The sequence below is a fragment of the Mauremys mutica genome, chromosome 1 (assembly GCF_020497125.1).
Source record: "Mauremys mutica isolate MM-2020 ecotype Southern chromosome 1, ASM2049712v1, whole genome shotgun sequence".
Taxonomy (NCBI): Eukaryota; Metazoa; Chordata; order Testudines; family Geoemydidae; genus Mauremys; species Mauremys mutica.
This window is the reverse complement of record NC_059072.1, coordinates 56,632,418-56,703,780: the sequence shown is the minus strand read 5'-3', so window position 1 is coordinate 56,703,780 and position 71,363 is coordinate 56,632,418. Positions and strand designations below refer to the sequence as shown.

The 71,363-nt window shown below is 42.5% G+C and overlaps 2 protein-coding genes across 12 annotated transcripts; one reads left to right on the top strand and one right to left on the bottom strand.

The window, feature by feature from the left end:
* Positions 1–12,008: 12,008 nt before the first annotated feature.
* On the bottom strand, positions 12,009–35,418 carry IRAK4 (interleukin 1 receptor associated kinase 4). Of its 3 annotated transcripts, none has more exons than XM_045032301.1 (12): positions 35,069–35,418; positions 34,534–34,698; positions 32,444–32,589; positions 31,904–32,098; positions 30,722–30,882; positions 27,318–27,382; positions 26,295–26,409; positions 21,853–21,962; positions 18,080–18,263; positions 16,912–16,974; positions 13,828–13,986; positions 12,009–13,734 (listed from the first exon to the last, which is right to left on the bottom strand). In XM_045032301.1, exons 2-12 carry the CDS (start codon positions 34,692–34,694, stop codon positions 13,702–13,704), a joined length of 1,392 nt encoding a protein of 463 aa, XP_044888236.1. In that variant the 5' UTR covers positions 34,695–34,698; positions 35,069–35,418; the 3' UTR covers positions 12,009–13,701. The 3 variants fall into 3 exon arrangements, with proteins under 3 accessions (XP_044888236.1, XP_044888241.1, XP_044888250.1); XM_045032306.1 differs by having other exon boundaries at positions 35,132–35,418; XM_045032315.1 differs by lacking the exon at positions 35,069–35,418 and adding an exon at positions 34,803–34,943.
* PUS7L (pseudouridine synthase 7 like) lies at positions 34,974–54,226 on the top strand. 9 transcript variants are annotated; one of them, XM_045032249.1, is made up of 11 exons: positions 34,974–35,142; positions 35,795–35,874; positions 37,688–37,732; positions 39,470–40,381; positions 41,226–41,385; positions 45,192–45,387; positions 46,282–46,380; positions 48,199–48,280; positions 50,836–51,116; positions 52,159–52,212; positions 52,899–54,226. In XM_045032249.1, exons 4-11 carry the CDS (start codon positions 39,499–39,501, stop codon positions 53,226–53,228), a joined length of 2,085 nt encoding a protein of 694 aa, XP_044888184.1. In that variant the 5' UTR covers positions 34,974–35,142; positions 35,795–35,874; positions 37,688–37,732; positions 39,470–39,498; the 3' UTR covers positions 53,229–54,226. The 9 variants fall into 9 exon arrangements, with proteins under 9 accessions (XP_044888184.1, XP_044888174.1, XP_044888145.1 ...); XM_045032239.1 differs by having other exon boundaries at positions 35,795–35,892; XM_045032210.1 differs by having other exon boundaries at positions 35,795–35,996.
* Positions 54,227–71,363: the final 17,137 nt, after the last annotated feature.

Genomic DNA, 71,363 nt, shown 5'->3' with positions numbered 1-71,363 from the left:
GAGAAATCTTGTTGGGGAGTTTGAAGGTGGCACATAAGAATAGAGGAAAGTGTCCAGAAAGAAGGCTGAGGTAAAGGTCAATGATAAGCGAGTTTAAAGTGAGGTTGGAGGAACAAGTGGTATAATGAATCCTTACCGCATGCAGTCCTATAACAACTCCCTTATCTGGTAGTTTGATAGGAGGCTGCCTTTGAAGGGATTTTCTAGCAGGTCTGAGAAGGGCCTGTCCCTTGGCTTCTTCCACTCCACCACTTCCCCTTAGGAATTTGTGTACCAGTGGATGAGAAGCATGATGGGTCCTGCCATTGTTCGTTTGAGACTCATGCCTTGGATGAGTAAATGGTGATGATCTATAGGTCTCCATGACATTGATATACAAAAAGGTTTGGAACTTCCATTAAGAACTGATCCTTTTGCCACCATCCTCCTCTTTTTTTTTTTTTCCTTTCTCCTCCTGGTCAGAGCCTTTTGTTTCAACATACAAAGTACAGCGATCTCAGGTCACTGGTTTGGTAGGGGCAGAACTGGCTGAGAAAGGAGCCTAGTGGTTACATTGCTAACACAGTCATCATGCAGTCATCACCCTCTCTGCGATAGCAGCATTCACTCGGGAGCCCTGGGGCTCTGTAGGGTAATGCCAGCTCCCCCACAACGTATCATTCCCAGTCTGAAGTGTGGGGGAGCCTCGGGCTTTCGAGCGGGACCTTCCAATGACCTCCCTCTGCCTTACTCAAACTCCACTAGGTGGCCCAGGCACAGATTGGAGTCCAGCTGGGGGTAGCTGAAGAACCCAGGCTGAGCTGGCTGGGTGTACACACAGGGAGGGAGGCTGCCCAAAGCCCCCTGCCACACTCCAGGGGGCAGCTCCTACACTGGGGCTGACCTTGAAGTTCAGTGCCCACTGACCCAGCACTTTCCCCCCTCCCGCCAATTAGAGTAACTGGTGGTGTTGACTTGCTGCTCTGAGAAGTATGATTGGCGTTCCAGACCTGAGCCACCAGCTCCCTGCTCAGCCCCCGTCTGGCAGACATTGGGAACAGAATTTAGTTCAGTGACAACTGTGGCTCCAGCAGTGACACAAACTGAGGCTCCTAGATCATGTGCCCTCCTAGGCTAGTTCAGCCACCCCAGCTGAGACGAACAGGTTCTGGGTCAGCGGCAGCAGCTTTCTTCTTTGCCGCCTCCTTGAGCTTTTTCTTCTTCAGCTTGAGCTCCTTGCACTGTTTCTTCTCCATCTCCTGGAATTTGGCACTGTGGCAGTCCACCTTGTGGCCAAAATGCTCCTGGGTCTCGGCCAGCAGATGCTCCCACGGGGCTTTGTCCTCCCGCTCCTTCTCTGCGTGCTGCCTTCTCCCGCTGCCAGTCCTCGACCATCTGCGGCATCTTGGCCTCCTTTCCAAGGCAGGAACAACAGCAATTGTGTTTATAGTACAATCTGGAGTTGGACTTCATTCTTTAACTGCCTCTGGCCCAGAGTGGTCCTGCATTGCTGATACCAGTACCAGGTCATCTGAGCTCAGAGTCCCCAGACCTAGCTTAGCTATGTGGTGTTGATAGTGACATGCTACATTACTGCTGACGGCAGGGATTCTCCCACCAGTGTAGTAATCCACCTCCCTGGGAGGGGTTAGCTAGGTCAATGGAAGAATTTTTCCATCAACTGAGCATGGTCCATAGCTGGGGTTTGGTTTGTTTAACTGTCGCCCCCCACATAGACACAGCTAGTCGACAAAAGACTGCTTCTGTCGACATAGCTAATATTGTCCAGGAAGGGAGTGTTCCTACATAGACAGAAAAAGCCCTTTTTCAGTGTAGGCTGCACCTACACTATGGGGCTATCCTAAGGTATGTCTACAGTGCAATAAAACTTCTGCATCTGGCCTGTGTCAGCTGACTTGGGCTCATGGGGCTATCAAATTGCACTGCAGGTGTATGGGCTCAGGCTGGAGCCTAGGCTCTGGGGCCACACAATGGGGAGGGTCCCAGAGCCTGGGCTCCAACCCAGACATCTACACTGCAAATTTAGAGTCCCATAGCCAGAGTCCCACAAGTCCGAGTCAGCCAACATTGGCCAGCTGTGGGAGTTCATTGCACTGTAAGCATACCCATAGTGTAGATGTATACTAAGAGCTACACTAAGGGTATGTCTATCCTACAAGACTATTTCGAATCAACTTAAGTTGAATTTGTGGAATCGACCTTACGAAGTTGAATTTGTGTATCCACACTAAGGACACTAATTCGACTTTGAGAGTCCACATTAACGGGGCCAGCGTCGACTTTGGAAGCGGTGCACTGTGGGAAGCTATCCCACAGTCCCCGCACTCCCTGCTGCCCATTGGAATTCTGGGTATAGCCCCCAATGCCTGCTGGGGGGAAAACTGTGTCGAGGGTGGTCCTTGGTAACTGTCAGCATTAAACCGTCAGTCCCGCCGGCAGGAAATCAGTTCGCGCACTTTTCCTGTTATAAGTGACAGCGCGGACGCCACAGCACTCCACTGCGATCATGGAGCCCGCTGCGATCATCGCTGCACTTATGGCCGTTGTCAACTCCTCGCACCTTATCGTACACCTCTTCAACAGTCAGATGCTGAGAAATCGGGCGAGGAGGCAACGGCAGCGCGGTGAAGACATGAAGTCTCAGACTGGCACAGACCTCTCAGAAAGCACGGTACGCCGCGCCGTGGAGATCATGGTGGCACGTGGTCATGTTCATGCTATGGGACGGCGATTCTGGGCCCGGGAAACAAGCACGGACTGGTGGGACCGCATAGTGCTGCAGGTCTGGGATGAATCACAGTGGCTGCTAAACTTCAGGATGCGTAAGGGCACTTTCCTTGAACTGTGTGACTTGCTGTCCCCTGCCTTGAAGTGCAAGGACACCCGGATGCAAGCAGCCCTGACTGTGCAGAAGCGAGTGGCCATAGCCCTCTGGAAACTTGCCACGCCAGACAGCTACTGGTCAGTAGCGAACCACTTTGGCGTGGGCAAATCTACCGTGGGGGTTGCTGTGATGCAAGTAGCCAATGCAATCGTTGAACTCTGTCGCAATCCGATGCACAGTTATGGCTATGTATGGCCTCTTGTCGGTCCATGGCCATCTTGTCCTGTTAAAAGGACAAGGCAGCCTCCATCTTGGACCAGGTTCTTGTTGTATAGGAGAGGGCAGAGACTCAATCCTGCCCAGCAACACTGGCTGTGTATGCTCTCCTGTGTTTTTGTTTTTTTCTCTCTCCTGCTGGGCCATCTAAAGGTCAGGCTAGTTCTGTGTGTGGAGGCCTGATTCTGCCCAGCAACCTGTTTTTTTTGGGTCGGTCGTCTGGAGGTCAGGTTAATTCTGCCCAGAGACTCACTTTCCTGCTCTTTTTGAACCCAGTCATCTAAGGGTCAAGTTTGTTTACTTGTCAACTCCAGTGTGCCGTGTGCAAATCCTTCCGACGTGTGGTGGCAACAGCTCGAAACCTGAAGGGAGGAGGGACCAGGGAGCCAATCAGATGCTGACACGAGGGAGTGACACCTTTCTATAAAACTAGATTTCCCCCCAAAATTTGTGTGGAGCATCCGCGTGTTAGCTGAAGGACCTGATCACTCTTTCGGCCAGGGTCTCCTCCCGGTAAAGCGCGCTCGTGTCGTATCGTTTGGATTCGTTGTCGTTTGGACCCGATCCCTGTCAGCTCGTCATGCTTCTGGTGTCTGTTCTGCTGGTCAGCTGCGCCTGGAGTGCGGTATTTGCTTTTTGATATCTGACAGTTAGCTTATTTAGCCTCTTACTTTTCCCCTCCCTAACTTGGTACCAAATATCTACTCAGGATATCAGGATTGTATTAGTGAGCTCAGAATTGCACAATTGTTTAGCTAGCTTGTATTATTGTTCTATTAGTTATTGAATTGTTAATTGCAAACTGCTTTATGTGTTTGAATCACTGCTCTGTCTGTGTCCAGTGTGTGTGTGTTTAACTGGGGAGCTGCCTCTACTTAGAGGGTAGCTGACCAAGGGGGTCCAGTCCCCGCGGTCTGAGTGAGTGGAATCTGCCCAGCTGCAGCCGCACCACACTCTGGGTTTACCCTCTGTGTGAAAGCAAGGGTGGCTGAGGCAGTGGCCCGTGGGTCTCTTTTCTGTGTTTGCACCGGGCACCGCCCTGACGAACCCGATTCCTATCTGTGTGATTGGTGTGTCTGCCTATTTGGTGTGGTGTAGTGAGCAGTATAAAGTGTATTATTACTGTGTTTTGGGGTGTGTTTGTACTTTTGATACCATCCCAGCCAAAGTTGCCTACTCCCCAGCCCACGTTGTAATTATCCCCTAAATAAACGCAGCCACTTGACTTTTCAGTGTTACCCTGGTCCTGCCTGTCTTTTCCTCACTCAATACCAAGCTTGAACAAACCCCCAGCTAATTCAGACAAACTCCTGCTCTCGAAGGTAGTGACCCTGGGAAACGTCCAGGTCGTCATAGCTGGCTTCGCCGTGATGGGATTCCCAAACTGCGGTGGGGCTATAGATGGGACTCACATCCCTATCCTGGGACCGGACCACCAGGCCAGCCAGTACATTAACCGAAAGGGCTACTTTTCAATGGTGCTGCAAGCACTGGTGGACCATAGGGGACGCTTTACCAACATCAACGTCGGGTGGCCGGGCAAGGTTCATGACGCGCGTGTGTTCAGGAACTCTGGTCTGTTTAAACGCCTCCAGGCAGGTATTTTCTTCCCGGACCACAAAATAACTGTTGGGGATGTGCAGATGCCTACAGTGATCCTCGGGGACCCAGCCTACCCGCTAATGCCCTGGCTCATGAAGCCCTATACAGGCGCCTTGGACAGTGAGAAGGAACTCTTCAACTACCGGCTGAGCAAGTGCAGAATGGTGGTGGAGTGTGCTTTCGGAAGTCTTAAGGGGAGGTGGCGGAGCTTACTGACTCGCTCGGACATCAGCGAAAAGAATATCCCCGTAGTTATTGCTGTTTGCTGTGTGCTCCACAATGTCTGTGAGAGCAAGGGCGAGACCTTTTTGGCCGGATGGGAGGTTGAGGCAAATCGCCTGGCTGCTGTTTACGCTCAGCCAGACACCCGTGCCGAAAGAATATCCCAGCGGGAAGCGCTGTGTATCCGGGAGGCTTTGAAAGCAAGTTTCCTCGGAGAGCAGGGTAACCTATGACTCTCCACTTGATTTTAAGAGAAGCTGATCCTGGGTCTGTGTCTCTATGTGTTGAGTGAGATCTGCGGTTACATACCCCGTTCTCCAAGTTTCCCCCACTTCCAAAACACGTTTTAAAACAAATTAAACGGAACAGTTATTGTTAATAAATCTTTCTTTTACTTTGCATTTCTGTTCAGGGTTTGAAACATGGACGCATACTGTGCTGGGTACGGTGTGCACTGATGTACAGACCGCTTGTACAATACAGGACGGACAGCCTCCTGCTCCTACATAGGTCTCTGGGGTGGGGGACGGTTTCAAGTGGTTGTGCATGTAGGGGTGGGTTTGCAGGAAGGGGCGAGTGGTGCCGTCTTTGGATAGGGATTTGGATGCAGGCTCTGGGCTGTGGGTTTGGGCGTAGGAAGGGGTGAGGGGTGTGGGGGAAGGGTGAGTATCTGTCCGTGGATGAGGGCTCTTGTTGGGGCTCAGGGCAGCGGAGAGGATCGCGCCTACGGTGGAAGTGCATAGTAAGGGCAGCATGCCTTAACATTAGGGGGTGGCAGGCGCTAGGACCAAGCGTACACATCACAGAATGACCCGGGGCAGCATACACCACACAGAGTGACCCTGGTGAATACTGACTGCAGTCTGTGTGTGCCCTGCAGTTGATCCTGCCCCCGATAGTCTGTACCCTGCTAATGTAGGCTATCCCGTGCAATTATAAATCCCCTGCCCCCCCCCTACATACACAGTCTTCTGACACGAAAGACGTGACGGAAAGAGTGAACAACAGCAAACAGCTTTTATTAATCTACTACATAGTGGGGTGATGAAACTTGGATTTGGGACTGGGTGATCCTGTAAGGGAAGCGCTTCTACACAGTTATAGCGTCAGAGGTGTGTGGTACATTAGCGCTCAGCTGTGGTGCAGTGGGAGATGGCGGAGCTTACTGACTCGCTTTGATCTCAGCGAAAACAATATCCCCATTGTTATTGCAGCTTGCTGTGTGCTCCACAATCTCTGTGAGAGCAAGGGGGAGACCTTTATGGCGGGATGGGAGGTTGAGGCAAATCGCCTAGCTGCTGATTACGCTCAGCCAGACACCCGTGCCATTAGAAGATCCCAGCGGGAAGCGCTGTGCATCCAGGAGGCTTTGAAAGCTAGGTTCCTCAGAGAGCAGGGTAACCTATGACTCTCCAGTTGCTTTACAGAGAAGCTGAACCTGCCCCTGTTTCTTTACCCAGTTACTGTTGACTCTCCTCTGCAGTTTCATACCCCGTTCACCCCGTTTGCCCCCTTCCAACACACGTGTAAAAATAAAGTTAATGGAGCATGGTTATTTAAAAACCTTTTCTTTAATAATGATTTCGCATTAAAGGGTTGAAACAGGGACGCGGACTGTGGTGGGTAGGGTGTGCAGTGATGTAGAGACCGCTTCTAGACTCTAGGAATGATAGGCTACTGCTCCTACAGCGGTCTCTAGGGGGAGGACGGTTACAGGTGGGTGTGCATTAAGGGGTGAGGGGTGTAGGCTTTGGGACGGAGTTTGGATGCAGCCTCTGGGCTGGGGGTGGGGGCGTAGGAAGGGGTTAGGGGTGTGTGGGAAGGGGGAGGAGGCGTAGGGGGTTGCGTGCTGGGGCTGGGGCTGAGGGTTTGGGGCATTGTAGAGGCTCAGGGCTACGGTAGAAGGGCAGGGTGAGGGCAACCTGCCTTGCCATTTGTGGATGGCAGGCGCTAGGACCCTGGGGTAGCAGACAGCATTTCTGCTGGTAGCCGCTCTACTGTCATGTAGGGACGTAGCACGGGGAGGGGGGGGGGGATGACACGCCGGGGGAGGGGTGGCAGGTGGGCGCTGGGACCTGCTCCAGGCAGGGAATTGACGGGGCGGGGGGAGACCCGCGTGGGCCAGGGCCCGATCCAGGCAGGGCTGGGGGAGAGACCCACCTCAAAGTATACCTGGAGCAGGGCACCTGCCGCCTATGAACAGAACATTAAAAACACCTCACAGACTGACCAGGGTGCCTAGTGACTGCACTCAGTGAGTAACCTGCTGTTGATCCTGCCCCCACGTCTGTACCCTGTTCATGGTGAATGTCCTATGCAATTACCAAACCCCTCTCCCCTCTTCACAGAAAGTCTTCAGCAAACAAACATGACAAACAGTAATTAACAGCAAACTACTTTTAATACTCGACAACACAGTAAAGGTAAGAACTTTTCAAAATCTAGGGACTGTTAACTTTTGGGTAATTTAGCAGTCCGCTGTGGTGCAGTGACAGTTTTCACAGCCCTTGGTGCCCCTCCTTCTTGTTATTCTGGGTGAGGTGGGTATTGGAGTGTGTGGCGGGGGAGGGCGGTTGCAGACACAGTGCAGGGGGGCTCTGTCCTCCTGCCTGCGGTCCTGCAGAACATCGACAAGGCGCCTGAGCGTGTCTGTTTGCTCCCTCAGTAGTCCAAGCAGCATTTGAGTCGCCTGCTGGTCCTCCTGACACCATCTGTCCTCCCGTTCGCTGTGTGAGTGCTGCTGCTGTGTGAGGTTCTCCCTCCACTGGCTCTGCTGGTCCGCCTCTGCTCTGGAGCAGCCCATAAGTTCAGCAAACATCTCGTCCCGTGTCCTTTTCTTACGCCGCCTAATCTGCGCCAGCCTCTGTGAGGGGCATGGTGGAGCAGGTCGGGATACTGTTGCAGCTGTGTGATGGGGAAAAGGGAGTGAATTGCTTACAAAGATACATTTTCTCAAAAATGAAACAGTCTACTCATTGTCTGTGAACCAGACCATGGACGGCACCTATCTCATGCGCACTCACTCAGGGAAAGTTCGATTTCTCTGCATTCGCTTTCATTGCCTGGGGTATTGCACTGCAGACCAGACAAGCGGGGCAGGAAAGCTGAATCAGTGGAGCAGCCAGGCATGGTAAGCCAAAGGCTTTTGGCTGCTTAAAAGTCAATGTCCAGCTCTGTCCTCTTGCTGCAGGCAATCCTGAAAGCATAAACTCTGACCCTGTTCCACCCCCTCGCGGTTTTCCCTTGGAAAAGATCCCTGTATGCTGCCACTCTGTAGCCTCCAGCACGTGGCTCTAAAGTGACGCTTCTTGTTGTTCTAAGGAACAGTGAAGCACTACCAATACTAATAGTACACAAATTACTCTACTTACATGCAGGAGTCTGCACGCGAGATCACCCTGAGGAGGGTGTCACACAGAGAGAGAGAGAGAGAGAGAGAGAGAACGAACGCATGCTGAATGAAAGCCAGCACAAGCCAGGGCCCTATGCTGCGATGCTCATCAAGGCACTGGTCCCGGAATACCAGCTGAGAGCGTGGCGCAGAAAAGTGTGCTACCTCGGAGCACCCAATAAGCCAGCTCTCCCCAGGAACCTCCTCCATAGGCTTTTCGACTACCTCCAGGAGAGCTTCCTGGAGATCTCCGCGGAAGATGCCTGTTCCATTCCCCTGCATATAGACCTTCTGTTCGCCTAGTCTATTTTCCTGTTCTTTTAAGAAATAAATGTTAACATGTTTAAAGCACTTACCCACTGATCCTTCTCCTGATTCAGGGTCCGTGGTAACGGCTGCGGAGGGTTGGTAGGGGATCTCAGTGAGGGTGATGAAGAGATCCTGGCTGTCGGGGAAATCAGCGTTGGAAGCGCTGTCGACTGCCTCCCCCTCCTCATCTCCTTCCTCATCTTCCCCATCTGCGAACATCGACGAGGAACTGGCCGTCGACACTATCCCTTCGTCAGAGTCCACGCACGCTGGCAGACCCACCGAGAATGGCATACAGTGACTCGTAGAAGCGGCATGTCTGGGGCTGGGCTCCAGAGCGTCCGTTTGCCGCTTTGATTTTATGGTAGCCTTGTCTCAGCTCCTTGACTTTCACGCAGCACTGCATTGCATCCCGGCTGTATCCTCTGTCTGTCATGGCTTTGGAGACCTTCTCGTAGGTCTTTGCATTCCGTTTGTTGGAGCGCAGCTCCGAAAGCACAGACTCATCGCCCCACACACCGATCAGATCCAAGACTTCCCGGTCAGTCCATGCTGGGGACCTCTTTCTATTCTGGGATTGCCTGGACTGCTCTGCTGGAGAGCTCTGCATCGTTGCCGGTGCTGTTGAGCTCGCCCCGATGTCCAACCAGGACATGAGATTCAAAGTGCCCAGACAGGAAAAGGAATTCAAATTTTCCCGGGTCGTTTCCTGTGTGGCTGGTCAGAGCATCCAAGCTCGGACTGCTGTCCAGGACGTCAACAGAGTGGTGCACTGTGGGATAGCTCCCGGAGCTACTAAGTTCGATTTGCATCCACACCTAGCCTAATTCGACATAGCCATGTCGAATTTAGTGCTACTCCCCTCGTCGGGTAGGAGTACAGAATTCGAACTAAAGAGCCCTTTATGTCAAATTAAATGGCTTCATGGTATGGACGGGTGTGCGGTTAATTCGAATTAACGCTGCTAAATTCGATTTAAAGTCCTAGTGTAGAGCAGACCTTAGTCTCTACTTTGAGAGGCAGGCAGAGGCAGTGAAATTTCACTTTAAATCAGTGACATATTTTCTGCAAAATGTGGTCTTCTAGCACCTGAAGTACCATGATCTGAAGTGCCTCAGATGCATGGGCTCAAACACTGAAAAATAAATCTTTAAGCATACATGTTTGGGTACAGTAAGCACTAAAGCAGAGATTGGCAGCCTTTGGCACACAGCCCTCCAGGGTAAGCACCCTGGCAGGCCGGGCCGGTTTGTTTTAGCCTGTCTATTCCATTTTCAGCACTCTTACATTTTGTATGTAGAAAACCATAGTAGATTATCCATCTCTTGAGCCTCATTAGAATGTGACACGCAATACAGCATTCCCACTCCCCCCAAAAAGAGAGGGCCTTGCCTCCTGCTCCTCTGGCAGAGAATAGGAAGTGGTACCAAGCCCAGAATGTTCATAGCCAAATGTTCAAAAGTGGGTTGTGTTTGTCGAGCTGGAAACATTTGACCCATTTTCCAGAAGTGCAGAGAACCCACAGTTCCTATTCATCCCGTTTAAGATCATCTAGTCTGACTTCCTATATTTCACGGGGCATTAAATTGCACCCAGTTAGCCCTGTATTGAGCCAAATAACTTGGTTTGCTTAAAGCATAACATCCAGTATGGAATGATTTGAAGACACCATGAGATTGAGACTCCACCACTTCCCAATGGTAGTTTGTTCCAACGGCTACTCACCCTGTTAAAACAAACAAAAAACTATACAATTGTGCCTAATTTGAATATCTGTCATCAGCTTCCAGCCACTGGTTCTGACTCTCTCTGCTAAAGAGCCCTTTAGTACCTGGTATTCTCTCCCCACAAAAAGGTACTTAAACATTGATCAAATCACCTCTCAATCTTTTTGATAAAGAGCTCAGTCAGTTTAGTTTAAGTCACTCACTGTAAGGCATTTTCTCTAGCCCTCAAATAATTTGTGGGGCTATTTTTGGCAAGCTCAATTTTTCAACATAACATTTTGAAAAGTAACACCAGAACTGGATGCAGAATTCCATTATCAGTCTCACCCATGCTGTGTGCAGAGGTAAAGTAGCCTCACTACTCCCCTGCATATAAAAAAAGCCAACAAAGTCCACAAGTGTCTGAGGAGGAGGGGAAACAGTTGTGGGTCAACCTTTATTCCAAAGCTGCTTTAGTTAAGGACTCTTTTGTAAGAAAACCCTAGTATCTTCAGTTTGAAAATGGAGAAGCTCTACCATAAACGGGCCTAAGTGACACATTCCTGCCATGTTAGTACTTAGAAGCTGTTTCATTTTCTTTTGAAAATGGTTTCTTTGACTTCTAAGTAACATTTTGCACTGGACAATGAAGAACTCAGTCAGGTGCACACAGGAGATACAGACTCCACTCCGCTGATGAAGTGGAACAGTAGAAATCACCCATCGTTTGCAATAACGGAGTGAAAAAGCGTACTGTCGTCACTGAAGTACTGACATAAAACAGAGGTCCAGGTGGGAGCTAAAGAGCCTACCAAAGTTGAAAAACAAATCCTGAGCTAGAAACATGTAAAAACCTTGGCTGCTCACATACAAATGAGTGATCACCTATTCTATAGCATTAGTGGAACAAATGCACATTTGACAGGTAAGTCAAATTGTTCTACTGCATTGTTGGTAAGTAGTGATATGTCTTCACTTCTCTACCCACCAAAGCAAAAATGCTTGAGAGCTGATATTTCATACATTAGAGGGCAGTAAGGCTGCACACAAGCTCCCGGGGATATGGAAGATTAAGTATGTTCTAGGAAGGTATCCTCAAGAAGTGCCCAAAGAGACTTTTTCTGCCTTCTTTTAGCCATCTTTACTTTCTGTCTTCACAATCTGCTATTCTTCATTTTTGTAAAGTTCAGTTCTTAACAGGAATCTCTTCCCAATCAGCCTGAGTTACATTCAGGGTCCTCAGACACCTCCAGTTCTAGCACCAGAGTTACAAAGTGACTGTTTCCCAAAGCTGCCTAACATTCTAGGAGTAAGAATGTATATTAACAATTATGGCTCATTCTAACTCATGTTAAAACCCTTTAACCTATGCTCAATTTAAGTCACCCACCATAACAATGTTAAAGTTAATTTGTATTTAAATGTATGTGTTAGTCCATTTATTTAAAAAGAGGCACTTTAGGACTTATTAGCTGTATGGGAGGATTTGTTTACTAATATAATTACCAATTTGAAAATGACACATACCACACCTGTAATGGAGACAGGTCAAATCTACTCTACTCCGATTTAAAGTGCCCTAAATCCTACTGTTCTTGTTCCATCACAAGCATGGATTTCATTTTGTTCAATTGTTTTCCCACCCACAATAAGTTGTCAAGAAAAAGCTGAATGAATGGTAAGTGCAAAAAGGAAAGTTTATTTGAAATTCATATCTTCTATTTACAAACAGTAGCATTTTTATACAAGATCAATGTAGGTTATTCGTTCACTGTGGAGTGATCAATTTTTAGCCTGTGGTTTGGTCCATCAACATTTATATATTCTTTTATTATAAAACCTTTCAAGTACAGAAGTCATTTTAGTCTATATAAGCTCTTATATTAAACTCAGCTATTGGATGTGAAGACAATGCAAATTGGTCGTAAAATGGCACTATAGTGATAACTTACAAAATGACTGTATTAATGATACTTTACATTTATATAGCATTTTCTCCAAGGATCTCAGAGTACAACAAAAACAGGTCAAACAGCTTTTTCCTAAATGGGAAATTGAGGAATAGAGATTAAATGGCGTGTCATTCAGTCATATGAGTCAGTAAACCCAGTGAACCCACATCTATCAATTCATAGTTCTCTACTCTCAGTTTGCATTGAGCAAAGTAGCTCAGTTTATTTTAAATGGGATTTTAAAATCATGTAGTTTTAAGAAAAAGCTGGACAAATTAACAAGTGTGACTGTATGACAAGGTTGCTTATGGTGGTGGGGGGCTGAGATCAGCAGCCTTGGGGCTCACTTCCAGTTTATATCATACATTATTCAAAGCTCATGCTTCAGGGTTTCAGCTGGCTACCTGCAGGGGTCAGGAAGGGATTTTTTTTTTAAATGATGTCTTTCCTAAAGCATCAGGGATGCCCACAGCTGGAGATGAAACACTGGACAGGGAGGACCAGGGCTCTGAGTTGACACTGAGTAGTCTCTCTCTCGGGTGCTTGGCTAGCTGGTTCTGGCTCACATGTAACTTGTGTAACAGATCACCATATGTGGGGCTCGGAAGGAATTTCAGATTGGCAGTGACTGGGGGAGGGGGATGGGAAATGACCTTCTGCTGCAGCATGTGGGTGCGGGTCACTTGCCAGGATTATCTGGCTATATCTCACTTAAATCATTTCCCTGCCATTGCAAGGGCTTAGGCATTGGCCTGTGGCACTTAATAGTTTAGTCTCCTGTGGGCTGTACTATTTTAGTTTAATTTAGGTTGTTGGGTTTTGTGTGCGGGTGCTGGACTGTGATATAGAGCCGGTCTGATTAGATGATCTGGTGGTCCCTTCTGGTCTTGAACTCTGACTCTATGACCACACAGAACAACAGATTAATGCAAGTTACCTGAACTCTGGCTGAGAGCAATATAGACTGACCTCTTCAGTTTGAAATGTTTTTGCTTAAAGTAGAAACCAAAAAGAGCTAGTCTTTCTGCTTAGAAGCAATTTACCAGTCAGTCAATTTGTTTATCATTGTCTCCTTGTAACAGGTATATGTTACCCAGGGAGCTACAGAAGCCTGGATTCTAGTCAGGAAATATAATTAGAAAACGAAGTGGCAATGGTTTGGCAGAAGCACAATGTGTTGCCATAAAAAGAACCTCTGTGTTCTTGTTCTCTAAGGCCACTGAAGAAAGTCTTATGGAAGTGATTTAAGATACCCTTTGTTTTAATCAGACATCAACTCCCTTAAATGACTAAAGCATAAAGTCTTTGAGAAAGTTCCTTGCCTGGTGGCACAGTGGTGAAAGGCCAACAACAGATTGCACATATAGGCCACAAAAGCCTCGAATGCAGAAATAGCACCAAACTGGTAAGAAACAGATATCAGGCTATTATCTCTTGTAGATGCTGCTGGACCTGCAAAAGTAGAACAGATGTGGATTAGTTACATTACCACCAGCACACAATATATATTTGGCTAAACAAACCTTAAAGTGAAAATCTATGTACCATCTTAATGTCTGGCCTCCTGTTCTTTTTTTCATTCAGACACTGACTAGCAACTGAATACATTTTCTCAATGGAAATGGTGTCCCAATCACTCATTTTTTCATCAACATAATCTTCAATTGTCTTTTCCTCATCTTCAATTTCTTCTTTGATACTTAACTGTAAGAGAATTTGGTAGTGTTAAAACTGTTTTGAGTAGAACAACTTTTTAAAAGGAGCAGTGAGGTTTAAACTTGAGTACTTTACATTTTTCTGAGAGATAGGGTGGGTGAGGTGATATCTTTTATTGGATCAATCTCTGTTGGTAAAAGACACAAGCTTTAAACACGTGCATGCATGCGTGCATACATGTAGAGGACAAAAAAACCAAACCAAAACAAAAAAGCCACCATGGCTAAACAGCAGAGTAGGAAAGGCAGTTACAGGCAAAAAGGCATCCTTTAAAAATTGGAAATCAACTCCTAATGAGGACAATAGAAAGGAGCATAATCTCTGGCAAGCGTAAAAATATAACTAGGCAGCCAAAAAAGAATCTGAAGAGCAACTAGCAAAAAGACATAAAAACTAACAGCAATTTTTTTAAGTACATCAGAAGCAGGAAGCCTGCCAAACGACCAGTGGGACCATTGGACAATCAAGGTGAGAAAGGAGCACTCAAGGAAGACAAGGCCATTGTAGAGAAGCTAAATTAATTCTTTGCATTGGTCTTCACTGCAGAAGATGTGAGGGAGATACTCATGCCCGAGCCATCCTTTTTAGGTGACAAATCTGAAGAACTGTCCCAGATTGAGGGGTCAATAGAAGAGGTTTTGGAACAAATTGATAAACTAAACAGTAATAAGTCACCAGGTCTCTTCACTCAAGAGTTACAAAGGAAATCAAATATTAAATTGCACAACTATTAACTGTGATGTGTAACCTATTACTTAAATCAGCCTCCATACTAGATGACTGGAGGGTAGCTAATGTAAAGCCAATTTTTATAAAGGGCTACAGAGGTGATCTTGGCAATTACAGGCCAGTAAGCCTTATTTTGGTACCCGGCAAATTGGTTGAAACTATATTAAAGAAGAAAATTATCAGACATAGATTAACACAATATGTCGGGGAAAAGACACCACTGCTCTTGTAAAAGGAATTAATTCCTCACCAATTTATTACAATTATTTGAGGGGTCAACAAGCATGTGGACAAAGGGTGATCCAGTTGATACAGTGTACTTGGACTTTCAGAAAGCCTTTGACAAGGTCCCACACCGACCGCTCTTAAGCAAAGTAGGCAGTCATGGGATAATAGGGACGGTCCTCTCATGGATCAGTAACTGATTAAAAGACAGGAAACAAAGAATAGGAATAAATGGATAGTATCACAATGGAAAAAGAGGTAAATAGTGGGGTTCCCCAAAGATCTGTACTGGCACCAGTGCTATTCAACATATTCATAAATGATCTGGGAAAAGGGGTAAACAGTGAAGTGGCAAAGTTTGCAGACAATACAAAATTACTCATAATGGTAATGCCCAAAGCTGACTTGTGAGATCCCTTTGTAATTCTTCATAAACTGGGTGACTGGGCAACTAAATGGCAGATGAAATTCAAAGCTGATAAGTGCAAAGTAATGCACACTGGAAAACATAATCCCGACTATACATACAAAATTATGGGGTCTAAATTAGTTGATACCACTCAAGAAAGAAGTCTTGGAGTCATCGTGGTTATTTCTCTGAAAACATCTGCTCCATGTGCAGCAGCAGTCAAAAAAGCTAACAATGTTAATAACCATTCGGAAAGGGATAGATAAGACAGAAAATACCATAATGCCACTATATAAATCCATGGTCTGCCCACATCTTGAATACTGCATATTGTTCTAGTCGCCCCATTTAAAAAAAAGATATATTTGAATTGGAAAAGGTACAGAGAAGGGCACCAAAAATGATTAGGAGTATGGAACAGCTTCCATCTGAGGAGAGATTAAAAAGACTGAGAATGTTCAGTTTGGAAAAAAGAGATGACTAAGGGGGGATATGATAGAAGTCTATAAAATCATGAAAGGTGTGGAGAAAGTGAACAGGGAAGTATTATGTGAAGGGGTAAATAACACAAGGACCAGGAGTCAACCAATGAAATTAATAGGCAGCAGGTTTAAAACAAACATAAGGAAGTACTTCTTCACACAATGCCCAGTCAACCTGTGGAACTCATTGCCAGGGCTTGTTGTGATGGCCTAAAGAATAACTGGGCTCAGAAAAGAATTACATAAGTTTGTTGTGGATAGCCATTGATGGATCTATTCACCAAGGTCATCAGGAATGCAACCCCATACTCTGGGTGTGTCTACATCTCCCCCTGCAAGAAACTGGGACTGGATGACAGGGGATGGATCATTCAATAATTGCCCCTGGATGACAGGGGATGGATCATTCAATAATTGCCCTGGTCTGTTCACTCCCTCTGAAGCATCTGGTAGAGGGAGATGTAGAGCCACCAGGAATATGGGGTTGCATCCCTATGTTCTTTTAATACAAACTTAGTATAAGTTAATTTCAATATACATTCCATTTTAAATAGAAGATGTAAAGCAATTTTCTGCTTTTAGATGGAACACAAGCTGTGAACTTTTACCCAGTTAAGGCTCAACAGTCCCTTACTGAGTTCCCCAGTTCTCCTGTTTGCAAAACAAAGGTGTGATAGCTGCCATGAGATAACTTAATTTACTTCAGGAAACGGTGAAGGATGCATGATGGAGTGTGACTGGTTCCTTTCTTTTGTTAGGAAAGGATTTACTTCTATGGAATTGTTGAGTCCCTTTTCCCAGATGTTGATGCCATGTGTCGCCCGTGGCCCAGAGGGGTAGGATAGGGCGGCTGCCTCAAAACTGGCCTTGTGTTTTTCCTATTCTTGATTAGACTCTCTCCCACTAGCTCAAGAAGCAAGGGTTCCTGCATTACTCCTGAAAGAAGACTTTGGCAACTGGAAGCACTGTCAGTACCTCCTGGGTGGCAAAACTGGGACTTCTCCAAACTGGAAACTATGGTTTATTATAAAACCATTCTGGAATGAGGAGAAAAAAAAAAGTCAGTACCAGTAACTGTGGCTCCCGGTTTTCATCTATTGGCGAAAGCCCGGTTATTATTTCCAGTAAAACCTACAAGAAAACCAAAAGAGGTAACAGCTAGGAAACCATCCAGAAACAGTTAACACAAATAATTTGACACAAAGGAACAAAATCTTCTGTTTATATTTATCACAGTTTCAAGTGCAAGTCTCTAGGATCACGGCTTGCAAAGAAGAGCACATTTTTGGACATAACTGGTTGACTCCTGCCTCTCATTTCCCCCATTCCTGGAAGAGCAGGTGAACTCCTTGTCTTCTCTCACCCCATCCCTCCTAATGAGGTTCTCCATTTTCTCCCTCTCCTGCCTAGCTGAGGGGAGAAATTGGTTTGTCACCCCATCTCTATTTCCCTTCCATTTTCACCTTGTGTGCAGTATGGGCATTCCCTGGAGTTCTTCCCCTGACCCCATATGGTGGTGGTCATTTTTCCTGTTTACCACCCCCTTCCTCCCCAGCAGGTGGTGGGTGTTTTTCAGGTACTTAAACATTCTTCCTTGTCTTTTCATCCCCCAAGCTGATAGTCGGAAAGCAGGAGCTGACAGCTCTTGTGATGTTGGATAATCTGTTCATATTTGGGTTCACCACTTTCCTGAATAGAGCAAGGAGCACTAACACTCCACTCATACTGATTTACGAGCAAGCTAGGCATGAGGGGCATCAATTACTGTGCTTCAGCAGCACACTGCATTCAGGTTTGGGGCTGTTTGTTTTAAAAGCAGAAAAGTAAGAGAACCAGTTCCCTGTTATAAACTGTGCAAGTGGAAACCGTATTTAACATATACATGTAACATCTTAAGGATTGTAAAGCCAGGATTAAATCAAATTGGAACATGTTTGTGATCTTACATTGATGTTCCACAGCATCAAACTCACTTTTCAGCAGAATAGCAGCCACCAGTAGTAGATTTAAATGCCAGTTCTAATTAATTAGCATTTTCAAATACCTTCAAACAGCGCAACAAAACAAATACATTTACTCTTCAGGTACAAAGTGGTTTCCTTCAATCAGTAAACACGGTATATGCAAAACAAAATGGTGACAAATGCTGGGTTTTCTGTTTCATGAACTTTGGCTTGTAAATGTTTTTCATTTCTAAAAAGGAAGCAAGTACAACGGTTTTCTATTTGCTACTCACCACACCAAAACTGAAAATATCAGATTTGGGTGTTATCTCTCCACGCAGCGCTTCAGGTGCCATATAGGCCGCTGTTCCCACAATTCTATCAGTCATGATGGTTTTTGTGAATTTCACAGATGCCCTTGCAAGTCCAAAGTCAGAAATTTTTGGCACAAATGATTCATTTAGTAAGATATTTGCACTGGAAAAAAAAAAGTTATTTGTAGTAGTGGAGTAACTGTGTTTTCTATCACACTTTTAGAAGCATTTAAACATCTGTACCTGAACTGTACTCACTATTTTAACCGATATTTGGAATCTAGAGAACTCACTGAAGTTGATAATTTACTTTAGTAAGCAAAATATGTGCAAGTGATCTTTGATGGGAATCTACCATAACTATCAAAACAAACTGCTCACTAAATAAATCAGTAACTGGCTGGCCAGCAGACTAATCCATGCACAAGCTCTCTTGGAGACTAACAGGGAGCAAAACTAAAGTACAGAAACTTAAAGGCTACTAATCCTGTTACATTCGTGTCCCAAAATTCTAGGCACAGCTTGAATACTCCTCCTTTAAACAAAACTGTACAGCCTTGTTAATTTTAGTAAAGTTATTGACATAGAATCCTCCACAAAACCCTCTCAATTCTCTAGCTCATCCTACACAAAACACCAAAGAGCTGCTTTTGGTGCATATCCATGAGCCAACAAAAATGGTGAAGGAGGCAGAAGGAATACAAAGATGTTTATTTTCCCCTTGAAGCATGAACATACCAAGTTAAGGGAAGTCACCTAGGCATGTCCACATATTAACTCACCCCACTTGTCTCTCTAACATCCTGGGACCAACACAGCTACAACACCACTCCATGCATGTAAGTCAGGAGTAGGCAACCTATGGCACATGTGCCAAAGGTGGCATGCGAGCTGATTTTAATTGGCACTCACACTGCCCAGGTCCTGGCCACTGGTCTGGGGGGCTCTGCATTTTAATTTAATTTTAAATGAAGAGTCTTAAACATTTTAAAACCCTTATTTACTTTACATACAACAATAGTTATATTTATAGAACGAGACCTTCTAAAAACGTTTAAATGTATTACTGGCATGCGAAACCTTAAATTAGTGTGAATAAATGAAGACTCAGCACATCACTGAAAGGTTGCCAACCTCTGATGTAAGTCATTAGTGGCCTTAAAGAAAAACTGCATTGAACTAGGCTAAGCTAAATGAAAGGGGAAAAAACTCATACTTGTTACTGAATATAGATATTTATTTTACTATTTTTAAATTTAAATATTTTTGGCTTCTAGAACCTGAGACAGGATTAAAGAACCTTGATACCTAGACAGTATCTCTCCATTTTATGACCATGCTACTGGAACCATAAGAGACCCATAGGAGACATCTCAAATAAACAAAGCCTATTAGAAACATTACTATGTCCATCCTCTCAGTCTTACTCTTAGAGCCTTCTAAGCAAAAAGTTTAAACATAACCATCACTTATGAAAGATTACTAGCTGCCTTAATCTTAAAAATAGACCAGCTACAAAAGGATCCCTAATAGATAATCACAGCTACAGGCCAAACACTAACCAAGGGTCCATCCACCGATGAGTGATGCGCTTAACTCTAAATAGGCCAGTGGGAACACCATATGTGAAAAAACCCACAACTTTTTGAGTAAGTCATAGTTTCTTCTCAGCTTAAGAAGGCCAGAAGCCTACAAGAGAGACCATAATTTGATATGCTTCATAGAGCAGAATGGAAGCGAGTTCTATTGTGATTGTGTCCAACTACAAAAGACCAACCCACTTCTTTACTGCATACAACTCAATCAAGAGTTAAGAGCAACAATGAAAACAACAATTCAGTGATGGCTTCCCAAATCTGCAGAGACCCATCCTTGTGCCTCTGTTATTCAGTTTCCCCAAGCTGCAGCAATGTGAAGACTGACCAGAATCTTGTTTGATTTCTCCACAGCTATTCATTGCACCCATGAACACAGAAATTATAACAATTGCCTTGTTTATTGTGCTCCTTCTGCTTGGAAAAAATATCAGTAGTAGCAGTTACACTCTCTCACTGAGCTATTCACTGTGAAAAAGGACAAAAAACAGAGTCCAAGCAGGGGAGGAAAGGAGATGGACAAAGTGGTACAAAGGGAGAACAACTCCCTCTCACAGCAGTCAGGAGACCAGAGGAGGGGTAAAGTAGAAGACACTCTGTTCCCCGGAAATTCCAGCTGCTGGGAAGCTTGAGCAGAGGGGTGGTTCTGACACACACAGAGTCAAAGCAGCAAGGAGCCTTTGGGGTGGGAGCTGGAGTAAAAATACTCCCTTTTTCCAGCACCCAGAGAGGATTGCAGGGTTGAGGTGAACTGGATTCAGCAGGAGTGTTGTGGGAGCCAGGAGGTTCTTCATGACCTCCTCCATGACATTATCCTACAGTTCAGCCAGTCACAATCCTTCTCAAGGTCTAAGATGCTTGTCCCTGAGGGATGTGGCTTGATTGCTTCCCAGGCATTTCTTGAAATAGCTTGACTGCTTTGCTACTCTGAAAAACACTACACAAAAATTTATCTCTAAGAGCTGGAGGTAGCAGAAATTGCTTTGGGGATAACACGTGAGTGGAAGAGTCCACTTCCTCTGTACACCATTGGCATGCAAACTTGATTAAAGCCAGTCTCCATTACAGAGGTGAGGGGTTTTTTTGGTGTTGTTTTGTTTTTAAAATAGCAATAACTCAAAGGAGGCACTCAGAGGAAATTCTCCAAAAGAAGAGGGTTTTCAGCTGAAAACTCCCCCATCGAAGTTGTCATGGTGCAGCATTACTAAAGTGACAAATGTGTAGTGACCAGCAAAAGCTCTTACACTGGTCATAGTTAGACTGGTTGCAGTTAGACAAGAACTGACTTTTGGATACACTAAGCAGCCACACATCAGCTGTTCTACAATGGCAGCTCATGCCACCTTGACAGGAGCAAAGTTTTAGAACTCTAGCTATGGAAATTCTCATCTGGCCACATCTTTGCAGCACATATCCAAAAACTGAATGACAGAAATCTTTTGCAGGAAAAGTTCCTATCCTTGAATAATTTTTTGAAGTGATGTTTTGAAGGTCTGTTCAGTCTCACTAAGATTTCATTTGTGGAGGAAAGATGAAGCAGACTTTGGAAAGAGACACCATACTCAAGAGAGAGATAATATGTTCACACAGTGCAAGCATTAAGCGTAAAACAAAATCCAGAAAGACTGTATAACGAAGAGCAAGTTGCAAAGCCATTACGATACTTTGGAAAATGTGAAAAGATTTGGGGTCAATTACTTTGCATAAAACTGTTCTGTATACATATGCAGCTGTTCTGATATTCTCATACACTTCTACCCCGATATAACGCGACCCGATATAACATGAATTCGGATATAAGGCGGTAAAGCAGCGCTCCGGCAGGCAGGGCTGTGCACTCCAGTGGATCAAAGCAAGTACGATATAACGTGGTTTCATCTATAACACTAAGATTTTTTTGGCTCCTGAGGACAGCGTTATATCAGGGTAGAGGTGTAGGTAAATCACTGTGAAATAAAGTTATCCTTAAAATGACTGACAAACAGGCCTTGAAATCTTAGGTAAACAGTCCTGATATAGAAAAATAGAAAATATTGTGATAAGAATTCTATCAAAGTGGGTGTTTGTAAGAACCAGGCAACCTTGGCAAGAGGTTCCCTCTCTAAAATGCACTCCGTGGAAAAATTTTGGGCACTATTGAGCGTTAGCAGCTTTTACCTTTTAACATCTCTGTGAATATGATTGTTTTCATGTAAAAAGCTGATGCCATTTGCTGTACCTTGAGCAATGTTACACCTTGTACTCCAAGGAACTGGTGCAGTGTCATCCTTAAAAGAGAAAGGAGGGTGGGGGGGAGTGAAAATACATCAATATATGTATTTGATTTATAAATATGGAACCCAAAACAGGAGGTAGATCTATGGAGGACTAGTTAGCACATGTTCCTTTATTCTTCATTCACTACATCAGTTTCCGCTCTCCATCCAAAAAAAAAAAAAAGTGTTTGTAATGGTAACTGATAAGTCTGAGGTCTGGTCTATGTTTACAATTTAGGTCAACTGTCTACAGCGCTCAGGGCGGTGAAAAAAAACCCACTGAGTCCCACAGCTATGCCTCTCTCACCCCCGCATAGACATGGCTAGCTCAATGGAAGAATGCTTGTGTCAACTTAACTACTAGGGGAGGTGGTGTTCCTCCGGTGACAGAAAAATACCTTCCGTCGCTGGAGGCTGCATCTACACCAGGGATCGGCAACCTCTAGCCCGCGGCCCGCCAGGGTAAGCACCCTGGCAGCCTGGGCCAGTTTGTTTACCTGCTGTGTCCGCAGGTTCAGCTGGTCGCGGCTCCCACTTGCCGCGGTTCGCCGCTCCAGGCCAATGGGGCTGTGGGAAGCCACGGCCAGCACATCCCTCGGCCCGCACCGCTTCCCGCTTAGCCTGGCGGGCCATGGGCCAAAGGTTGCCGATCCCTGATCTACACTATGGTGCCATAGCTGTGCTGCTATAGTCCCTGTAGTGCCGACATGGTCTGATTTCTGATCCAGGAACATTTCTTCTCCTGAAAGGGGAACACAATGATCAGATACAGTCAAAAGTGTCTGCACCACATTAGAAGACAGGTGAATGCTTCCTAATGCTGCATTAAACTCTTGAAAGCAGTACAGAGGCCTGATCCCAAGTCAATGGAAAGACTTGAAAAATCAATGGGAGTTAGGCATCTAATGGAATTTTCAAAAATGCCTAGGTGCCCATCTGTATATTAAGGTACCTAAATACATTTTTAAATGTGGCCCCTAGTGACTAAGACACTTGTGTATCATTAAAATGGGGGTGAGGAGGAAGCATGAAAAAAGTAAGAGATTAGAAGCAAAGTTCATTTTGCTTCTGTCTCCTTTTGGGTCTAAACAGGAAGATTACATGGAGTTTAGTAAAGAGACTATAGTCTATAAAAATCTGGTTTCAGCAACTCAGGAATAAAAAAATTCAAAAGCTTGTCACTGCAATCTCAAAAGACTGATGATCTTTAAAACAGAAGGCATGGAAATATTATTTATATCACTGGTACATCTATCACCACTCCACTTGAGGCCAATTAATTTCTGTGCTAAATGGATAGCAGACACTTTAGATTTTAGCCATCCCTTGTGATTCCCTCCATACTGATAGAACACAGCAATTATATATGACAGATCAAGATCTAAACTCCAGAGAGTAGGTTTTGGATGCCAAATAAACTTGGAGGAGACACTGTTTATCATTAGGTCATTAACACTTTTTCCTTAACTCTCAAGTGACCTAGGGAAGAGGAAACATTTTAGGATAATTAAAGACCTAACTTTGTAATTAGGGCAAACTCATTTGGCTATATTGAAATCTGAGGTGATAATAATCTGTTATGTTTCATTTCTCTTGCATTGCTTTCAGCATTGGTCTGATAGTTTTAGCTGCTTTCAGTAGGTTATTTTAAAGACTAATAAATGTTTCTCTCTTTCTTCACGTGTAGCAATATGTAGATTTGTCAGGTTACATTTCCTCTTCCCCCACCCCTTTTTATTTTAAGAACTGCATCCGGTTGTTTCAAAACTTGCTCTTGATTGCTTTGATTTTACCTACATCCCGGCAATCACCAAATTGCAAATCGAAGAGCTAACTACATCGGGAACAATTACATCCTAGATTTTATTTTAGCCTCAGCAGTCGCAACATCACATCTACGCAACCAAAGCAAATTGTTCCAGTCAATAAACATCTTTATGAACATGAATGACAAAGTGAAAAGCTAATGTTCCTTCACGAAATGATTGCAAACATACAATTTACCAGCACAAGATTTTCACTTTGGTTCATGGCACTAATTAGGCTGGGAGAATGGGGACATTTAACTCCCCCGATCTGTAGCTGAGTCAGCCACCTAGGGAAGAGGACGGGCATGAATTCCCCTTTCTCCAGCTCAGCTCAGCCTAGGCTCTGTGTAGTGAAGGGGATGAGCCAAGAAAGCACTGCCAAGTACCCAAGTTGTTCTTGAAAGTCAGCAAGCCCAATAAACATTCTGACAACCACCCATTTCCCTCTCTGGTCATTGGATGGAGAAGCCTTGGGGACATAATAGGGAATAAGCTTGCTCTCTCCCTTGCATGCAAGGGCCTGGTCTATTTCTGCCTCCCCTTCAGACTAGGAGTGCTCTGCCCAGCTCCCTCTTTCCCTAGTGCTGATTCATGAGGTTACAGAGACAGATAGCAAAAGATTTTCACACACACACCCCTTCCAAAGAAAGAGACTTGTCTACAAGCCAACTTGCATCAGTTTAAAGTGGGTTTTTTTGGTTGTTTTTAAACAGATTTATTTACACTGGCACAAGTTTGTACACCAAGACACTTACAACTGGTCTACACTCAGATGTTGCATTAGTATTAAGTTAGTTTTTAATAAGATTTGTATCAGTTTAGTAAAATCCAAGTGGACACTTTTATAGTGGGTTAACCCTGGTTTATAGTGGCTTAGTTTGGGGCTTGCACCAGTTTAACTAAATTTGTTTAAAGACACACCTTTAATAAAAACAGTGAGATTGTTTTTTACACCAGGCCTTATTTCAGTTCAAGAGTGTCTTATTTCAGTTTAGCTTGATCAGTTTTCTACAGGATTAAGCTAAACTGAAATAAGCTACTCTTAAACCAAAATAAAGAATATCTATAAGCAGTTTTAAAAAAAACTAAACTAAAAACTAAAAAAATCCGTTTTTTAAAAATCCCCAACAAATACCTTTTCTGAAACTGGTGCAAGTCTGTGTGTAGTCTAGACTGGCATTTAAAGTCTTAACACTGACATAGTGGTTAGCTTGCTTATTTCATGTCTACATGTCTAAAAGTTACATTATAGTTTTTCTTAAATGGAAACAATTTTATAAGAAAATCTAACCCTCTTGAGACTAATGCAAAAGAAACTAGTCACCAATGTCAGAAAGATGTGATCTTGCAGGTCTCTCTTCCTGAACAGGAAGTTCTTGTGATGAATGTATATACTGTCAATTTATAATCTTTGAATAACTAGTTTTATTACTAACCCACATTTTTTGTTGTTGTTGAAGTCTTCTAACGGGGTAATACTAGATTAGGGTTAGAAGGAAGTTATGCTCATTTGGCTCAGCACTGTACTAGGAACCCACATGAAGTAAGAAGCATTTCTTCTCATGTTTATACTGTAAGTTACATCTGTAAATCAAACTGACATTTCTGTGCCAGCTAACATTTTCTCCTTCATGTAGGTAGCTGCACACGTGCCAAAGACGGATGGCATTTATTAGTTCCCTAGATCAAAAGGAAGAATTTTACTTACAGAAAATATTTATTGCTTAAATACTACTCTTCTGCTTGCTAAGCATGGTTTACGGCTTTTGACACTGACTCCCATGCTCTGGAAGTGTCAACTGATGTTACAAGGACAGAGACTAGGGCAAGAAACAAAGACTTAGATGCTGTATGCCTGACAAAAAATGGTTACAATGGACAGGTCGGAAAAGAGCATCTTATTACAAAAGATAATAGATTGCTCTATGAATGGTGCCATTTAAAAACCAAACAAAGAACTCTGGCACTCACTGATAACAAAGTTACAGGTTTTTAAACGTTTCACAGAACTTTCAGACTTTTTTCAGTCTCTCGGGAGGCTGCCATTTTTCAGACAGTTGTTAAAGACAATGGTCTAGCTTGTTCTAATTAATTAATATTATATCTGATCTCTTAATAAGCTAAAACGTTTGTATAAAATGTTAACTGTATTTGCCTTCCAGCTGGAACATAGTAGAACATCATAGCTTGACCACTTCAAATCCATTAGTGCAGGGGTCAGCAACCTTTCAGAAGTGTTGTGCCGAGTCTTCATTTATTCACTCTAATTTAAGTTTTCGCGTGCCAGTAATACATTTTAATGCTTTTAGAAGGTGTCTTTCTATAAGTCTATAATATATAACTAAACTATTGTTGTATGTAAAGTAAATAAGGTTTTTAAAATGTGCCACTGAAAATCAGCTCGTGTGCCGCCTTTGGCACCCGTGCCATAGGTTGCCTACCCCTAAATTAGTGTCTCAAGGACATTAGAATAAAATTCTAGTCATTGACAGAAGTAGAAGACAAAGTTAGAAAAGTAATAATAAATCTCACTTACCAGACAAGCCAGTCTGTCAAGCAATGAACCATTGGGCATGTATTCATAAACCAGACAGGGTTGATCACCATCACCTGAGAAACCAAGCAGTTCTACTAGATTCTCATGTTGACACCTGTGGCAAAGAGAAACCTTAATAATTAGTTCTGCTGCATGATACTTCTAACACTTAGAAAAAAAAGTTTAGCCCTGTTAGTGGTTCGGTGTGGATTACTGATTAGTAAGACATCAGATCACTCAGCTCAATTAGTTTATTAATCAAAGGCAGATCAGCATAACCAGAGAGGTTCATACATTATCAATCTCTGGGAAACAGAGTTGTAGCAGTTCAATCCATCTCAAAGTGAGAGCTTAATTTGACATAGTTATAGTCCACTTGTTTATGACAAGCAGAAGATTAACATACCTTACTCCCCTTTTTTAAAATCTAGCTTCATAACTATTTTTCAGGTGCAAAGACATCTGTACCAACCATACACAACAACATTCCAGATGTTAGTAAACTACAGAATACAAGTTGCATGTAGAGACATGAATTGTTTTGTGCTAATGGTACCCAATAAAATATATATATATATATATATATATAAAACATTCCTTAACAGAACATACATCTTATTTCTGACAGACTCCACACATACGGAGAACAAACACTGGAACAGTTTAACCATTAGTAAATTTCTACAATAAAGCTTAGCATGATTACAAAGCATTCTAGGAATTCAGTCATAGTTTTACAACTTAGCATATGCAAAGCATTTTGGAAATACATGACATTGGCTAACAGCCCACAACCTCAATGGGACTACTAAACTGTGTAGAATTAATCATAAGCCTAAATCTTTATCTTGAGCAGAAAGAATCCACAATAGTTTTGCAATGTTTTCACTTAACAGTTTCCAAACTATCCCATGCAAAACTACAGCAAAGAAACCCTAAGGCAGCATGCCAACAAGGAGAACTCTGCAAATGTAGGTAGTCTATACCTACAGTTATGCTAAATTTGCATGACTTAGTACCTACTTTGCCATTGTTTTTATTTCTTGATCAAACTGCTGTTTCAGATCTTGAATGCTTACATCAACCATCTACAAAGACAATATTAGTTCTCCATTAATTTTGTAGGTGATATTACATACAAAACAAGTTTATTGCAAATCTTACTTGGGGACACCTCTTTTTGTAAACCATAAAAAATTGGTTTGAAACAGTTGGCAGTACAATATGTCCTACATAACATCCTCATCACACATCCTTGCTGACCCAGAAAGACAGTACTGATTCGTATTCAGGTGGTTACTCTCACAGATGCAAACACCTCTCCTTCCCACCCCAACCAACATCCTCCTGTAGAAAGTGATGGGCAGACCCACCCATGCCCACATGCTTGCAAGGGAATTTCCTTTTTGCCACTGCACTGGTCATTGCATTTCAAATCCTATCTAATAGAACGTTTTTTCCTGTATTCATGCCAATGGGGAGGAAGGTTGCTCTTGTGGCTAAAGCACAAGAGTGGGAATCAAGAAATCTGGGCCAAGATTTAACAAGAAAAAAAAAATCAGATGCCTAAATAAGGCTCCTAAATCCATGTTTAAGCACCTAAACGGAGCACCTGTTGAAGTCAATGGAAATTAGTTGGTGCTCAGCACTTGGAAGGGAGCGGGGGATCAGACCACTTTTTAGTCCACATTTAGGCACATGTTTTAAAGTCATGGAACTGGATCCCATTCTTGGCACTACCAGAGATTTCCTTTGTGACCTTCCAGAGTCAGAGTTTAAGGCCAGAAGCAATCACCAGATCATCTAATCTGACTTCCTGCACATCAGGTCACTAAAACCCATCCAGTTATCCCTGTATTGCGCCCAACCAAAACATTACAGTCCTCAGGAAATTAAACTACTGTGTACCACAGGCAGAGAATAGGAGGGAATGAATGTTCCAATGCCAGAGGCCCCTTCAATGGCAGGGAATTGATTTGATAAAATAGACCCAGATGATCCTAGCAAGCAATCCCTACCTATGCCACAGCAAAAACACGATGTCCCTTGCCAATCTGACCTGGTGGAAAATTACTTCCTAATCCCAAAAATAGCTATCAGTTTGATCCTGAGCATATGAGCAAGACACACAAGCATCTGAGAAAGAATTCTCTGTACTGCCATGGAGAACTGGCCCACTGCATACCATGTCCCATATCCAGCTGTGGCCGTTTCTGATGTTTCAGAGGAAGAAGAAAACAAAACCCAGAACCCCTGCAGGTGACCAGCTGAAACCCTGAAGCATGAGATTTAGGGAACATAAAACACAGGCCTGGAAGGAACCTGTGTACCATGTACCACTGAACTCAGCCCCTTACCCCTGCAGGTAAACCCATCATACCATCTCACTCTTAAATGTATCAAGCTCTATCTTAAAGCTAATTAGATTGTTCCCCCCCCCCCAATAGTATTGGGAGGCTATTCTAGAACATTACTTCTCTGATCGTTAGAAAACCTTCTAATTTCTAGCCTAGATGTATTCCTAGCTAGTTTATACCAATTGTACTCGTGACAACTTTTTTCTGTACGTTAAATAGCTCTTCTCCTTCCCTGGTTTTTATCCTCTTGACCAAATAACTTGGCTTCTCTGCAACAGGGACTTTTCTCAGGGGATCAATGAAGGATGTTCTCTCCATTTCCCCCTTGCGGATGGTTACAGTGTAACATTTATAAAATAAAATTTTGCCACTACTTGTGATGGAATCATTGACACTATATAGTTATTCTTGATCATTGTTACACAGTATTCTCTTGTTCTTTGAAATGCTGATTAGAATGACAGAATGTCTTTAGGGTCTTCCACACAGAACTTGCAACAGTCCCCTTAGTAACAAAAAAAAAAAAAAAAGTAACACTGTAGACTTCTCTCCCCCTTAAATTTTCAAATCCTCCACAGCTAAGATTGTGGTCTGGACACTGAGCCTCAAGGGCCTGGGATAAAAAGCAGCAGTAAAATATTACGGTAATACCAGAACGATTACAGGGTTCTAGAAATACATTTATTCCCTTGTATGACAGATCAGTTTTATTGTATGTGTTTGTAACCCGAGTGGTCTGACTGATTTCACTGGAACCACTGGTGGGGGAGAGGGCTGCAGAAGTAGGATCCCATTGTTCAGTTTCCTAAGAGCTACAAGACTGCGCCCTTGGAAAGAGAAATCTGGGCTCCTACACAAAATTCTGGCAGCTGAACCTTAACTTAAGATATTTTACTCAGTGTTTCAAGATGTAGCAGCACAAAAATGCAGATAAAAGCTTATCTTTTTCACTTCCAATTGGAGACAAGCTACATTCTCCTCCCAAAATAAGCATGTTAGTTACACTGTCCCTCTGAATAACCCATGAATGACAATGTCAATTACTTTAAAAGCTAAAAACACAGACCAATATGTAATAACCTATATTTTTCAAGAATAGAAAAGATTCTTTCCTTAGCAATTCAATCCTTTCCATTTAGAAAAGGTTATTTTTTTCACTGTGTGGTTTTTAATTGAACTTGAAAATGAGATCTCACAGCATTATTATTTACTTCCTTGATTATAAGATAACTGGATCTAGGATGTCAACATAACAGCTAGATCACCTGTTTTTCCTCTAATTGCAATACTGTGCTTAATAATACAAAAAATAAATATTTATACTTAACCAGCAAGTTTATAATAGATAAAAGTAAAAATATTAATGGAATGTATATTTAGCTCATGGGGTCACTCACCCAGTAATGAGGTAGAGACCTTAAAACAAAAACCAAACAAACACCAGACACATCTGAAGCACAGAATCACAGAAATCAGAATGGGAAAGACTTACAAAATCATTGCTCCAACCCTTACCAGTACTGGATTATTCCTTTCTTGGCCTTTAGAAAACTCTTTTTAAAATGGAGCTTCCACACCTTATCTTGGAAGAACCTAAGTTGAACTAGGATAAAAAGTTACAGAGACTACCCATTCTGAAACTTCAGAGCACAAACTGATCACCAGGCCAGGAAAAACTTCACCTCTACAGTTCATCTCTGTCAGTTGCATACTATTGCAACATCTGGTATATACCACAGTAGGTGAAGGAAGTTACAGTCATCCTCTGAAACAGCTAGTATTGGCCCCTTTGGAGACAGACATCTCAGTAGATGATCCATTAACTGCTTATACAGCAAAACCTATGTTACTAAAAATCCCAACAGGTGACTAACATTTTGATGAAAGAATAATGCATTTAAAAAAAAAGAGTTCATATCTGACAAAGTCTCACCCAACTGAGTTTTCAATTATCTCAAATTCTGGAGTATCCCTGTCACTTATAAAAATACTGAATACGTCCACCTAAAATACACACTAGTAACACCATAAAGCATATGACGCTCATACAAAATAGTTATGACAACTTACTGCAGCAAGTTTTTTCACTGCCACAATTCTGCCATTGACGTAGCCCTTGTACACAACTCCAAAGCCGCCTTCTCCCAGTTTATTACCTCCAGCTGATATAGGCCGTTCATCGAAGTTGTTTGTAACATTTTTCAACTCATGGAACCAAAAGCTGTGAAAACCTGAAAGAAAGAAACATTTAGGATGGAACTGAAAGGTCAATTTCACTGTAAGGTACGTGTGTGCGAAGTGGCTATTTAAACAACAGATTTCCCAGAGCACAAATAATGGCATTGTGGATCTTTAATTCTGGATTCATTGCAAGTTTTAAGCCACAATTGCTCTCTCTGAGTAGACACCAGAAAGTAAGAAAAGCAAACAAAGTACAAGTGAGTTAGCTATTCTTTGATAACTTTGCTCACTACTTGCAGGTACTTCGAGTACAAATATCTTCCAGTTCCTTGTGTGGAAGAAACCAGATATACAGTCAATTCAGCTTTAATTTTAGAGCTCAGGAGCCTAAAGCGTAGCCCATGAAGCAAATGCTCCAACAGTCCAACCTCATCACTAACATTGATGTAGAGCACATTGGAATTAGAAGCTTCTATATCCAACACTCCCCCTCAGTGACCTTGTTAATAGCAAGATGGAGCATGCATACTGAAAGTTTGTTGACCACAGGCCAAAATCCCTTTATGCAGGCAGCACAAAAACTGGACAAGGGGTCAGAGGCTTCCTACGGGGACTTGCAAAGGCATATCAAAATCTGGCCCCTTGGTTTCTATACAGTAGAACCTCAGAGTTACGAACACCAGAATTACAAACTGAGCGGTCAAGCACACCCGTCATTTGGAACCAGAAGTACGCAATCAGGCAGCAACAGAGGCAAAAAAAGCAAATACAGTACAGTACTGTTCTAAACGTAAACTATAAAAAAAGGAAAGCACCATTTTTCTTCTGCATAGTTAAGTTTCAAAGCTGTAGTAAGTCAATGTTCAGTTGTAAAACTTTTGAAAGGACAACCATAACATTTTGTTCAGAGTTACGAACATTTCAGAGCTATGAACAACCTCCATTCCTGAAGTGTTTGTAACTCTGAGGTTCTACTATATGTTCTTTTTACTTCTAGAACTTAGGTAAAGGATGTGTGCAATGATGGAAGGCAGCAGCTGAAGCTGCATTTAATTTTACCGCAGTGCATACCTGTGTCACTAAGTTGCAGACTGTTGTTCTCTTGAGATAAGCAGGAAGGAGCTGAAAGTTGTCCCTCACTACTCTGTGCTAGAAGAGGTGTTGCAGATATTACTGTTTTTTCCTGTACAGGCATAGTTTTATCTATAGGCATAGTTTCTTGTGAAGAAAAAGGTACCGTAATATCGTCTGGCACCCTAACAGCATCTGCAAATAAAATTAAAAATATATTGAAGAGTGTTGGGAAACAGAAAATCATAGGTTACGTAGCATCAGCATTTAGTAAAGGCTGACATATCTAAGCTTCACTAAACATGACATGTTCTGTATGTGTCTAAAATTTTAAAATATATGCCCCTTGTAACGTCCTAAAGAATTACTCTTAATCTTTATTATTAAAAAAAATAAGTCAGGAGAGATGTAACCACCTTCAGTTATCATTTAAACAAGCTAGTCATGTCATTTCTTTTAAATGGAGAGCTACTGTGAAGTTACAAAAGATCTGTGTAAATGAAGAATGCAATATGTAGATACTGTGGAGAGCAGAATTACCTGGAAGCAAAAGACTAGCTGGTGCTAGGAAATGATTCCTGATCAATAGCTCCACAAGTTCACCAACTGTACAGTTTGCTGTTCCCCAGTCATAGAGTAATTCACAGGTAGGGCTCTTTCCCATCTTTATTAGCCCTTCAAACCTCCTTAAAAGACAAATTAAAATCAAATTACTTTTTTAAATAAGAAGTGACCTGCAAAGACCCGGGGGGAGGGAGGAGGTGAGAAGGAGGGTGATAGGTTTGCACCCTTTCTTTGTTTCTTCATGGCATAAGCAGGAGACCTAAAAAGTTAAAAAAAAGCAGCTCTCTTCTGTTTATGCCTAATATTTTAATGGTAGAAAAATAAACTCTTTTTTCCTGTTTTTGCTAGACGATGCTGCTGGAAGACCCAGGTAAGTTGACTGGGAGCCTTCTCAGCCCTCAAATGAAGGGGAATGGGTGTTGAATATTTAGCAAAGAGAATGTTTCTTCCACTTGTTTGTTAGGTGTTCCAGTTAATAAGCTGTTAAAAATTTTTAGACAGCTTGACTAAATCCCTCAGGTAGGTTTCACTTCCTTGGTATTCATCATATCATACAACTAGTTCTTCAGTTATTCATGAAGTCTTCCAGAAAATGCAGGGTAACAAGACCTAGTGTAAATAACAACAAAGAACACACATGCAGAAACAAAAAATCTCTTTCATCAGAAAGATCACAAACCCAATTTAAAAATACATCTGCGCAGATCATTTGAGCATTCTTCCAAATACACACAATATTGCTGCATATGTGAACAACTACATGGTGTGTTATCAAAACAAAAATAATTCTTATATTTTTTGTTCCATTTTGACTTCGAGTTTGCTTGGACTATTTAACTTGAAAGGGACAGAAACTGAATAAAACTTGAACCTAATTAAATGTCTTCACTGCTTTATTATTATTTACAGAAAGGCAATTGAGGCTTTAGTGTTAAAAGAGTACTAAAAATACGTAACAATTGGGCTTAAAAATTTACCCTAATTGTGAACTCAACTGTCAAAAATTATGTGAAAGTTTATAAGATGTTACAATATCCTATAATAATAAATGTTGATGGGAAAAGGTATGAAAAGGAGACAGACTGAAAACTAAAAATTAAATTAATCCAAATAAAAGGGCCTACTGATATGGTTTAAGGGCTATGTTAAAATCATGCTGTGTAAAAAATAGAAGATATGGAACCAGAAATTAAGGAACCAAAGTTGGTGTGTTGGACATTAGACCCAACCGGTAGACAAAATAATGAGGGGATGAGCAATTCCACCCCTCACTCCCTTTTGGTGTCCTTAAAGAAAGAGACTTTAAGTGAATAACTCAAGTAAAAGACTAAATAATCAGTTTAAGTAAAGTAAAATGGCTAATAGCCACTGATGGACCTATCCTCAATGCATAAGGATAAGATTTTGTCATGGAGGTCATGGATTCCATGACTTTCAGAGACTTCCGTGACATTTTTTGCTTCAGCTTCATCCCTGCAGCTCTAAGCCAATGTGGGCCCTCGCAGCTGTCAGTAGCTGCCTCAGACAACAGGGGCTGGAGCTGTCAGTCCCTCCCTTTATTTCAGTAAAAGTCACAGGTTTCCATGAATTTTTGTTTATTGCTCACGATCTGCCTGTGACTTTTACTAAAAATAACCATTACAAAATCTTAACCTTATCCATTAACTTATTTAATTCTTTATTGAACCCAGTTATACTTTTGGCCTTCACAACAACCCATGGCAATGATTTCCACAGGCTAATTGTGCATTTTGTGAAGAAGTACTTCCTTTAGTTTGTTTTAAACCTGTTGCCTATTAACTTCATTGACCCCTAGTTTTCTTGTGTTATGTGAAGGGCTAAATAACACTTCCCTATTCACTTTCACCACACATTCATGATTTTATAGGCCTTTGTCATATCCCCCTTAGTCACCTCTTTTCTAAAGTGAACAGTCCCAGTCTTTTTAATCTCTCCTCATATGGAAGTTGTTACAAGTCACAGGAATGTGGACATGACATCTACATTAAGTAACTCAATTTGATTAAAAACAACAAATCTATTGTCTCATGACTTTTATATAATACCTTATATGCATTTGGTTGTATCTCTTTTCGCCAGATGGGTCTTTTATATCTACTGCTAGCTTCTTCCATCCTTCTTGTGGATCAATGAAATCAGCCAGTTGCATCATGAGTTTATAGCCAATGCAGCGCACGTATGTTGAAGGAGTTATGGATTTGCTCATCTTCCTAACAAATGCATTGCATCCTTTTAATACAGATTCTTAATTAAAACTACAATAGACATATGACTCACTGTTCTCTTATTTTAATTCACTCGTTTTTAATCGCACCATCGCCCGCTTTCATCTTCTTGATTCTTGCCACTACTCTTTCCCCTCTTTCTTCCTCTTCCCCTCTGTTAACATTTATATTACGGTACTAGAGGTCAACTAGGCCAGAGCTCCATTGAGCTAGGCGCTATATAAACCTGTGCAGTCCTCCATTTATGTCCATCTCCAAGTCCCTCCCACGTCGCTCACTTTCCCCCCACATCCTCTCTCATCTCAGTTCCTCATCATGCCTTCTGCCCCCCGTCAGGCTTGCCGGGCCGCGGTACCTTGAATGGGGCCCGGCTCACGCTCACACACACCGAGCAGCGTCCGACGGCCACGGCACTTACAGCGAGGGCAGGTAAGGCTGGCTCGGGCCTCGGGCTCTGAACTCGCTGGGGCAGGAAGCAAGTGATCGCTGGGTACCGTGTACAGCGCCGCGACTAGGGCGGGGCGAGCGGGGCAGCCGCCCAGGCTCGGAGCCGCCGGGGCGCACAAATGGGGCGGTGCAGGATCGGGCCCAGCGGCGTCAGCCCCCTCTCGCAGGATCGGGCCCAGCAGCGTCCGGCCGCAGCCCAGGGCGCTCGGAGTCGTGCCCCGCCCCCCGCAGGGTTGCGGGCCCAGTGTCCCGGGCGGAGCCGGCGCTAGGACCGCAGCGGCCGAGCTCCGAGGGCCCCGGCTGGTGGGCGGGGCAGGAGGCGGAAGGGCCGCGCGCCGGAGGTAGGAAGTTGCAGCACCAAATGCCTGGGAGGCGGGGGAGGGGAGAAGTGTGGGTGAGATGGGGCGGGGTGGGCGCGGAGCGAGCTGGGGAGAAGGGGGCGGGCGCGGGCGCGGGCCTGATTCCTGCATGGTCTCAAGCGAGGTAAAAAGCTGCCTGTGTTGATGGCTCGGTTGTGAAAGCACCAGAGTCTGCAGATTTCTATGTAACGTTTTGATCAGCGCAGGGTTGTTGATTTGTCAAAGCAAAATGCCGCCCAGAGACCCCCCACTAAAAAGGCTCTTTCTTTGGACAGGTGCCAGGCTGTTGTGAATTAACCTGCTGAGCACACCCAGCCTAACAGAAATCTAGTGCCGCAGATGTAATAAGCAAGGAGTAAATGCAACAATCCTGGTTTGTTCTGTGTCAGCCCTCTGCTGTGCTGCTCTTTCCTAGGCCATCCCCCATGCCTATCTTTACTGTGCTTCTGATTTAGATTGCTTTTGTAAGCTCTTCAGGTCAGTGCTTCGGTATTTATCTACCTATAAATACTCAGCTACAGAACATGTTTCACGGAAAGATCTCAAAGCACTTTACAAACATACATAAGTGTAATTATATATGAGAAAACTGAGGTACAGCGAGTTTAAGCCCAAGGAGGATGAGGTGAACGAGGCTTTCTTCCGGCAACTAACAGAAGTTACTAGATCACAGGCCCTGGTTCTCATGGGGGACTTCAGTCACCCCATTATCTGCTGGGAGAGCAATACAGCGGTGCATGGACAATCCAGGAAGTTTTTGGAAAGTGTAGGGGACAATTTCCTGGCGCAAGTGCTGGAGGAACCAACTAGGGGCAGAGCTGTTCTTGACCTGCTGCTCACTAACAGGGAAGAATTAGTAGGGGAAGCAAAAGTGGATGGGAACCTGGGAGGCAGTGACCGTGAGATGGTCGAGTTCAGGATCCTGACCCAAGGAAGAAAAGAGAGCAGCAGAATACGGACCCTGGACTTCAGAAAAGCAGACTTTGACTCCCTCAGGGAACTGATGGGCAGGATCCCCTGGGAGAATAACATGAAGGGGAAAGGAGTCCAGGAGAGCTGGCTGTATTTTAAAGAATCCTTATTGAGGTTGCAGGAACAAACCATCCCGATGTGTAGAAAGAATAGTAAATATGGCAGGTGACCAGCCTGGCTTAACAGTGAAATCCTTGCTGATCTTAAACGCAAAAAAGAAGCTTACAAGAAGTGGAAGATTGGACAAATGACCAGGGAGGAGTATAAAAATATTGCTCAGGCATGCAGGAGTGAAATCAGGAAGGCCAAATCACACTTGGAATCGCAGCTAGCAAGGGATGTTAAGAGTTAACAAGAAGGGTTTCTTCAGGTATGTTAGCAACAAGAAGGTGGTCAGGGAAAGTGTGAGCCCCTTACTGAATGAGGGAGGCAACCTAGTGACAGAGGATGTGGAAAAAGCTAATGTACTGAATGCTTTTTTTCCCTCTGTCTTCACGAACAAGGTCAGCTCCCAGACCACTGAACTGGGCAGCACAGTATGGGGAGGAGGTGACCAGCCCTTTGTGTAGAAAGAAGTGGTTCAGGACTGTTTAGAAAAGCTGGACGAGCACAAGTCCATGGGGCCAGATGTTGCTGTCTTTTGTGGATGGCATTCTTAGCCACTTATCTCTCCCCATGCATTGTATAGGGAGCCAACTGAGCTTTGTGGATCATAGTGTGTTCCTGTCATTTTCTAGGTGCTGTGACATTCAGCATTGCAACACCTAAGTCCCTTTGTGGATCCCACCCAAAGTACATTACAAAAAGGGAGTAGCACCATTATCTCAATTTTTAGATGGAGAAACTGACCAGGCAGAGTGCCTTGCTGCAGTGATTAGGATTGGGAAACAAATCTGATTCCCAGATTTGTACCCAGCCCAGTCCCTAGCTGCTATCAGTGCTCTTGCTGTGATTTGCACCATTACTGCAGAATTGTGCCGTGGGAAATGCCTGTTATTAATTCCTATCTGTTATTTGGATGTCACTGTTTCCACTTGCACTTTTTTTCCCACAGCCCCTGTGCCTTTGCTGATGGAGAATCGTGTCTTGCTTTTTTGACACTTTTAGACTGTTAATTTGCTTTGGGATAAGGCTTTATTTCATTGGAAAAATGAAACAGTCCAAAGCCATTTCTTTTTGTTTTCCTTTCCCCCCAGATCTCGTCATCCTCTTGATTTGCAGGTAGAACACAGGGGGCTCAGGTAAGTGTGTGTGTGGGGGGGGGAAGAGCGGTGTTAAAATCTGTACTTCAGACAATACAATGAGGAAAATAATGAAGCATGTGAAAGAGGAAGATACTTTATCTGGCACATGTTTTAAAAGGGCTGTGTGTGTGGTGGGAGCTGGGCTACTAGTCTTGGACTAGCCAAGGCCTGCTGTAGAGGCCTGCACATTTCATTTCAATTCCCCAGATGAAAAGGTGATGCTGGCTAATTTGAATCTAGACATTAAGACCCCATTTCAAAACTCAGTCAATTGTGCTCTCTTCTCCTCCCCAGTCCATGGGCCTTGGTTTGTTGTTATTAATCAGGAGACAGGGAAATTGCTTTCACCATAAAACTTGCACTTTCTTTGCTGGAAGCAAAACACTGATCTGATCTTGCACGATGGAAGAGGCTTTTATGCCTGTTGGGCATGAGTGTGGGATTGCCTCCCAGAAGAGAGCTGTTTAGCACAGCTCCTATGGCCTAGGGTGGGAGAGAGAGATTACTGACCGAGTACGGGGGGTCCAGCTGGAGTTCCAGCTACAGTGGTGGATTCCATTCAGTGGGACATATGTTAGCAGGCAGGATTCTCTCTCTGGAAGCCACACTTGGGCATGGGTTTTAGTGCTCTAGAGGATTAAGTTTCAGAAAGGCATATTTGAAATCTTTATAAAATAGATACTACAGCACTGGTCCCAAATGCTGTAGTGACTCCATTGTAAACTCTAGCTTTAGAGATCATGATTGCAGAGCACTGCAATTTTGCTTTCTGTGAGGGCTCCTAACTTGTGATCTCTGGTTTACGGGAAAAGGGTCCCTTTTTCCCCATGTCCACATTCTGGAGAGATGAACTACTCTAGTTTGTACTCTTACAATGCCTTTCACTTTACCAGTGAATTATGCCTCCCACCATCCCTCTGTAGAGTATCTTTCGTATAAGGGGAAACTGAGGGACCAAAACGTAAGATCATAGAGAATCTGCTACCTGTCACACTGCCTACACCCCTCTCACAACAGGACAGCACCGAGGAGCCTCGTGTATGTCGCGATGTAACTCCTCCCACCCCACCCCTAGTGGGCAAGTGAGCGCGGTGTGGCCAGCGCCTGTCACTGGGGGCTGAGACACCGCCTAGGGCCCACCCTGAACCAGTGACATCCCCACAGGACTGACCCCTGGGCACTGCCACCGGGCTGATGGCGGCCATGCCCCTTGTGGGCAGGAGCTGGGAACCTCTTTTTCTCTGAGCCGGCGGGGGCAGCACCTCACCTCATGGTCCCCTGTCCAGGCCCTGCGCTGTGCTATGATTGCTGCTCTCCCCTCCACCACCTCCCCCACACAGGGCAAGGGTGGGGCCAGGTTCTCTGACTCCTGCCCCCCATGTACACAGTGCCAGGGGGTGGGTTCACTGGCTCCTGTCCACAGAGGGCAGGGGTTGGGGGCAGTTTTGCTGTCTCCTGCCCGCAGAGGTTGGGGGCAGGTTCATTGGCTCCTGCCCTCACGTGCACGGGGCTGGAGGAGGAGTGGTTTTGTTGATTCCTGCTACCCCTCACTCACAGGGCAGAGGATGGAGCCAGGGTTGCTGACTGCTGCCCCCACGTGATGGGAAGCGGTACCCCTTGTGTTAATGTTTTGTTTCAGGACGCCCCGCTAGTAGCTGGTAATCTTCAATGACCCCTGGGAAAAGTGGGGGTCCCCTGGCTGCCGTGCGATGACTGGTGCACTCTCTCTCACAGGTGTGTGGCCTCAGGGCAGGGCTGGCACCATGCCGGGTGTACTGAGCATGCGGAGCAATCACACCGGCTTCCAGGGTAGCTTAAAAACCTCTGCCAGTGACTTTATCGTGACAGAAATTGATACCTTCGGGCGGCTGCTTAGCGAGAGCACAGCCGAGACTCTTCGTGCATTCGGTGACACGCCTGCAGCCCCAAACAGCTGCTGCCCACAGAGCCCCCGCAGGCCCTGGCCAGAGCCTCCGGAACTGCACAGAGAAGAGGTGCTAGGCCCATTCGACAGCCCCAGTCATGCTCCAGAAGATGGCCTGTTGCCAGCCAAAGGCAGCACAGAGCACATGGCTGGAGCTGCACCTGAAGGTGGGCGCCATGAGGCAGGTACATTGGACTCCTTGTTAGACGAGTCTGTGAATGAACTGTTGAATCAGTTTGCTTGTAACATAAAAGATAGGTGGGACTCAGAACATGATCCAGCTGCTCATCCCGCTGAATTCTCACTGGGGCCAGTCCTTGACAAGAGGAATCGAGCTGATTTACACAGCGGCATTAGACAGAAATTTCCTTTCTTAATGACTGTTACAAAGAATAATGAAATTATTGTCAAAGCAAACACTGATTACAAACAGCTCTGTCAACTAGTGTCTGAGGAGGAAGCATTTGATTTTTTAAAATTTTTAGATGCAAAACTGGAAAACTCTAAATTTTCTTTTAAGCCTGATGAGAATAAGGAGCACAGAAAGGCAGTCCACCATTTTGTCAGTCAGAAGTTTGGAAAACTTGTAGAAACAAAGTCTTTTTCTGTGACAGACTTTAATGGTCAGCAAAATGTAGCAATAATAGTAAGGTTGCGGGAGAAGAGTTGGTCCAGGAAAAGGCCGGCTGCTGATTGCCAGGAAAAACAAGATGTTTATACAGGTAAATATTTAATAATGTTTTATAGTTTCCTTGGTTAATTGTTTTATAATAATTGTTTTTTAAGGGTGTACAGAGAATCTGAGTCTCTTCTCATTTACACAGGCATAAATCAGGAATAATTCTACTGAGGTCAGTGGAGTTAAATTACTGTAAAATTGGTGTGAGAGATGAATCCAGTTACCACAGTGAATTAAATAAATAATGCAGTGGAAATGGCTGAAATACCCTCAGTGCAACCTCTCCCTGTGTAAATTTCATGCATTATAGTTTCTCATTTTAAAATAACTTGAAGAATTCTGGATGTTCTGTTAGGTGTTCCTAAGCTTTTAGATGTTAAAGGTCTACCATTAATTGGAAAGGTTATTGCTCACAGTTTTATAATAAGACTAGATTTGATTTCTGATTTCATTTTTTAAAACCATTATTTTTTGATATGCAGAATGATGTTCCTGTTAGAAGAGTGGTTTGTAGGCCCAACATTAAATCCACAGACCGTCTTAGAAACATTCAGTATGGCTTTTTAAAAAAATTGCTTTGTTTGATTGTTTTTATATGAAGATGAAGAGATTTGCATCTTCTGAGCACTGAAAATTCTGTTGCTTTTATGGCTGTCTATGGTTTCTAGTAGCTGTAGTTTGAACATCAGTTGTCATCTTTCTCTTCAATACAACACATTTTTTTCCTCTACCAATAGTTTTGTTTTGAGAACAATTGATTCTGTGTTCTTACCAAATCCTATCCCGTTCTAATGTTAAAGAATAGCTGCTAGCCCATTAGTGATGACAGAGTTCCCAATATAATTTGGAATGGTGGATTTCTAACAATTTTGAGATGTTCGTTGCAGGTTTTACCCTTCGAAAAGAAAATCTGGAAACACTAGAAGCAATTAGCTATTTGTCTTCTGAACTTGGTGTTCTTCCTTCAGACTTCAGTTACACAGGCATCAAAGACAAAAAGGCCATCACCTACCAAGCTATGGTTGTGAAAAAAGTGACTCCTGAGAGGTACTAAAAACTTGGTTCCTCACATAGAGCAATTTCATCATTGGAATAGGTTAATAAATGTGAAAGCACCTTTTAATACCAATCTTATTATATTGAGTCATCTCCACCTATGTTTGAGTCTGCTTAGAGCAGTTATTTTGTGACTTAATGCGTTTGTTACTAGAGAATATCAGGTTTGACTCTGGATTAGCCTTGGACTTTAAGGGAAAAAAAGTATATATTATTCTTGCTTGTTGCAGAGAGCTGTCCCTGTCCTTTCTAATGGTCTAGTGAACTAATCAGGGTGCAGCATCTGGGGGACACAGAATATCAAAATCTACTTCTTGTGTCATCAGAAGAAATTGCCTGGGGCACAAAGGGGTGTCTTCCCTAGGGACATGCCATCACCCAGCACAGGAGAACCAGGTCAAGTTGCTCTCTCCTCTACTTCCTAGCATTGTCTTTCAGGACAGCACAGTACTTGCCTGTTGTAAATATGTGGATGGAGCGGGTGCGGCTTGCCATCAACCCCCTCTATCCCAAACTCTTAGTCCCTCTCTAAGTAAAGTGAAGAAAAGGAACTGCTACTGTAACCCAGCATGGAGAAAAGAGCCATGCTCACTCATGTGCCACCCCTTGCAACCTTGGGGAATGAAGAGTAGAAGCTGCATGTCACCCAAAAAGGTGACTGTGTCGTACAGCCCTTTCTCCTCAGAGAGTATGAATGACACATCAGCACTTGTTGGATCAGGAGAGGGGAAGGCATGTGGGTAGATGCCCCACAACACAACAATAGTGATAGTTTTTCCCTGTAAGGGTCTCTCCAGTATTATGTTGTCTCTGAAACAGCAGGTACTTTCCCATGAGTGTGGGCATAGACAATGGAAGGCTTGAGGTAGCTTTAGTCCCCCAGAAATTTAGGGATTGCATTAATAAATAAAGGAGATAAATGAGCTTCTGTTCCAAACTCAGTATCTCACATTATTAAAAGTGGACAAATTTTTGTTGTAGTACAAAACTACTTATTAAAGCACAATTCAATAGCGATTTTATTATTATTAACTCTAGCCTCCCCGCTCCCCACCCTCCCAGATAAAACAAGTTGTCTATGACCCTGCTAACGGAGACAAGTTAGGTAGTGGCTCCTCTCCATCACCCTCAGCAGAGAGTCAATGATCTTGACATAGTATAGGGAGTGAGCAGCACTCTAACTGGTGAGATTTAGCACATCAAGCTATATCAGGCAAGTTCTGCTAAACCTTAACAACCATAGAATAGGAGAGAGCTCATAAGAGCGGAACCATGATTCTTACTCCAACAGTCTCCCTTCACATCTGGCCCTGAGTTTAATATGATGAGGTAAGAGAGCCTATTAGGGAGGAGAATGACAGGTTTTCCCTTCTAGCCCTTTTTGCTCTTTGATGAGCAGAACCCACTGCAATGGGATTTTGCTATTTACAGTGTTGTGACTACTGCATTCAGATTCCTCTGTGGTGTCATAAAATCTTCTTCTGTCACAAGTAAAGAAAGGGGAAGCCAAAGAGGAACCTTGTTTTTCTTTTTTTAAAGAAAGAAATATTTTACCTTTAAAAGAGAGAAAACAAGATTGGTCTTTTGTGTAGCTTGACCTTCCCTAATAACAGAAATCTGAAATTAAAATGTCACTTTAATGATACATCTATCTTGAAACTTTCTGGGAAACTTAAACTTCAGGAGCTAGTTGCTGAATAAATACTGGGAACACCAGGGATTGGGAAATGTATGGTCCTTTTTCCTTTGGTACCACCAGAACATCCTTTCTTTGTGGTCTTAGTTCGATCCTGCAAATAATTACTACAAAATGTGCTGCTTACTATCATAAGTAGTGCCGGTGGGACTTCAGCAGTAAACATTGCACTCGGTAATAAGCTTATGTAGGATCGTCATCTAAGTCATCATTAATTCAAATATTAGCTAATTTTTAATTGCAGCTCAATTGAAAATGATCATCCTTGTATTCCAAATATTAATTTGATACTTCAGAAATATTTAAAAACACATTTGGTTGATTTGTGTTTATAGCCTTCATTGGACATTCACCAAAATGGAGTAAGTTGAATATCTTAGAAAGCATTCTCAAGGTTGACCGTACTTTTTATTTCTCATTCTCATTGTTCTGATTCCTTAAAATCTGTTTTTCATCAAGAATAAAGGCTGTACTATAGCAGTCTCTAAAACACAATTACTCTCTTCTGGTCAGCCTTATAAAAGCAAACTCAGAGGGATGGAGGGATAGCTCAGATGGATAGGGGGGAGGGATAGCTCAGTGGTTTGAGCATAGGCCTGCTAAACCCAGGGTTGTGAGTTCAATCCTTGAGGGGGCCACTTAGGGATCTGGGGCAAAAATTGGTCCTGCTAATGAAGGCAGGGGGCTGGACTCAATAACCTTTCAAGATTTCTTCCAGTTCTAGGAGATTGGTATATTACCTTTATTACCTATTAGAGTATTGATTCTCTCCTTGGGTATGCATGCACATGTTTGTAATTGGAAACACAACTGACAGTTCAAATATTTGGCCTTTATATAGCCTCTTACTCTTTCAGTTTTTACACTCGTTCAAGTCAAGAGAAGTTGTGTGTGTATAAGAGCGGCAAGATTGAAACTGAATTTTGAGTAACATTTTTATAATCTACTTTAGTATATTGGTAAATGTAGATTTTTTCCAGAGATGGCAAGTTGGTACTGTTTATGCATATGTGCTTATAGATTTAAATATCAATGCAAAATTTTGCTAGTTTATTGTTAGTTTTAAGACCAATTGGAGCAGAATTTTACGACAGATAAATACTGCAGTTGGTAGGCCTTTAATAACCTGTATTTAAACTTCCCTTATTGCAAAACCAATTTCCTTATGGCTCAGGACTAAGACCACAAGAAAATTGACTGCAAAAAGGTAAATATGGGAGATAGATTATTAAGGGCTTGATCTTCGATACATTTACTATAGAGCTAACAGAACTGAAGATGCTCACTCATATCATTTACCTAGAGAGTGTGACAAAACCAAACAAAGGAAAACATTATTTAATAGTGCTATTTGTATATTATTTAGAATTTACTTTTGTCCTAATTTTGGCAAATTGTTTCTTACTTACCTCCATATTTCCAAAATGCGAAGTACAATAAGATTATAAATTTAAAATGTATAAGGAGAAATCGTCTATCTGCAACACATTTGTGAACTTTTTCTTTTTTCTTTGTTTCTTGTACCTTTTTCTGTAATAAGAGCAGTAGTTCTCAGACTGTGATCTGTTGACCACCAGGGAGCATTTACTGATGGTCTGCAGAGTTTTGTTTGGTCACATGATGTTGGCTCCTTCTCCTTGTTTCCAGCTACTAAACTGGATTAAAGAAACTACTTAATTTTAGTAATAGTGGGGGAGAGGGAGGTTATGGCTTTTCCATCAGACAATCTCTTTATTAAAACATGGTCCATATTATGAACAATTTGAAAACCCCTATATAACATTAAATCCATCTGATAATTTTTCACTTATAGACTGTTAAAACCTTCCATTAAACTAATTATATTAGCTTCTAAGCATCATTTGATAAGGGGTTAATTTAAAGATCACACATTATTTTAAATGCTCAGTCAGTAAGCACGACTGTGACTTATTTCAAGTAAGACAAAGGGAAAACCTTTGAATGACAAGTATTTTTAAATCAGTTTTACACGTAATTCGTGCTGAGGCAAACAAAGCATTTGTGAAGGAAACTTTTCTTTTTCCAGTTGGAAAATCTTATCAACAGTTCTTCATAAACTCCCAATTTATCATTTGTGTAGGTTGAAAGAAATTGGAAGCACAATTGAAAGAAAAGGAATGAAAGTGTATAATATCCATTCAGTGTGCCAACACCTTAGACTCGGTCAGCTGAAGGGGAACCACTTTGATATAATTGTGAGAGATCTAAAACATCAGAGCAATGACTCTTCTGCAGATCTGAAAGAGAGAATATCTGAAGCATTTGAGAATGTTAAGGTAAAAAGAGAGGCCATGATTTCATTTTCAACAAGGAAATATTTTTGCCTCATCAAAATTATCATGCTGCTTTTTTAGAACAAGATGGTTCTCATGCTACCTCTTACCTGCAATCTCCACTCAGCTCTGGCAACATTTCACTTGTTCTAAAATTTAGAAGCTGTGTGCCCTTTGATGATTAGTCTCTGTGGCTCAACAAACCAGGAACAGAGCAACTTGCCAAAAAGGGAGGACAGTTAGTAGGTTCATTCTGTGCCACAGCTTTCTGGTCCCAGAGTAATAACAGACAACAGATGGCGAATTTGACAGATACGGGGTATCTGTATGAACCAGAGTTGCTGAGGCATTTCTTTTGTGGCATTTTTAAAAAAAACCCTGCTGTCTGGCTGCTTTCCCCACCACAGCTACAAGCAAAGGGAAAGGGAGTTTCAAACTTCCAGGGGCTTACAGGGAGAGGGGGGAACGTCCCTTTATCTGGCATCAGAGCAGCAGAGATGCTGGCCAGAGTGGTCACTTTTGGAACTGTGGGATATCCTCTGGAGGCAGATAGAACGTGTCTTCACTTTCACAACAGCGCAAAAAGAACAGCAGTAAGAGCTGTATGCCTCTCGTGAAGGTGGCTTTCTTTTTGTGGTGAAACTTTTGAGTTTCACCGCAGAAAAGGCATTAACAAGTGTAGTCGCTCCCGCAGTTGAAGTGCAAAGGGTAGACATAACCTTTGGCTCCTAACTGCCTAAGTCACATTTGAAAATGGGACTTAGCTGTCTAAGTTACTTAGTCCTCCCAACACGAAGCAGAGCAATATCTGAATACCTTTAAAAATATGCACCTTACTGTTTTAATGAATATTTAATATTTTCATGTTTTAACCAGTTGATTTCTTTTTGACTGTAGACAAAAGGTTTTGTAAACTACTATGGACCTCAGCGATTTGGGCATGGACAGAATGTTCAGACAGATCAAATTGGATTGGCTTTGCTGAACGAAGAAATGGTATAATTCACCTCATAATCCAAATGACTAGTCTACTTCTTTTCCATGGCTACAGTTGGCATGTCTGAATCAAGCATTGGAGGTTACCATCCTATTGAACGGTGATCTCCATGTGCGACAATAGTAGTGTGAGTGTTGTTGGAGGAGACTGCAAAACCAACTCCCACCGCGTATTAATAATGTTGTGTCACAGTCATGAATGTTTTAACATTTAAACAAAATGTTCAATTTTAACATTAAGCTTAAACATTATTTATTTTAAATAGAGTGGAAAGTAGTTTTCAGTGTTTCGTGGGGCTGTCACACTGCAGTTGTCATATATAATATAATTTTACATGAAGACATCTGCTTTTAGTACTAGGCTCAGAACAATTTAAATCAAAAGCTCCTTTTTACAGTTTGTTCATGGTGAGAAGTGCTCTTTAACTTATGAATATTCAGACTGTTGGGCTCAGTACACTGGGAGAGATTTTTTTCTTAAAATTTTGTAAGAATATTAAATAAGACCAGATCTAAACCCCAAACCCTTTAAGATCACAGTAGATATATCTGCGTTTCTCAATATGTTGTTCCTTCTCATTATCCCTTGGCTACCATCCCTCAGCCAGTCTTCTTTCCGCATAAATTCTTCTTTGCAAGCCCATTTGAATTAATTTCTCAGATAATATTTCATGAGACATAGGTCCTGATTCTCCACTGTCATGTAACTTGTGTGACAGTTTGCACAGGTAAATTATTGCACAAGGTACGAGGCAGTAGAGAATGAGGTCCATGGTATCAGAAGTTATTGTTGAACTAGATATATAGGGACTGATTCTTCTCTTCACTTACACTGATACAAATCTGAGAAACTTAATAAAAGTCAATATAGTTACACCTGCATGCAAAGAGAATCAAGCCCTTAGATCCCACAGGATGCTATCCACCCGCTGCTGGTCTGGGGTGCCGGCCCGGCTCAGCCCACCGCCGGTCTGGGGTTCTGGCTGCCGGCCTCTTGCCAGCTGGGGTCCCAGGCACCGGCCCCACTCAGCCCACTGCCAACCTGGGGTTCCGGCCGCAGGCCCTGCTCAGCCAGCTGCCGGCCTAGGTGAACGAAACCCCAGGCTGGGAGCGGGCTGAGCAGGCCTGCGGCTTAAGATCAGCATTTTAATTTAATTTTAAATGGAGCTTCTTAAACATTTTGAAAACCTTGTTTACTTTACCTACAACAGTAGTTTAGTTATATTATTTATAGACTTATAGAGAGAAACCTAAAAAACGTTAAAATGTATGACCGGCACACAAAACCTTAAATTAAAGTGAATAAATGAAGACTCGGCCCACTACTTCTGAAAGGTTGACGACTCTGATCTAATCTCATGTAGACACAGCCTAGGCATATCATTGTCCCCTCTGTGTGAGGGTGTGTAAGCCCCTCCATGTGAACATTGTATGGTTATGCCTTAGTGGGCCACAAGGTAGAACCAGAGTGTGCTACTGCTTTAGGCAGCATGCTCACCTTGCAACATGGAAGATTTTCATTTGGAAACCTATAGAAAAGTAATGCTCCCTGCATCATTAACTTCCCCTTTGGAGGTTTTGAAGGCTGTTCCCATCCCTTCCAAGGGGAGAATACAGTAGTCACTTGATTTCACACTTGTGACATTTTAGGACTTTCTTCTGTCAGAGGAGAGAATTTGAGCCATCATGCTTAAGAAATGGTCAGAGTTTTGAGATGCTATATAGTATCCTACCACAGAACTGACATATGGTTGTCTTTTTCATCAAGCAGGTAGTTACATTAAAACACAGTAACCTCATGTTTGTTGTTTTTCAAAGGTAAAAGCCGTGAAGTTGTTTTTCACACCAGAAGATACAGATGATCCTGTAAACCAGGCAAAGAGATATTTTCTTCAAAGCGGTAAATTCCACATTTTAAAATGTTTTTGTCGTTATTCAGAACATGTGTTTTCGGGGGTGAGGGTTTTGCTGCATACTGCCTGAGTTTCTCTCAGTTCTTCTGGTGTAAATCAGTAGTAATTCCATTGAAGTCAATGGAATTATACTGGTGGAAGTGATAGGAGGATCAGGCTCTGGGAGCTTGACTTAATAAGAACTGAGTAAAAGCCAGGCAAAGACCCCAGGATTTGGCATTATACGTTTTGCATTGAAGGCATTTTTAGATCATTTCTTTTCTTTACATTTTCAACAAGTATCTGGTAGAGACAGTGAGTGTTAGCAATTAGTTTAAATTTAATGAGTTTTTAATAATTCTATTGTCACATAAATTATTATTAATAGTCATATTTTTTCATACAATTTCTGCTTTTGCCAGTAGCTGATTCATTCTTTTGTATAAACTGACAATACAATAAATCACTTCACATTTCTTGAGAGCACTGGAATTTTGTGTCTCAAAATGTTCTGGGTTCTGAGTCTCCTGTGCCTTGCACCCTGTTTAATTATTTATACCTAGCAAGTGAGTGTAAAATGCTACCATCTCCCAAGTGCAGGGCAGTGGAGACAGGGGCGGCTCTAGGAATTCCGCCGCCCCAAGCAGGGCGGCGCGCCGTGGGGCACGCTCTGGTGGTCGCCGGTCCCGCGGCTCCGGGGGACCTCTTGCAGACGTGCCTGCGGAGGGTCCGCTGGTCCCGCGGCTCTGGTGGACCTCCCGCAGGCATGCCTGCGGATGCTCCACCGGAGCCGCGGGACCAGTGGACCCTCCGCAGGCATTTCTGCGGGAGGTCCACCGGAGCTGCGGGACTAGCGGACCCTCCACAGTCATGCCTACGGGAGGTCTGCCGGAGCCGCCTGCCGCCCTCCCGGCAAAATGCCGCCCCAAGCGCGCGCTTGGCGCGCTGGGGTCTGGAGCCGGCCCTGAGTGGAGAATCTTTATTTACATCTACATAGTGGAAAAGATATGAGACGTTCCTAAAGGCTATGTTCTTCTTTTGTCCTCCACCTCTCTTCTTCTTTTGAATTACCATATTCTCTTTGATTGGGAATTACAAAGGAGTGTCCAGAAGTTGGGAGCCCAGCTGCAATTGAAACTGAATGAAAGTTAGGTGCCACACTTTCTTAGGTCCTTTGAAAATCACAGACTTTGTTTACAGCTTTGGCCATTATGTCTGTGTAATTGACTTTCAACTCTGCATCTCCCTCCACTCTCTCTCTGACTTACCTACTTCCTATCTTGAGTTCCATTCTTCACTGAAAAATATTTTCAAAAACATACCTGTCTTCTAAGTAAAATGCCCCGTTTGTCACATCTCTTTCTGCTGTCATTCTTCAGACCCTAACTTTTCTCGCAGAGTCAGAAATCTTGAAGTCACTGTTGACCCCAAATCTCCCGTGTCTGTAAATCCAGTTATCGCTTTATATTGCCAGAACAGCTAGGGTATGTGGCTTCAGAGGGTACACATGTGCTTCAGTTTACAAAAGAGAGCCTTTGAGTCCTTCTGTATTCTGGCGTGTTGTATGATGCATGAAAAGGCATTGATATGAACTCTGAAAACAAATGCTTATCTTTTCCCAAAGCAAGAAATAAAAGGCTACATAAATGACTTCTCATCAAAGAGAAAATCTGGATAAAATTACAAAGGAAAGAAGGAAATATTAACACAAAGGGGTACGTTTCTATCCAGGTTGAGGCTCAGACTCCCTGTTGTCAAGTGCAGTTTGCACCTACAAAATAAAATAAGCACATTATTTTTTCCTACAAAATTTGTGCCATCAAATGACTTGGTGCTTACATTGCTTTGACGAATCAGAGTACTTAGCAATGCAAGTGCTAATACTGGTGTACATTTTGTGGGTGCTTCCAAAAGGGAGGTCCATCTTCTGACAATGTAGGCCTATGTCTGAGTATCTCATGTTCTTTGATAGGAATGCACTTCTCTTTCACATGTCACATGTGTAAGAACACCCTGCTAGCAATGATGTGATATGCTTTTATTTCTAAGGAACTAGCAACTCTTTGGACTGAAGCAGGGCCGGCTCCAGGCACCAGCTTATCAAGCAGGTGCTTGGGGCGGCAACTTGGGAGTGGGGTGGCACTTTCAGGGATTCGGCGGCAATTCGGCGGAGGGTCCCTCACTCCTGCTGAATTGCCGCAGATCGCGATCGCGGCTTTTTTTTTTTCTTTTCTTTTTTCGCTGCTTGGGGCGGCAAAACCCCTGGAGCTGGCCCTGGACTGAAGTAATGAACATAGTAAGCCAGTTTAATTTATATTTAATGTAAATTACAGAAAATGGAGTTAATTAGCATGGGTTAAAAGGTAGATAAGATGGAATTTATCTGACATGAGAAGTTAAAGGCAGGGAATAATAAAACAATAAAAACCAGTGTAAACAAATGAGTCTGACATCCTTTTCCTCATCTGATTTAATTTATCCTTTTATTTAAGTTTTTCACTTTCCAGAAGACTAAGTTTGAAAAGCAGATTGTTGTTCCAATGTTGATTTCTGTTTATTTCAGATGATGCAAAGGGAACCCTGGCAATGTTGCCCGAATTTAAAGTAAGAGAGAGGATGTTGCTTCGTGCCTTGAATCGCTATGGTGTAAACCATGAGGGTTGTACACGAGGATGGCTCAGCATTCCTCATTCCATGCGTATATTCTACATTCATGCATATTGCAGTAAAATTTGGAATGAAGCCACATCTTTTAGGTTTATGACCTATGGTTCAAAAGTAGTGGAGGGTGATCTGGTCCTCTCTGAAGAAAATGTTGATGAAAATTCTTCTCTGAATGACAGAGTGAGTGAGTTTACAAAATATTTCTTGTAAAAGTTAGCTTAACACACTTAAATAGCTTAAGATATAGGAGTTCTGCTTTTTATGTTTAGTTAAACATTCTAACCCATTTATGCTACTTTTACTACTTACCTTTGGCTCATGTGGAGTGGCTTAGCCCTCCCTCAGCTCCCCACAAGTAGGCATACATGCTCTATACACCATAAAAGCTCTTTTCCATCCTGATTGTTCATAGTACTCATGTTAAGAGTAGGAATGCATGAAGGTGTTTGTAGGGACCTGGACTTGTCCTGAATGGTTACACATACATGATGCATCTGAGCTATTTTCTGTTACATCCTTCTGTGGATCTGGTCATGGAGGACCTAAAAGGCAGCCGTCTTTCCCCCATGTATCAGCACCAGTGTGGAATTTTAGCACTATTGTAATGGTGTGCACAATGGCCAGAATATCACCCAAATTGTTTAGTTGAAGAGTGAATTTCTTGTAGATATTTCTGTGAGCAAGAGCAGCTTAGAAGTCACTGTAAATAACCTTCAGAGCTCTAAAACAGTAGCTTTCTATGCTCGTTGTGATTTTGCCAAAATGTTATTTAAAAAAAGAGTGAGTTTAATAAACTGATAGACCAAATTCAATGGAAGGCCGAGCTATCAAATTTAATATTAAACAATGGAATCTGGTTCTCATGCTAAATGTGAATGTTACCGCATTAATCTTCTAGCATGAAATTACATTGGCACCATGAACTTGAGATGGGCAAGCATATTAGAACTATAGTGGTAGGTCAGTACATCAACAGTAATTAACATTATTTTTATTTAGTTTATATTTAATGCAAGGCCTTGTACTAATAAAATGATTACTTTGTGTAAAACACTTCTAATTTTTTGTTGAGTGAAACAATTTCTCCTTGGAGTAGTCAAATGGCCTTAATTCTTGATTTTAATAGAGGGTGGGATTAAGACAAATATGTGATTGGTTCATAATATAGTTTTTCTACTGTTTGTCAAGCTATAAGTATTTTTTTTAAACATTTTTATACCAGGTTCACGTAGTAACTGCTCCAGAAGAGTCCGCTAGCAAATATGCAATACATCAAGTAAGTTTGTTTGAAAAATCATGTTCAGGGGTTTATGAGTTAATGAAGTTGAGTTTTGTTTTTAAAATAGATCTGATTAACTTACAGGTGCAGTTTTATTTCTCTTCAGAATGCACCTTTATGGAAAATGGGCATAGAAATTAATGTGGACTCACAGCAAACACAAAGATGAAAGTCTTCACTCATGTGTACTGAACATAAGGGCAATGTTATTGTGGTTGGATGTGCTTTTTTGTGCACTGTTACTGTCAATTGAGTGTTAGCAAACTACTAATTGTAGTTTTCTTGAAACATTTTATTTCAATCCTCCCATGCTAGGAGAAGCATCAAGAGTATTTGAAGGTCAGGGTATGAAAAGGCTGAAGATACGAGGGTTTGGAGACTTACAAAGAATGCTAATATATTCTCTATTTCTATATCTCAGAACAATCCAGAAAACAATCAGTTTGGTATGTTTGTAGTCTGTTATTAGAGTACTGGCATTTTGACGGGCTTCTGTGCCTTTCAGTTTAAGCCTCAAATAACTGTCCTCCAGAGCCTTGCTTGGGCTTTTATGGTGTGGAAGCAAGGTGGCTTCTTTGCAGAATCAGGCCCAAAAACATAAAGGAATTAAATTTTAAAGGGGAAAGTGGTGGCTTTGTTTCAAACACATTTGTGGCTCACATATATATATTTTTTCCCTTGAGGTGGTTCTTCCAATGGTTGGACACAGTATCAAGTATCCCAATAATAAAGTTGGGCAGTGGTACCATGAAAGGCTTGCCAAGGATGGGCTGCAGACATGCAGGTTCAGGGTGTCTGCATTACAGCTGAACACACCTGGATGCTACAGACACATTTTGAAATATATCCACAATCTGTCATATCATTTCTTAGAAGACAATGAAAAGGAAATCAAAACCGAAGAAGACAGTCACCTAAATGAATCTAAAGCATCTCTTCTTTTGTCATTTGACCTTGATCCTTCATGTTATGCAACTGTTTGTCTGAGGGAAATAATGAAATGTGACCTTTAGAATGTTCATAGTAAAAAGTTACAGGAGTAACATAATCCATGGAGGTATTTTATATATGTTGCCTATAAAATAGGGAAAGCTAATCTTGTTCATCATGTACAGTGTAGTGCAGAAAGAATTAATGAATTACTTAGGGTTTTATTACTTTGTTTTTAAAACTAAATTTGTAGTCCTGAGTACATTGGAGCCAAACAATACTAAACTATATATAATGTCATACTTACTTCGAGAAGCCAAGAGCTGCAGGTCTGGCTTTTAACCAGTGATATTTGCACAAGCTTTACACCGCATGACCAAAGCTGGATTCTGGAGAAAGGGGAATATGGTGAATGGTCATTTCCTCCTTGCCTTTTCTATTACCATCTTAAGGGCTGGTTATATATTTGGTGCTGTACAAGACGCACAAAGACAGCTTCTGCCACAACGCGTTTACAATCTAGTACTGTCTGTCTACTAGGAAAGCTGCCATATCATAGTGAACATCCAGGCCTGTTGAAACCTTGCTGAGTTCTAAGGCCCATTCATCCTCGCCTGTTTTCACACTATGCATATGAACCCAGAGCTAAAAGGATATGTGAGGTGAGTAATAGTGCTGAGTCATCCTGCTGATTTTAGGACACTTCTTTAAGCTCACAGCATGCTCGGTCTTTCAGTCATTCCTGTACTGAGAAATTGAAGAAAATAAACAGCCTCAAAATAAAAATCTATATAAACAGGAACTTCAGGACCCAGGGGTGAGCATGCCATTAATACACTTACAGAAGAGTGCTAATGTTTTTATTTCCTGACTTCAGGCAGTGTGCTCGTTGCTGGTCAAACCTGCTCACTGCACAAGCTTAAGGTTGTGAGGAAATCTTGCAGTGATTGTCACTGGAACCTTGCCATTATCACGATTAAAAGTTATTTATAAAATTCTTCTGTGAAATAAGTTTGTAAAAAGATGATATTGGCATGGAAGGGCAGAAAATTGAATAATAAACTAAGAAGCAAAACTATCACAAAAGCTTTGAGTTGCATATGTTATATTTAATCTGTAGATGGCACTGTGACTTAAAAATAACCAGTGGAAGAGAACTACTTTGGCCATTTTTGAGATAAGGGATATGTAAGTTACAAGTGCTTCAATTTTCTCACACTCTGGTAAACACAATATTGATTTACTTTTGACTGTGACCCCAGTCCTGCAATTCTTGCTCAATCCTTAGCAAGGCAAATATTCCAGGGTTGATTCATCACTTCTTTACACCAGTTTGACAGAAGTGTAATTCCAGTGACTTCAATGGAGGTGTAAAAATGGTCATCTAGAATGAAGGATCAGGTCCCCACTGTGTTTGTCTTTGTAAGGCATAAGTAAGCATTGCAGGATTTGGCACTGAAGTGTCAGGTGGGAAATAAACTCATGCCAGTAATATTTGCAGTGTTATTGTACACTAAATAAACTTGCAACGTATCACTTTTAATGCATTTCATCATATTAAGCTAGAACCTATGTGAAAACTAACAACTTGCTTAAAGATTCAACAAATCACTTGAGAAACCAAACCTAAACATGTTTTCCTACAGTACATCCACTTCAGCCTTCACTAGATTTGCTGAATTATATCACTCATCAGAGGGAATTACTAGAGCCGATGAATTTTTATTGAGATCAGACTGGTGCTTTCACTGCTTGGTTCAAAATAGTTTTGAGGATCATCAGTTTTTACTGGCATCAGTGCAACAAATGAAATTTAAATGTGTGTATTAATAGCTGATACTTGATTTGAAGGGACACATAAAAGGTCAGATTAAAAGATTTTTCACAGAAAGGTCTGCCATTTTAAAAATGTTCAGAAGATGATGTTAATGGAGTTAATCTATAGTAATTTTAGGCTCATTTGTCCAGTACTACTTCTGAGCATTGAAAGGACTAATCTTCTTAAGCAAATCATCCTTTCAGCAACTCTGAGCGGAAAGAGCTAACTTACTGATATCCATAAATATAATTCCTGCAATAGAAGCATTCTACTTGGAAGAAATCAAGGTAGTAATTAAATTGTTTGTATATATGATGATCTTCTGCCTGCTTAGTTTTACTGTATATTTTTTAAAAAGTCAGAAATATTTCAGTGTAAAAATATGCAAAAAAATAGGTTTGTTCATACATGTAGCCTTTGGGTCCAACTCTGCAACCCTTACTTATGTAAAAACTATCGACTTTAATGAGAGTTTTGCCTGAGAAAGGGATGTGGTATTGGACTCTTAAAGCCATTCTGTGTAAGCACAAGAGCTTTAGCAGTACAATAAAAAGATAATCACTGCATAGATCTGATTTTAAGAAGGAAAGATCAAAGAGCTGATCACCCCTTGTCTTGATTCTTTGCGTTTCTATTGGTATTCACCCTTCCTTGATAAACCTAGTAGGCATTTTGTTAACACTAGTGAAGGCAGGCTCTGAATTTTTTCCTAACAAAAGAGGTTTTAATATTAGTGGCATGTTGACTTTTCTAGTCATTGATGATAAATGTGCATTTTTAATGGGGAAAATTCAAATTTTCTTTATTTGTGCAATAATTTTTATTGACTCAAATTGGACAAATATCTTATTCATTTTAATCAGAATGTGCAGAGCTTTCAGAATGGAATGGATTTATAGTACATTCACATCACAAAAAGTTTCTTCATATGATGTATATTTCTGTTCTTCAGAAACCAGGTAGATGTTTTGTGATCCTCAGCTGGTATAAATCTGCAAAGCTCTACTGACTTCTATATTGATTTCAGTTTACACCAGCTGAGGATTTGGCCTATTGTACTCAGCTAATAAATCCAGTCCTACATTCCTTGTGCTCTGAACTCCCACAGAAACCAGCAACAAAAGTACAATGATCCAAGTTAGAGGATGATTTGAACTTTTATTTCCTCTTTTTCAAATCAAATCTGTTATTGCAAAGCATTTAGAAAACAAAGGGAGCTTTAGGAGTGCTGGGAAGGCAGGATCGGACCCAAACTTTTGTTTTCAGCTTCTGAAGACAGCCATCTCCACCAATGCTATGCAAAAGCATGTTTTAATCATGTTTTAATTTGCACAGTAGTTGTGCTACCTGACCAGAAAATGGGTATATTTAGTCAAATCATAGGAATGAGTTTTTTCACATACATGAAACTACCTATATTTAATAAATCCTAGTTATTTAAGCAACCAAAACCCACAGTTTTGTCATTTTACCTTTATACCTGTATTAAGGCCATTAATTCCTTGTAACTTTTAAATTCATAGGTCAAATCTGAGAAATCCAGAGAAAATTAATTTGGAATGATTCATGGCCCAGCCATCCACTTGCAACAGGAGTTCACATTGGAACACTTATTCATTATACATCTATATTAGGTATGCACGCATATAGAGTTATACTGTATTGTACATAAATCATAATGCTTTATATAATTAAATAATGCTAAACTGCAGAAAGTATACCTGTGTGGATCTGGGCCTAAAAGTTTGAGGTGAGTCCATGAAGAGTACTACACTGATAACAGGTTTGAAGCAGATCCTGAAATGAATGTGGAACCAATTAGGATATCTGGAAATGGGGCTATTTAGTCATGCTTCTTTGCCCAGAGGATGCCAAAAATACACTGCACAAGCTAGAGATAATTTATGGCACAAAGGCCACAACTGTATTACGCAAATAAATAAATAACAAGAATGTAAACAAAAGAGGGCAATGAACATAATCTTTGTGGGAAAGGGGGTTGTAGATCCTCAGCCTGGTCATGAACCAACCTTCGTTCTGACTGGCTGATCCCAAGGTCAAAATGGCTACTGTTGTGGAAAAATTGACCACACCGTTGTTTTTGGGTCAGACACAGCCTAAGGCACCTTTATTAGGATACAAATATGCATATAGGGAAGGTCAACATGGCCCCACGCAAAGAGGGGGGGGTAGCTGCCTTGTCTTTAACAGATTTTCACCAAGCTTATAAAGGCTAAAACCACAAACCATAATTACACATCACACACATTATACTTTATTAACTCCTTATTTGGCATACTTTCTTACTTTTAGCGAGCCTGTCACTGCCCCTCACCATCTAGGGTTTTTCCTGTTATTGTCCCAAATGTGGTTTTCATTGGTAGTCTGCCTGCCTTAAGACCCCTCCTTTGCGGTTGCATTGGATAAGGCTCTTGTCGCATTCTAGCTGAGCTTCCCTCAGTTCCCCTTTCTCTGGTTTCTTCACCCCCCCGCCCCCGCTCGTGCCCCTTATACAGACAAACAAGTTTTGCAGAAGTTAACCTTTGTCCTATATAGCAATTGGTTTTTGCTAACAGGCCTGGGCCTGAAAGGCAGGGGTTAGGATGCAGTCTGCTGCTGACCCTATGGGTGGGGGTCTGGCAGCTAACTCAGCTTGGGGCAAGCGGGACACAGTCTGGGGCAAGCGGGACCCCTTAAAATCCCTATCACTACCCATAGAAAGAAACCAGCCAGTCCAACTAGGCCTGGACACGAGGTTTAAGCTACAGTCACTACCCTTGTAGATAGAACTAGAGCTTCAATTGACACACATTCCAGGCAGTCTCTGCTGCTCAGTCTCTTGGTCCTAGCTACTTGCTGAATCCCAGAATTATGGAATATATATATAAAAATATCCCTCCCTATATCCCAATATCCTATGATACTGGCCCAAACAGCCCAATAAATTTACCCCCTGCCAAGACTAGGGGTAAAATTTTGAAAAGTACATAATTCAGGTTAAAAGGTGGGATTTAGGCTCCTAAATCACATAAGTGCATTTGCAATTTTTATCCTAGGTCCATGTCCAAAGTTGTGACATAACATACTGAGATACATGGAAACCCAAACAATTCTATCTTGACCCAAACAGAACAGCAATACAGTGGCTAGTCAGCATTAACAATAGTCAGCAATTAAATGCCAGCACAAAATCTCAAGGAAAAGACTAGCTGCGCTAACCCCCAGCCCCAGGGCACTGGCAGGCAAAGAAAATGCACAGCTGCAAGATGAGAGCATGAATACCTCTTTGCTGCTCCTCACTCATTCTAAGGGGGAGGGGGTCGGCACCTCCATCTGGCCTAGAGGGCTTCTTAGAAGCAAGCCAGGTCATAGCTTCTGAGGAGGGGTAAGGTGGCCCTGGCATCCACCCTGAGAAGCCCAGCCAGCCACTGCCCTGTGAATCTATATGAAAGATGCTGCAAGACGGTGGCAGTGCTGTGCACGTTCTGGAATTGGAGTCTAGGGTTCAGGAGAGAGAGTGCAGCGATTAAAGAGACATGAGAGGAATGCATGTGTTGGGGTTTCAGCCAGAGCCGGCTCCAGGCACCAGCATTCCAAGCTGGTGCTTGGGGCGGCAGTCTGCAAGGGGCGGCAGTCCTTGTTGTTTTGCCCCCAAGCAGTGTGCCGAATTGACGGTGGGGGGCAGTCCGTGTGCCCTTAGGGCGGCACGTGCGTTTCCGCAGTGTAGGCAATTTGGCAGCAGCTTCTACATCTAGCTGTCCGCGGCGGCTTCAGCTAAACATAGAAGCTGCTGCCGAATTGCCGCCGCCACGGAAACGCGTCTGCCGCCCTAAGGGCACACGGACTGGCCCCGCCGCGGTGGCAATTCAGTGCACTGCTTGGGGCGGCGAAAACTGTAGAGCCAGCCCTGGTTTCAGCAGCGGTGGAGTCAAAGTGATGGTATCCATGAGCAGTATTGCTGAAGTGGTAATAGGTAGAGTCATAAAACTTGGTGGTGTGGGAGGAGAGAGAGCTCAGAGTCATGGATGACATCAAAGTTTTTGAAGTCTGAGTTGAGGAGGGAAACCGGAGAGAACTGTGAGGATGTACCCCAAACTCAGACCTCCTTTTAGGAGAAAGTTTACCATAATCCTGCTCCCCAAATAATTAAACGTTTCTAATGAAAAAATACAACCACCACATCAGTTGCAAACAGACCAGGTAACTTAATACCAACATTCCCTTTGTATAGCCACATTCTTTAATTTAACACATTGCAAATGGTGCCTGTAAACAGAATGGCCACCATGTTGCTAAACCACATTCCTCAAAAAGTTATATGCCAAAAGTCAAAGTCCACACTATCATGCCAGTGCTAAGAAGTCCCAATTCTCAGTAGTGCACCCACTACAGGTAGCTCTCTACTCCTATCAGGACATTCAGAGTAAGCAGAAGTTTCTTGTTTCACTGACCATATTTTCACATAAGCAAAACAAGGTAAGGTATTTTTAGCAAAATGTAAATCACAATATTACACATACCCTCTCTGGGTGTCTTAATATAACAATAAATTTATAACTGATCTCTATTTATGCTTCCCAAGAAAGAACAAACTAATTTTAAATTGAAGGTACAGAGCCTCTAACATTTATTTTACCCAATATGTTCCCTACCACAGCATGGGCTTGGCATGTTTCAGGATTAGAAAGGTAAGAGAAAGCTATTTTCTTAATCACTTGGCTGGAAAACAGAAATTTTGAGATGAAGGTTGTTAGTGAGTTGGGGCAGTGGAATGGGTGTTGTGAAGAAGTGACTTTAGAGAGTTGGAGAAGGTATCATGTGAAAAGAGATTAGTGATAATATATGGAGTAAGGTTGGCAGGATGGTAGAAATGCTGGGAAGGAGCAGCAGTCTAGAGAGAAGAAAGTTTTTGTAAGTGTGGTTGATGGCAGGAAAGGAGAAGCAAATTAGAAGGAAGACAAAGATGTGGGTGAGTTCAAGTTTGGCTAAAGGAGATATAGGACCAGATCCTCAGATTGTGTAAATTAGCACTGCTCCATTAGAGTTAAGAGAGCTATGCAGATTTACACCTGTTGAAAGCCTGGCCCACTGAGAATTGGAGCTATCTTAGATTGAAAGAAGGAGGCATATTTCTCAAAGATAGCCCGTTAAAAGCTGGGCTAGCAGAGAAGGAGTGCTATGTGGACATTAATAGTATTAAGACAATAGGGATTGCCAGCTCCTATGGAAATGAGGGAGGCACAGAAATTGAGGGCTTGATTCTTCACTGCCTTGCAACTTGTGCAGACATTAACATTTACAAAATGGATGTAAAATGCTACCAAGTCAGAATAGAGCTGCTTTACACTTGCTTTGCAGAGGTGCAAATGACTACACAAGGAACAAGTCAGTGGAAACTCAGTCCTAAAATGTCACTGCCTAGGAAGCATCCATCCCTCGGAAGTATCTGGGATTTCCAAATCTTGTCATGAACATGAAGAAGGGATATGCATCATTATTTTATGAAGTGCCCGTTTGTACTCAAGAGGGTCTGTAGATGTCCAAGATATATCAGAGGAAACAGTGTAGGCTCTCCTGGAACAAACTGGTTAAAGGGATTAGACAGAAAGAGTTTAAAATAAAGGAGAAAGTCATGGAGAAAAAAGCATAGTTTTGGTCTAGATTACTACAGATGCACAGGCAGTGTTTTTGTAACATTTCTAACCTTACATTTGATATAAGGTTTCATTTTGTGTTGGTTCTTGTGGGGTATGCCACAAATTTCCTTAAATGGTTGTGTATCATTATTAATTTATGGCTTCTCTATTCATTCCATATTGCATGTTTCATGTTAGGCATCTAGTTAGGAAAAAATGTGTTTCAAATCCTCCCCCCCCACACACACATTCTTTTTCTGTTTTATTTAATATTTAACTCTTCATTTTAACCTTTCTGTCTTCATTTAACGACCCTTCTTTCCACTAATACAGTCTAAAGTGCCTTCAGTATAGGAGGTAGTATGTAGCACTTGTCTTACTAAGCTAAAAACGTGACCTTTAATGCTAATCATTCCAGTTAGAGAACCTGCCTCACTCCTTCAACACCAGTGCCTACTCAGATTTCAAAACGAGATGCAGTATTACACTACTGACACCCATATAGCTTATTTGCAGTGTTGTAGCTGTGTTGGTGCCAGGATATTAGAGAGTCAATGTGGGTGAAGTAATATCTTTTATTGGACCAACTTCTCTTGGTGAGAAAGACAAGGTTTCAAGCTCACACAGAATCCTCAAGAAGAGCTCTGTGTAACCTTGAAAGTTTGTCTCTCTCACCAACAGGAGTTGATCCAATAAGAAATATTACCTCTCCCATCCATATAGCTTATGTAACTCATGCCAGACTTGCTTTCATATCTCACTGCTATGAAAAGAACTATGCAAAGTACAGTAAACTGCACTGCACTAGTTTATTTTTGCTAAAGAATCTAGACACACAAAAGCTTTTTATTTGCTCTCACACTGATCCCATTCCTTCAAACAAGTCAGGACTTCACAGGGAGAATTGGATTGCTGTAGCACCTTCCAGCACCTCACAGATCTATCCCACTATGAGTTACACAAAGAGTTTGACAGTGATCACAAACAGGAAGTCTGCAAAAGGCCTACAGTATTTTTGCTTGGGCAAAGCAGCTGTCTTACAGCTGATACTTGATTTTCCCCTCAGGAGATTTTTTTATGCTGATTCTGTTGAGGAACTGAGAAGTGACTTGTCATCTTCAAAGGATAGGTTTGTCTTTAGTACTTTTAAGGCTTAGATTAGCAAACAGCAGAAATGTCATTCCTAGTGTGAAGTAAAGAAGTAGGTCTCTCTGTCTGTAGACAATGTAAAACGTTCTAATGAATTTACAAGTGAGAATCAGATAGTTGTGAAAGCCCTTTGTGGGCCATCAAACCATCAGACTGGCATTAACAAAGAAGGCCTTAAGAAGAGCTCTGTGTGGCTCGAAAGCTTTTCTCTCTCACCATCAGAAGTTGGTTCAATAAAAGATATTATGTCACCCAACTTGTCTCTCTAATATCCTGGCACCAGTACGGCTATAACTACACAGCATTACCAAAGAATGGCAGCAATATTGTATCAAAGACTTCGCTGTTACGGGATGGTGTATTTGTTCTCTAATCTGATCTTTCCTCCCCTTCAGTACTATATGCATGCACTATAAAGCAGAGAACGGGAGGCCTGGAGACAAGCCTTTCACAAGCAGAGGGCTGCTTACGAGCTCATTGGATGTTTCTCACGGGTAATACACAAGTGGCTTGCTGTGTCTCTTGATACATTCTTCATTCAGAAAACCATTTATACTGATTAAATAAACTAGTCATGACTCAGTTTTTTATCAGTGTAATCAGCTGTCTGAAATAGTTACTTGCTTTTGCCTGAAACATCACAAGAGACTTGGATCCTAAGATTTTCATAAGGGTTAGACTTCTTAAAAAATATTTCCAGAACTTCCATGTTTTTGCATATGTGAAGGAAGAGTAGATGAATAAATTGTATTGAGGATCTTGGTGACAGGACATGGCTGCATAGGAGCATATCAGGAAACAAGGCGAGGCAAGTTAGACAAATTCACTGAAGGAGGAAGGTTAATGTCACATGCCATAAGCTCCAAACACAAGGGCTCTGTGTCAGAACTGAGAAAAGAGGTGGCGTGAAACAAGGTGTTCAGTAAACATATAATTACTATAAAGAAGCCTATGCCCACAGGCTGGGCCGGCTCCAGCTTTTTTGCTGCTCCAAGCAGTGAAGCGGGAAAAAAAAAAGATAAAGCCGATAGGTGGCACTTCGGCGGCAGCTCAATCACGCCGCTTCATTCTTTGGCGGCAATTCGGCAGCGGATCCTTTGCTCCCTCTCCTCCTCTTCGGTGGCACTTCAGCAGCAGCTCAAAGAGGAAGAGAGGGACTGAGGTACCCGCTGTCGAATTGCCACCAAAAACCCGGACGTGCTGCTCCTTTCCATTGGCCGCCCCAAGCACCTGCTTCCTTCGCTGGTGCCTGGAGCTGGCCCTGCTCACAGGCATACTATATATGGAGGAGAAACTGGGGATCCAAGGAAACTTTTCTTAAAATTACATGTACAGGTGGTTACTACAGAATAATCGGATAGACTTTTATGAATCTGATAAATGTTTGACAATGAAAATGTAACACACCAAAGTATCATAAAGGCTGTACAAGAAAACCTATTCAGAGCAGCACTGAAACCTCAATTCTAGGTCTCACCAAAATGTGGGGAGGCCACTCCATGGGCCCTTTGTGACTAGAACTGTGGAGATGCATTCTAGGAATGGGTCCCGACATTTGTGTGTGGTTGTGTCTGCCCTGGTACAGATCACTCTTACACTGAGCAGGAATAATTTGTGTGTGAAAAGTAGTTATGCCTGGAGCTCCTACTGGCCACAATACTGGCATAAGTTAATGCAGTTTATGAATGTTTGTGGCTAAATTCCCCATTTTCAAAATATGGCCTGTAGATATGATTAAATGTAAAAAAAAAAAAAGGGTTCATATTAGTGAACACTGTATTCAAAATACTATTCGGTGTGTTTCACAATGAGCATGTCGAAATGAACATAACTTCATTTTATAGTTATTTCCTTTAAATTGTTTAATGAGGGTCCCTCACGATAAATATTTAAAATATCTGCTGGATTACCTTGGTGCAGTTTAATTAGATTGGAGAGAAAATGTTTAAAGCTCTGTTGCAAAGAGTTTCAGACATGGTATAATTTAAAAGCTTGTCCTCTGAGAAGTGATAGCTTTGGTGAAGTTGAAGTAATGAGCTTTGAGAATGTCTAAACATAAAGGTGAAGTTATGTAACTAGGGAGATTTGCAATGGAGGGGAAATTAGCACTGCCAAATATTTAGACTTTGAAATCTGAAATGTCAAGATTTCTATTAATAGTAAAGGAAGTAGATACAAACGGCTGGCCTATAAAGCTCTGCCCATCTGCCATCAGAAACAGACCTGTCAACCTGGAATCATCATATGTCTAAACTTCAGGGTATTGCTCTTTAGTGTTTCTCTGACAATCAACTGTTGTCTATACCTCAAGAAAAGTGCTAACATCCCCCAGAGGACAGGACACTCAGTGACACTCCCTGAGGTCATTTACAAGAGCCTCAGCACCTTACATGCCAGTTAAGCTGAGTAGAGTTAGTGACTCCTCTCTGAAGCAGGAAGAGGGCATAGACTGCCTAACAAGGCCTTCTGTAGCTACTACCAAGATTGGAATTTTTACAATTCTCCCTCAAGTGTAGGGATGACCCTTCCACAAATGGAGATACTCTACTGAATCCTTATAATTAATTCTTCCCTCAGATATCTGCATCCAACTTCTATTGATTTCAGTACAATCTGTACATAGAACGGCAAGGGCCCAGATTCACACCAGGGTCTATGCAAGTGGGGTCTCTAGCAGTCTGAGCTCTGCTGAGGTGCTGGCATGCTACAACAGTTGAAAAAATGGCTATAACTTCCCTTCCACAGGATAGCTTGCAGAGGGTCTGTGCAAACAAAAAAGTGTGGAAAAGGTGTATGAAGGATGCACAGGTGCAGCAGCTTTCCTGTAGTTTCTGGAGACCTGCCTGCTGTGTGATCCACTGCCAGTCTTTCTTGGGGTGCATACTCCTTAGGAATGTAGGAGACCAGGAAGGTGCAAAGCAGCATAAATAACATGTCTCTGTACAATTGTGGGTAGCCCAGATTGATGGTTATTATAGCTGGTACTGGTAGCAATGCCTATATTTAAGGTTGGTCAAGACTTCCCCTTATAAGGCCCTGTTTTCAGTTGCTTATAACTCTGCCAAACTTAGAATATTAGGGTTGGAAGGGACCTCAGGGGGTCATCTAGTCCAACCTGCCCCCCGTTCAAAGTGGAATCAATCCCTAGATTGATTTTTTTACTCCACTTCCCTAAACAGCCTCCTCAAGGATTGAACTCATTACCCTCCATTTAGCAGGCTAGGGCTCAAACCACTGAGCTATCCCTCTCCCCAAACCATTCATCCTCAAATTTTCCATGCCACATGTCTGTCAGGCTCTCTCTCCCCCTCTCTCTTGCTCTCTCTCTCTTTTTTTTTTTTTAAAGCTTCAGCAAAAATGGGTCAGATCCTTTCCAAGACGAAGGTTAGGAAAAATGTTGTTTTGCCATGTTGAAAACATTCTTGTAACAGTTTTGTTGAGAAGCTCTAATACCTCAGTGCTTTGCAACAAGGATTTAAAATTTGGTGGGGGGTCACTCTGGTGTCAAGGATATTCTTTCTGCCATCCCTGTGAATTTTTGCCCAAATTTGCCCAAATTATAAGCCTGCAAAAATAAAAAAATCTCTGTTTGCACATGCTCAATAGAGACTTGTAGAGTTTGACAGCTGCTTTGTACAAAAATTTGGTGTGCACTGAGCATGCTCCCTCCCCCTCACAGCTTAAATTTGCCACTGGACTACAGAGTCATTCTCATTCTCTTTCTGACCGAATGCATATTAAGTTATTTAAACACAATGGAACAGCTTCAATGGGAGAGTTTAAGAGAGCCCCATATCAGAATAGCCCATAGCCCAGTGGTTATGGCACTGACCTGAGAGGTGAGACATCCAAGGTTAAATCCCTTCTTCTTATCAAGTAGAGGGGGGGAAAAATGAACTAGGCTCTCCCACATCCTGGGTGAGTTCCCTTTTGCTGTGTCACCTTCCATGGAGTCACCTTCCATGTCCCTTCCATCATAGCTGGGTGAGCCTCCTTGTTCCCATTCTCTTCTTCTGCTGAATGGGTCTCCATCCTGTTTCCTTGTGGTCTCTAACTTTGTCGCGTGGGCTCCTTTTCACTGAAGAGTTAGCTCTGCTGCATCTATTCCCTTTCTCTGTTCCTGGGTGGGTTCCTCCTTTTCCTCTCTTGGAAGGAGGTTGCTGCTGCTACCTCTTCCTCTGCCTTTCTACCATCCCCTGGGCCATTTGATGTAGGCCACCACTGTTCTTGCAGGAAATGGCTTAGGCAGCAGACTCCAGAAGAGGGTTCTTGGCTGCAGAAAAGTGTCTCCCTCCTGCCTGGACTTAGGGTCTGAATCTTTGAGAGGATGGGGCTTAGGCCACATCTCTTTCATTGGCATCTGCTATTGGCTAGGTTAGGCTGCTCCCCATCCAGCATGCTGGCTTCTGTGAATCCTATTCTTAGGCATCATCTCTCCCCATGTATGGTATAGGGAGCCTTGTTGTCTAACTCAGGGTTTGTGGATTCCACTGGGTGGCTAGGCACTTAAAAGTTAGGTATTGCAATACTGAGCCTAAGTTCCTTTGTGGATCTGGGTCCTAGAGTATCCATATCCTGTTACTGGTCATTAATCCTTAAGTTTTAATAATGATAAATAGCTGAATGAAAGTGATTGACGGAAGCAATTTGCTCTTTGCAGCTAAATGTGAAATTCTGTAGGTAAAGAATCTGTCCTTGCTCTTTTGATCCAAACCTTGGCTTGGTCAACCAGAAGCTGAGCAATGAAAAGAAGAACACCTGATTTAACTGAACTATGAGATAATATGAAATCGCAGGTGAGGAAAAACCCCTAATTGTGAGACAATGGAAGCTTTTGTCTTGTAGACTATGGCTGTTTAAATCTCCAAATAAAAGTATTAACTGACATCAAAGAAACTCATGCAGATGAAAAGGGAATGCCAGAAACAAAAAAATAATAAATGAGGTCACCTATACACTTTGACAGCATGATGGTTTTCATTTACATCAGGATTATGTTAGTAATAGCACCAGCTTCTTACATTTAAGGTTAACAGCCCTTTCATTCCAAAGTATTTTTCAAAGAACCACAACAATGGAGTGAACCTAAGCAGCACTAACATCAGTTTGTAACACACCCTGCAGCAGTCTCAGGATGCCCTGACTTATTCTCCAGCGACAGAGAGAAACGCTGACTTGGGAACCTCTCGAGGTCCCTTCCAGCCCTACATGTCTATGATTCTATGACCTCTGGTTATGAACTGGACTGGGACTCAGGAGATCTTGGTTCGTTTCTCAGCACTGCCACATATTCCCTCTGTGACCTTTGGCAAGTCGTGTAAGTTCTCTGTGTCTCAACTTCTCATTTGTAATTGGGGATAATAATAAATATCTGCTTTCTCTAAAATTATTTTGTGTCCCATCATGTCTTCAACATGCTAAAGAAATTTTAATTGATTTGTCATCAGAATATGCTTTTGAACTAGATGATCTGCATATAATGCTGTTTTTGAGAGCTATTGTCGAAAAGGAGAGCCGAAGTATCAACTGCAACTGGCAGAAAAAAGGGAAAGGAAACAAGTGTTTTGAGTCCACAGCTTTAAAGCCTAGGATTACTGGAACCAGAACCCCACTGGGTATGCAGTTACCTCTATGCTGGTGGAGAGCATGCAGCACATTAAACAATGGAGGAGGAGAAATTTTGGCAAAAGAGCAGTGAAGAGATTCATAACCATGTTAAGCAATCAGACTTCTCTTTAAGATGTCATTTAAAAATTATTCATTAGTAAACTGCATGCATCTTAATTTATATGGCTCAAAGAATGAAGGACTTAGTTGACCCCACTGGGACTTGACAGATCATTCCGATAGCTAGGTATTTTGAACCTGATGGTTAGACCATTAAGTCATGCCCTCCGGCTTAATTAAATACTAACTTGGGTGCACTGCCTGTTTATGAACTATGGAAAATTCTTTTTCAGTAGGATAATAACTGAAGAGCAAATAAACACAGTGCTGGATTGTGAACCCTCACTATCCCTACATTTAAATGCATCTTAATACAAGAAACTTCTATTCAGTTACTGAAGACATATAAACTGGATCATATCTAAGAGCCTAAGCTGAAGTAAAATTAATTATTTTGCAACTAAATGGAAATCCTACACTATGCATCTTTATTTTCTGTAGTGAACGAGTCTCCATATTGTTTTGTAGTTAACCTAATATTCATACACAGTTTTGTGTGTGGAGGGCAAGTATAAGTTTTCCTATTTCAGATATATTCACAAAGACTGAAATAAAATGTATTCAGTAACCAAAGAAACTAACTCACTACTGTTGTCTCATTTTTGTGAGCGTGGGAAAGAAGACAAGGAAGTATCTGGATGAAGACTATTCACTGACTTCAAGACTTGATAAGAATTGTTAGAAATGGTGTGAACTTGTCTTGTTGGCATCAGAGAAGATTAGAAACAGACAACAATAGTGTAAGGGCTGGTCTACACTGGGTGGACTGCCGCGGCGCCCCCATCGACTGTGCTTACTCCTCCTGCCGAGGTGGAGTACGGGCGTTGATTAGCAGATGAATATATTTGTCTTCAGGGGGGGTACTAAAGATCAACTTATTTTGGGTACCTCAGGCCCCTGTATCTCCCATCATTGGTTTGAGCATTGGCCTACTAAACCCAGGATTGTGAGCTCAGTCCTTGAGAGGGCCATTTAGGGATCTGAGGTGCCAAAAAGACAAACAAAAAAACCCCAAAGTGTCAGGGACAGTACTTGGTCCTGCTAGTGAAGGCAGGGGACTGGACTTGATGATCTTTTAAGGTCCCTTCCAGTTCTATGAGATAGGTATATCTCCATATATTATCACTGCTAGCCCATCTTCATTACTCCATTTTATTCCAGCACAGTTTCTTCCTGTCTTCAGAATTAGAGGGCCAGATTCTCAGCTGGTGTTAAATCAGTGCAACTACTGAAGTTATTGGGGCTATGTTAATTTACACCGTCTGAAGAACTAGCCCAGATAATTAAAGTCTGTATCCACCATGTGTATATTCATATGGTCTAGCCCCCGAACATATATATAAAAATGATACTTAACAGCAGTGGAACAAGCAGACTGTTAAGCAAGGACCCTGGCATTGCATAGTTAATGAGATGGAAGCAAAGTTGAGGGGCCCTTGCTGGCCTCATCATTTTGTCTGCTTTCACTATCCTCTTCTTAAATTGCTCCAGTCAAAGATATTACCTTACTACCTTGTCTCTCTAACATCCTGGGACCAACGTGGCTACAACAATACTTCATCCTAGAGCTTTTATCTCTTTCCACATTATGAATTCCTGACTTTGGTTGGTTCTTAGGTTCAGTCTTCATAGGTGTCTTCTTGGATCTTCTGTGTTGCTGGTCATTGAGCTATGAGAAAGGTGATGGCGATGCATCCTTTCTTCTGGTACTTTCTGCAAATAACCTGGCATGCCCCGCAATCCTTCTCAGCATGTGTAGTTTGTACGCAACAGTCACACAGAAATTCTTTATGTTCCCTGTTCCTCTGTCTCACTGATTCAGGAGGTGAACTTTCTCAGCTCCCACTAAATTCCAGAGAATCCTTCTCTACAGTTTGCATGCCAATAGCTATTTCAACAGCCTTCTTGAATGTAAGTGCTGATAAAGTCAGTAATATCTTTCAGATCTGCTCATTGCATAGTCCAGAGAAGCGGTTCTCAAACTACGGGGTGGGCCTCCCAAGGGAGGCATGGGAATGTGTCAAGAGAAGTGTGAGCTGTGGTTTTTGTTGGTTTTTTTTAAGAGCTCTGGCTGTCAGCCCCAGGTGGCTGGAGCTTGTGCAGAAGGGCCGTGCACACCTGGGAGGCGGGGACAAAGGGCACAGCCAGAGCCCTGCCACCCAGGCTTGGGCTCCCCTTCCCAACTTCCGTCAATCCCTCACCTGGAGACAGCCTGGGCTCTGGCTCTCCTTCCCTCCCTCAATCCCTCACCAGGAGGCAGCTCGGGTTCTCCTTCCCACCCTCATCCAGTCCCTCACCTGGAGGCGGTGGGGTTCCGGCTGTCAGCCCCGGGATGTCAGCAGCAGTGCAGAAGTAAGGGTGGCAAAATCACTTTTCATATTGCCACACTCACTTCTGTGCTGTTGCTGGTGCGATGCTTCCTTCAGAGCTGGGTGCCTGGCCAGCAGCTACTGCTCTCTGCTCTGCCTTCAGATCTGGGTGGCAGTATATGTACTTGGGAGGAGAGGGGTAAATAACTACAGACACAAAGAAGGGAAGCCCAATCAAATAAGTTTGAGAACCATTGACCCAGAGACAAATTGGTCATGCAGGGGGAAGTAAACAGAATTTCTAGTGCTGCTCAAGACACTAAATCAGAATTTTAGACTGTATGGTAAAGTAGCATTAGACTGGTAAAATGAACTTCAGACAACCAAATACACCACTGTAATGTACAGGGCAAACTAATGAGAAGGAATCTCGTAATTTCTAAGTAATGCACCTGAACTGACAGTGCTCTGACAATTTCCTTAGAGTAGCAATGATCTGTGCTAATGAATTTCCACTTCCCTGATGCCACTGATGGAACCAATATCATTCTGCTATTGTTGATAGAGTAGGAAAAATATGTTCCTGCATTGCTGTAGTAATTGCAGCAAATGTGGCAGTTCCAGGGACAGTTGGAGACAACAGGTCACACTGCAGTCCGTATGCCTTTGGACCATCACTGTCAGCTTGGTTGAAACTCTTTGTCCATCTGGAATGATGTTACAAGCTACATTTGCTCAAAACATCCAAGGTACACCACCCATAATTTGCAGTTTTCGTTGAACTCACCAACATTGCCAATAAAAGTTTCTCTGCTCACCTGTTGGACTTTGTGCTCTCCCAGCTGCCATGGGTAACTGTTTGTTTTTTCCTTCATTGATACCTTCCTCATCTGTCCAAGTTCTTTGTCAAAAACTTTGGGATATTTGTCCAATATTTCTTGACGATTTTGAGATGCTTCTGTGTTCGCCTTGATCTCGCTCCAATTTACCTTGAGCTTTTCAAGCCCAGATCTGCCAAATAATGGTGGATATTTTGCTTCAGCCACATACAAAGGTAAAATGACTGATTGTCCATTTAGTTAAACGTTCACCCGGAGTATCCATTTTGATACTTTTTTCTCTGGTATAAGTCTTCAAAACCATGGATGTGTCGTCCAGAGGGACTTGTGACAAAGTCTGGTGATAGGTAGATGTACAAATCAGTGAGATTGCAGCTCCAGTATCAAGCTCTATTCTTGTAGGAATACCTTCAGTCAATGGTGTGGCCCAGCTCTGACTCCAGCTTCTGATAACAAGGTTAGTGCTGGGTCTTGGTCAGTGTCATTAGAGCTCTTAGAGATAACTCCAGGATAGACCCTCAGCCTCCCTGACAAGTACTGACTACCTGGATGTGTTCAGGAAGAAAAATGCAGACTTACTCCCCCACAGAGAGATTACGACTGCCCAGTGGACTTCCAGCCCAGGGCAAATGTGGATGGATATACTCTATGTCTGAGACAGAGCTGGAGGCACTACATTGTAGGATAACAATTACTACATTCAGTTAGGGGGAGGCTTTGATGTATTGTATGTAGTTTG

Bases quoted from the DNA above. Each gene is read 5' to 3' on its own strand.
- IRAK4 (XM_045032301.1), bottom strand. From the start codon at position 34,694: ATGAGCAAATCCATAACTCCTTCAACATACGTGCGCTGCATTGGCTAT. The intron at 32,590-34,533 runs GTATTATATAAA...TTGTCTTTTAAG, and splicing joins TACAACCAAATGCATATAAG to GAGGTTTGAAGGGCTAATAA. The intron at 13,735-13,827 runs GTACATAGATTT...CTACTTTTGCAG, and splicing joins GGAGGCCAGACATTAAGATG to GTCCAGCAGCATCTACAAGA.
- PUS7L (XM_045032260.1), top strand. From the start codon at position 39,499: ATGCCGGGTGTACTGAGCATGCGGAGCAATCACACCGGCTTCCAGGGT. The intron at 48,281-50,835 runs GTAAATTCCACA...TGTTTATTTCAG, and splicing joins GAGATATTTTCTTCAAAGCG to ATGATGCAAAGGGAACCCTG. The intron at 51,117-52,158 runs GTGAGTGAGTTT...TTTTTATACCAG, and splicing joins ATTCTTCTCTGAATGACAGA to GTTCACGTAGTAACTGCTCC.